General features: G+C 33.6%; 3 protein-coding genes across 3 annotated transcripts; 1 reads left to right on the top strand and 2 right to left on the bottom strand.

The window, feature by feature from the left end:
- The first annotated feature begins 17,772 nt into the window (after positions 1–17,772).
- LOC119688587 lies at positions 17,773–18,975 on the top strand. The gene has a single exon (XM_038103260.1). The coding sequence runs from the start codon at positions 17,773–17,775 to the stop codon at positions 18,973–18,975; it is 1,203 nt and encodes a 400-aa protein (XP_037959188.1).
- Positions 18,976–47,276: 28,301 nt separating this feature from the next.
- On the bottom strand, positions 47,277–48,170 carry LOC119688586. The gene has a single exon (XM_038103259.1). The coding sequence runs from the start codon at positions 48,168–48,170 to the stop codon at positions 47,277–47,279; it is 894 nt and encodes a 297-aa protein (XP_037959187.1).
- Positions 48,171–50,827: 2,657 nt separating this feature from the next.
- LOC119688585 lies at positions 50,828–51,721 on the bottom strand. The gene has a single exon (XM_038103258.1). The coding sequence runs from the start codon at positions 51,719–51,721 to the stop codon at positions 50,828–50,830; it is 894 nt and encodes a 297-aa protein (XP_037959186.1).
- Between the last annotated feature and the right edge of the window lie 9,035 nt (positions 51,722–60,756).

The following is a 60,756-nucleotide window of genomic DNA, read 5'->3' as shown; positions in this document are numbered from 1 at the left end:
TATGACAAAAAATTACGCACTGAAAATAAGGAAGAATTTTTATGATATATAGCTGATTATACAATTCATCATAAATTTCGTGCTCACCGGTAGGTTATTCTAATTCCCTACAGGAGTTTATAAAAAAATGAACTTCAAACTGTATCCTTACACTCTTGGTTCTTCAACTATTACTAATAAATAATGACCTGAAACAATACAATCAAACCATTAGAGACTTTGGGGACGGGATATTCTAACTTATTAGCTAATTTCAATACAGCAATCTTAATAATTAATAATTTTTAATCTCCTTAGAAATAGTGATTATTTTTCTGTGCAACTCCGCAAATGTGTTAATATCATGGATTTTTTTACGATCATAGAAGAATTGGAAAAGAAATGTTAAAATCTATTAAAAAAAAATATTTAAAATTTGAAATTTTTATTACACTTGTTTAACAGTTTTATTGATAATTATAACTAAAATTTGTTAAATTTTTGAATAAAACCATTTATTGCATTTCAATAATAATTTTTTTGTACACAGTTGTAATTAAATGCTTTATAACAACAGAAGCATCAAAATTAATCTCCAATGCATAATGTAAACGGTGCAGATTTAATTATAAATTAAATGGAAGAATATATATTTTTAAAATAATAACTGAGAAATACAATGCGCACATATATTATATATATTATATTGTATTCTTTCTTTACTCAATATTCTTGTTCTTGTTTTTTTAAGTTATTTTTTCAATATTGTCAATACATTATATTATAATTGTAGTCTCGGAAATACTGTGAAATTTCTAAAAATCTCGGCTTTGAACTAAAGGCTGAATATGTTAATGTACATTTTAAGTTGTGAAATTGAAAACGGAGAAATTCACAAGAAAATTCTTATTTAGCAATGAACAAAATATCAATTTATTGAAGAAAACTATATTACGTGTTACCTTTTTATTATTGTTCACGTGAACTACTTCAGGTAGTAGTTACCATTCGATAAACCATAAATCTATATGTCGCTTTTTAAAATATTAATTTTAAAAATTAAATTAAATTACTTAATTTTTGGAAACAGTATTTAACACCATTTAATGCAGACAAAGCATGCATATGCACCGATTTTTAATAGATTTCATCTGTTATGCGTACTTTACTTTTATCCATTTTTATGATATGAAATATAGCTTTTTCATTTGCATAAATACATATGTATGTATTTCTATCTTTCACAAAGTAATGCCGGCTTCACTTCTTATTTAATTCAATTTTTTTTAAGTATTTACTTCTCAACAAATTTGTATGTTTAATTAAATAAACAAGTAAAACAGAAATACACTTTTCAAGTCTCTGCTTATAACGATTTATTATAACTTGTTTTAATAACTTTAATTTAAATTTTTACTTTAAAACACTCTGAAGGTCAACTAACGTTTGAAATATTTCAAACGAAACAATTACTTTTATATCATTTCATCAGTTCCTCCCTTGCTCAATATCTGTAAACATTTCAAGAGCATAAAAAAGCAGGTGCATGCGTAGTACAATCCTTGAATGGAATACCGTGGGCTTTTTTGGTATATTCAAGTACAAAATTCTTAATACATGCAGTTTATATACCGAAAATAAATTCAAATACCGAAATCGAATGACATAGAAGCTGATTAGGAATAAAAATATTAATATTTCACGGAAAATGACGAAATTGAAAGGAAAATCCATATAACATCTTCCGTTTGTAATAATGGTAAAAGTGTAACTACTATTTTTTATTTCCAGTTAGAAATAATAAACAAATCTAAGTGTATATACTCACAGTTACTTTAAGTAGTTTTCTCCACCTATATGAACAATATGAACCACCTATATGAACAAGATGTGTTCCCAACCCAAAATATTACATAATGGAAAGCATTACGATTTTGTTCTAAGAAGGATATATAGCAATGATTCTTGTTGCACTGTATGCAAATAGTTTCAGTTTTTGGGTAATATATTTAAGATTTAGTGCCAATGTGTTCGTGTGTATCGTTAAGTCGGTTTATAAGTTAACAGCATATTTCGATTATTCTTTGGATTACAGTATGTAATCTTTTAATATTCAAAACTTCTTTCTACTTCATCTTGCGCTTTCACATTTATTTATTTTGATGTACATATTTGCTTAAGTTAAGCAATATGGATAAATAAGATTTACTTTATCACAATTTTGTGTGTTGATTTATCATTGCTTCTTGACGAAAAAAAATACTGTAAAAGCTCAGCAATGGCTTCAAAAGTGTTATCCAGACTCTGCTCCATCGAAAAGAATCATTGTTATTGGTTTGTTGCATTTAAACGTGGTCCTACAGACACCGATGATGGTGAACGTTCTGGGCGTCCAGTTGAGGTGGTTACTCCAGAAAACATCAAAAAAGTCCAGAAATTGGTTATATCTGATCGTAAATTTAAATTGCGTGAGATCGCTTAGATCGTAAAGATATCAGAAGGCAGTATGTTTACAATTATGCATGAACATTTGAGCATGAAAATGATCTTTTTAAAGTGAGTGCCGCGTTTACTCACAGTCGATCAAGAACAACTATGTGTTGATGATTCAGAGCAGTATTTGGCCATATTTACCCGTAATAAATCATATTTTTTGCATCGATGTGTGACAATAGATGAAACATGGATCCATCACTTCACTCCGGAATCAAAACGATCATCATCTGAATGGACTTCAGCCGATGAACCACGTCCGAAGCGTCCAAGTGCACAACAGTCAGCTGGGAAGGTTATGCCTTCACTATTTTGAGATGCACATGGATAATCTTCATTGATTATCTCGAAAAAAAAAATCATCAATAGTAACTACTGCATGGCATTATTGGATCGTTTGAAAGCAGAAACTGTGACAAAACGACCGCATATGACTGAGAAAAAAATTTTGTTTCACCAAGACGATGCACCATGTCACAAGTCAATAAAAAGGATGGCAAAATTGCACGAATTACACTTCGAATTGCTTCTTCATGTACCGTATAGTTCAGATCTGGCTACCAGCGACTACTGACTATTCGCTTATCTCAAAAAAATGCGCGCCGGTAAAAAACTCTTCTCAAATGAAGAAGTAATTGCTGAAACTGAAGCCTGTTTTGAGGTAAAAGACAAATCCTTCTACAAGCACGGCATCGAGAAGTCAGAGAAGCGTAGGAATGATGGTATTGTCTTTGAAGGAGATTATATTGATGAGTAAAATCGATTTTTGGCAGAAAAAAATTTATTTTTCTTAGTTAATCAAATCAAAAGACTTAGTGATGTGTTATATGCGAAATTAGTATTTTTTCAAATTTTGGCTTTTGTAATTGTCAGTTTATTTAGTTTTGTAAATGCATTTCTTATAGATTTAAGGTGTCAAACAAACATTTCTAAATAACTCTAGATTTAAAATATAATACGCAGCTTCATTAAAACAAATAAAAAAGAGGCAGTTAAAAAGTTTTTTAATTTATGTACTCAGATTTTTAATTAAATTATTATCCACCGTTATTGAAATTTGTTTGTTTTGTTAAAATCACAAGCAATAATATGTTAAAATATTTTAAAATATATCATGGAACTTGTGTTGCAATATATTTCACCCTAATCTATTTTTAACATGTGTCCATCGTAGTACTTGCCTACATTGGCTATTTGGGTAACGTGACTTCGAACAATATTTGACGTCTGTGTTGCAGCAGTAAAAAATTCAATTAAATCTGTGATGCATTAAAACGATGCAAAAAAAAATAATAATACTGAATTGTCTGATGAAAGCGTCGCAATGGGAGTTAAAATTACGTTAAAAGCGAAATTAATGTAGGCAATATATTTACCTCCCTTAATTCATTCATATTCTCGGTAAATTCATTCATATTCAGTATTCTCGGTAACACATTTGATCTCTGCCTAGATGCAATACAAAATCTATTTCGGTTTTCTACAAATTTTACAAAATTGAAAAAATTTTGTTTTTTTTCCTGGGTGTTGAGAAATCTAATTCTATATTTTTACTTTTGTATAATAAAAACAATATGCTTAGTTTGAATAGAAGAATGAAGAATAAAGAATGAATTAGATTCACTTCATTACATTATATTGACTTTGTCACGATTGAAAAAAATATTAAAATATATATAGTCTATGTACGATCACTGTTAAATGTGACCCTTTGGAAACCCATATAAGGGCTATGGTCTGACTCTCTAAGCACCACTTCTAGAGCATTTGTTACGCTCCACCTACATTTTTCTTTGAAATATGTTTACACAACATATTTATAATTATATAATTATATATCTCATATAAATAAAGTAGTTCTCCTCATCAGTTCCCAATTCTTTAGTTATGTCACCCTGTTTATGTTTTTCTTTCGACGGGGCATATTATATTTCAAAGGCGCACACCGTGTATGTATGATTATGAATTTTTGGGGGTTAATAAACAGAATTAATTGTAATAAAGAAAATTATGACTTGACTTGCATGTAATGCACAAGTTCTTCTAAATTAATTTCAAATCGATTTTTGGTGAAATTTTATACTGGGTTCATACGAAACTATGACAAAGCACAGGGTATGAAAGCACAGAGTATGAAAGCACAGAGATTGCATTTCAAATTAGTGATGTGCAGTGAAAGGATCTGATGACAGGCGCATTGGTGAAGTTTTTGTTGCACAACATTTATGTTGCTTTATGTTTAGATTGCTGTTTTGATATGTTTCCAACAATTATATCAAAAGGGAATAGAAACAACGACTGTTACGTGCAAGACGTTGGAAATATGTATACGTAAGAAATATGGTTTTTGTTGGCGCTAACGACATATTTTATTTTTAGTGTATATATTGAATGCATTAGTAACTTCATTGGAAAACAAAAAATAAACTTTGTTGCTGTTGTTGTTATCCAACATCAAATTTTGGACAATTTTTGCATATTTTTGCTTCTATGCCTTCTGATGTTTTTTTAGAAGCTAAGCTTGTAAATAAGTAGCTATAGCAACAAAGCAAAATAATAATTAGAAGGTGATAAATATTGATGTATGTGCGTATGTATGTAAGTACATGCGAACAGTAGAAAAAGTCTACGTCCACCCACAATATTTTTCTTAAATTTCGCATAACTTTTTTAATTTTTACTCAAATTGATTTCTATTTTCTGATTTATTTTAACCAAAGAAAACACAATAAAGTTCAAACATAAAAAATTTACAGTTATTTTGTAGAAAAAAATTAAACACAATTATACGCAAAAGCAACAAGCAGAAAAAGTCTACGGATATTTCTAAATATTTACATTTACCGTTAATTTAAATTCGCTTGTAAGCATAAATGTGTCATTAAATGATATTTAATTATCAGTTGATTTCCTAAAAGTTTAAAAATTAATCATATAAAAATATTTTCTTAAATAAACGGTAAAGCTTTGTGTTCAAAATACAGAATAAAAATAACTCCAAACAACGAATTTAATTTGTACAATGGTTTTTCGGTTTATTAATTTACAAGCATTACTTTTATCGTCACAACGTGTCGCAAATCCAACACCCTGTTAGCCACAAATTGTTTCAACTTACCAGGATCAGTTCGACTTACCACCAAAGTGTTGTGGTGTTATCGGTCCAACAAATACATCGTGATGGCCGATGATTAAGTGTTTCTTTAAGTTTGCATAATAGTTTCGCAGTCAAACAAATGTTGTAAATCACCACGAAAGTCTTGCCAAGCATGCGCCAATTCGTCTGGCAATTCTTCATCCCAATTTAATCCGGTACGTCAAAGCTGTTGTAGAAAAATCTGTCCTCGAATAGCCACTGGAGCCAGGAACCCAAGAGGATCAAAGAGTTTGGCTATGTCAGAAAACATTAACCGCTTGGTGTAATGATGGTTGTCAATATCTAAATTGATTGTAAACCCAAAATTATCGAATTTTGTAAACCAAATAAGCCCTAGTGCTTTCATTTCATGTTTCATGTTAATTTCTAAAGTGTCACTATGATCCTTCACGTTATCTTCAAGAGTATTTAGGACTTCAGTTGAATTGGAGTTACATTTTCGTAAATTAAAACCAGTAGTTGCTCATAGTGTCTGGATTTCATGTAATTTTTCTGCAGCTTCTGTAGGATGGTCGCCACCTGACAGCACATCATCAACGTAGAATTCTTTTAAAATCGAATTTGCAACTTTTGGAAAGCGTACTTGTTCATCTTTTGCTAACGTGCGTAAGACTTTTATTACAAGACATGCGGCATAATTTGTGCCATATGTTACAGTGCGTAACCGAAACGTGTTTAGCACCTTTTCAGGTTGGGCACACCATATGATAAGCTGTAAATCTGCCTCTTTGGTATGAACGAAAATTTGACGATATATTTTTCCAATATCACTCCATTGCAATATGATATTCGACAAATCGTTCTGCAGCTTCGGTCCTATATGGAGGCAATCATTAAGAGATATCGTACTAGCACATTTTTTGGATGAATCAAAGACGACGCGTAGTTTCGTGGTGGAACTTGATGCCTTGTAGACGCCGTGATGAGAAAGCTAACATGTTCGATTCGATTCATTTAAATTTTGAACCACCTCCATGTGACCACATGCTGAGTATTCGTACGTAAAGTCATGATAAGTTTATTCAATGCCGGATTTCGAGAGAGCCGTCGCACAGTGTGACAAAACACAAAATTAGGCGGTCATAATTCGATATTTTCGGAACCAGTAGAGATATTGATATGAAATTTTCCTAAAATATAGTTTTTGAGTTGATCTTTCTTTTAAATCTAATTTAAACCAAATCGGTCTACCGGAACTACCCAAAATTTTTGCCCAAACATGGGGATTTTACCGTGGTCTTAAGATTACTTAAAAACTATGATAGGTAGAAAGCTGAATTTTGGTGTCCGGAAAACTTACGTTATTATCTAGATTTCAACATTTTTTTAAAGTTTTCCGCCCACTGCCAAACCCACCCCCCATACAAAATTTTCATATTAAATCATTTATTATCGTTAAAAATACTTTTGCACTTATTGGACTACATATATGCGTGACTTACATAGCAACACAACTCTATGCAAAAAATGGGCGTGATCCGCCCATTAGTTCCTAAGTTATTTGGAGTTTATGCAACTTTAGCGAAATTATGATTTCGTAAAAATTTAACCAATTTTAAACCCTTACAGCTTTTTTACTATTCATTCAAAAATGATCATTTTTAATTTTTTTTAAAGCTTACGATATAATGAATAACAACATTATGTGTAAAAAAAATTTCAATTTTAATTATCAATAAAATTTTATTAGCGAAATTGCACAAAAAGACAGCATTTTTTTCATGGCCATTTTCACTTCTATCGGCGATACCCAAAAAATGTGTCCGAGTTTTTTCATGAAATTTGTCCTATTAATAGCCAAATAGTTACACTTTACAATAAAATAAAAATTGGCCTGCGCACTCTATGTTTTACACCTATTTCAGGCCTCAGAATCCAGCGAAAAATTACGAAAAATATTGCCTTCAATAAACCCCATTTATTTCAACAACAAATTCAATGAGTAATAACAAAAAGACATTTATAATTTTATAAATATTTAATTTATTTATATTTCAAATTTCAACTAAATCGGTTGAAAAATAACGAAGTTATAACACATTATGTTCAGACATTATGTTCAAATTAGATTTAAAAGAAAGATCAACTCAAAAACTATATTTTAGGAAAATTTCATATCAATATCTCTACTGGTTCCGAAAATATCGAATTATGACCGCCTAATTTTGTGTTTTGTCACACTGTGCGTCGCTGTCTAGCAATGCCAGCGCATCGTTTTTACTAGACTTAAGTTTTAATAAATCAGCATTCTTCTTCACCGGAAGTCTTACAACATATCGACCAGTGTCGTTAGTACAGTTGAAAGTTCAAAAAAGTTTTCACAAAATATTTCATCGTTTGTACTTCTTCTAATTCCCAAAACTTCCGCAAAGTATCGTCTAAGGAAGCTTGGGTATGATAGTACTTCATTCAGCATTTTTACGATGTATGTTTAGGTTCAGAAAATCCACCAAAAACAACGCAGCCTAATTGAGTGTGTTGAGCAAAATTACGTTGTTTGTTAAACTACGTTTCACTTCATCAAGTACAACGGCAGCGTAGTCCGAAGCGCTCATAATAATGTCTATCTAACCTGGAGCATGTAACTCTGAATCGGCTAAGTCTAAGTTCAAAAAATCTTCAAACTTTTCTTTTAGAATTGCAGTATTTGGGCTAATGCTACCTAATCGAAGCAGTGTTAATGCAATGCCGTTCATCTGAAAGTTTGATTTCATAGAGTGAATTGTGAATAAAATCAATCCTTTAGCGTAGGCAACATTTTCACCATTGGCCTCATTTACAGGCATTTTAACATGAGTTTTGTTGAGTTTTAATCGTTGGACGATAAATTCACAACTTTATTTGCAACCGCAACACAAGTGTTGTTTGATGCCACTACGTAATTTTTGGCTTGTGGTGTTACCTTCAGCTCTGTATTAGTGTGATTTGACGACTCGTTATTTATTTGATGATCATGTAGAAGAGTGTGGTGTTTTGCATTGCATCACAAGCAGCAATATTTGGACGGGCAGTCGTGATACATGTGCCCCGTTCTTAAACAATTGATGCATAAGTTTCTCATTTTGACTACGTCACGTCTTTGTTGCTCAGGGATATGTGGAAAATCATTGCAATACGGCAACAAATGCTTACTTTTACAATGGAAGCACTGTTGAGTAGTTGTATGGTAACGTTTTAAATTTTTTACTTTGTTTAATGTGGTAGTTCTCTTAATATGGTTATGATTATCGGTTACACTATTTACAATTCCCAATGACTGCACTCGATTCTCTAAATATATTATTAGCTCTTCAAATTTCGGGATTTCCTCCGAATTGCATGTTCGGATTGCGATTGTATTTTAGGATCTAGTTTATTTAATAGAATAAACACTAACCAATCATCCCAGTGTTGTACGGGCCGACCAAGGTGTTCCAACGCACGTACGGCGGAAGTAATAGTATCATAAAGTAAGTGCAAACTTTGTGGAGAATCGTCGAGAAGCGCAGGCCCTATTTAGTTTCGGCCCTTTGTAGTGCCCTGTAATACCACCCATCATATGCGACTATTATTCAGCCCTATGTGTATATCATGATGCCTATTTAGAAGCTCATGTGAACCTGAGTCTGTTTTGTAAATCTGAGGTGGACGAACAATTTACCAAATTCCTGGATGCCATGGTAAAGCATCAACATCCCACCCCTATGCAAAAGCTGCTACAACAGTTGTTCCACAGCACTTTCAGTTGTCTTCGCACACATCCAGATATACTTGTTGTTCAGAAGTCTCTATGTGTTTTACGTGATTCCCTGCCGTGGAGGCTTAACATCACGTTACTCAAAAGGAAACGTCTTAATACAAAGCGTCAATAAGCGCCCCTTGGTATTAACTCCGCAGGTTTCAATTAAGAAATGTGTATAGGTCATAACTTCCATCTTGGTTTAATGCGAGGCCTAACTAAAAGCTCTGCTACAATGTGGGCTGTAGCACCCGGTGATGAATACGCAACTCCACGTCGAATGTACTATAATGTTTCTCAATCTTCCCACGTGAGTTTGGGTATTAACCACAGCCACTTCAAAGCCAACACCAATGGTCAGTACAGCCGAAGCTGCCGGGCCACTGACCCCCGAAGTACCAGATCGGATCATCTCTGGTCAGATGGCGCAAGTGCCGTGCTCACTTACTGCCATACGTACTTCCTATAACGGTACCGGATTGGCACCGGAATTTTAGTTACCTTCTACGACAAACATATCTACTGCGGGAATATTCTAAATCCCTTACCCGCAGGGGGCATACTTGTTGCTCAGGCAGACAAAGGGAAAACCACAATCTTAATATCTAAACACGACTATATCTCTAAGGTGAACGACTGGCTCCAAACCTACATCAAAGCCGGTTATTGCATTAAATATGCTGGCGACGCAAATCTCCTAGTACGAAAACTGAGTGGACATTATCGGCTGCTGGCACGTCTATTGCGTCACCTTTATAGTACTACCAGAAATCTATTTCCCCATAGCATCTATAAAGAATAACAGCAACGACTCTTAGAAAAGTCTATTTTACCATATTTATATGGTACCATTAAAATATATAAAGCTGAACGTCCAATTCGTCCCATATGTAGCCCCATACATTGTTTCACTAGTCCTCTCCACAAATTATGCCGCCACCTATTCCAACTGATTCTAAAAAATCGTATATCCACACACAACATCACTGATATTAACCATTTAGCCGATCATTTATTGTAATTACGGCCCGCCCACCCCTGGGTATGTACTGTTAACCATGGACATAAGGGATATGTACTCCCGTACTCGTATCTCTTCCTTAAGGCCACGACTTCAGGATTTAATGGAGGAACCATGGTTTCAGAGTACTTGCCCTATCAACATCGAATTACTCCGCCAACTGCTCCACTGCATCCTTCATTTCGGAAATTATTTCACTTTTGATGGTTCCTTGTAACATCAGCTAAAGGGATTGCCCCAAGGTGGTTTACTAGCTACAACATATCTTGATTCTCAAATTGAACTCTACTACGACGATTTATTCCTATCCCACAATGTCAGCACTTGGTGGAAATACATGGACGACTTGCTTCTATTTATACCACAGTCTAATTTGATCAGCTTCGCAGATCTGTTGCCTCGCTTAATTGGATATGATATAACATAAAGGGTTGAGCAAATCAACCGTGACCTCAGCTCTCATCTTTCCACACATTACCTTGATTACCAAAATATCCATACTCCTGCCACCTTCCTGCTACGTACTTATTACAATTTCATCATATTTACCGAATATTAATTCGAACCAGCGATTGCTTCCTTCACCATGGCCTCTCACGCTGTGTCACTCGATTTCGTGTGAATGGGTTTCCACAGGCGTTCATACAATTAGAGCTGCAGGGGATGATAATGGGTTGGATCTTTCAGTCTGCCTCTGCCGGCCAGCCCTTTACTTATACCCGTAGGACTTTGCTATATCAATTCTTACATCCATATAGTCCATCCAACACAAGCCATTATCCCCGCCTACTTGACAAAACACCCCAACGTCCTCGTAGCATCATCGTAGTTCAATACTTCAGCATGCTTGTATACAAGCAGTTACCGGAACACCTACTTTCTCCCGTTCCAACACACTTTTTCAAACATTAACATCCATATGTTATTACGTGACGTCCAAGATACATCACACCTCACCACTCGACACCATATACTACTATCTACGTGCAATGACTGTGGCATTGGTTTCTTATACACCAGAAAAGGATTACCACGTGAGTTGTTTAAGGATTTACTACACGGCACTACATCCCCACTTTACATCGATCAAGAAAAATTCCACCATAAAATCCTAGGGCAGCCCACTACATTACCTTATTCAACCAACCAGTCAACACCTGCACTACTGCTTTACATCTTTACCTCGTTTTTTGGCTCATAGCCCTGATAAGTATTTGGAAAAACTTCCCACAACTCTCTCTAAACCGCCGCATAGCAGGAAACGCAAATGATTAAATTTGTAAATGAAATGGTAGTTGCAAATGCCGGTAATCAATAAAATAGTTGCCAATGTAACCGAAATTAAAAATAGTAATTGCAGATGTAGACAGTAATTGTAATTTAAAAAAAAAAATAGTATTAGTAAATGTACTACGTAAATAAAATATAGTAGCCATATTTTTTAAATAAAAATATTGTTTTTAAATGTAAGCAATTAAAAAATATTACAATTGTGAAAGGATACAATTTTTATATTTATGCTTAGAGTGCGATAAGTTATGGAATGCCATTATTACATTTGTGTTTATGTTTGCTTTTCAAATGTAAATTTAAATAAATGGCAAATATTAATAAGCTTCACATAATGAAATAAATAACTATATAAAGAATTATAAAACCATAATTGTTATTATTAATTAAACACTCAAAGAAATTAATTTATCTTTCGGAATAATTATGTAACATTTACTTTCATATATTTAAATATTAAATTAAATAAAATTATTAATATATTTTAAAAAAATAAAAATCAAGAGTGAGAAAATATTAATTATGTAATTCAATTAAAATATATTTGTGTAAATAAATATTAAATATAAATAATACGTATTCTTTTTAATAACACCAAATCAACAAACCGTTTATTAATTTGCATTCAATATCAGACCCGTATTAAAAAAAATTGAATAATCAGGTGTCCTTCACGTTACTCATACGCACCAAAGTACCATGAAATCAATTTTCGAACGAAAACTATACAAAAACTTTTACTTTTTATTTCTCAAATAAATATATACATAAAATATTAACATTTTAAATTAGTTCCGCATCATTTCTGTTTTTAAGTTATGAATTTTAATATAGTTAAACCGTTTAATAAACTTTTTTCTTATATAGGTGAATTAAAAAGTTAATTAGTTTCATACTAGCCGATATACCTAGAAAACTGCAGCACATAATCACACTTACCTTTTTCGGTGAAGTGTTATTTTGCTACAGTTGGAAAAATACTTTGCGGAGGTAAGAAATGTTACAGGAAAGAAACTGTAAGGAGCTAAAAACAAAATATTTTTTTTTATGGTTTTTACATTTTATTAATTCTTATTTCATTATTGATACATAATCTGTAATGTCTGAAGAAGAAAATATTTTTGCCATTAATACTTTTTTGGAATTTGGAATAAGGCAGTGATATTTTAATGTGCCCTTAACTGATATAGCTCCTTCTAAGCGGTGTTTAATCTTATTTTCTTCTGCTTCATAGTCTTTAAACGTTGAGAAATGGCACACAACATTTGGTAAACATTCGTTAGCCCAGATAAATAATTCCTTTGGTGTTTGAATTGGATTATGTATTCGTTGAAGACTAGCTCTTGCAGCATTCCTCTTTAAGGTACCAGCTAAGCCGTCGCATGGTCCTTTGCCGTGTGAAGTTGGGAAAAAGTGCCATTCTGCCTCCAAACCAAAGTCTGCTTTGTGATGAGTTAAATTAATAAAATTTTTTTTATTTTTGTATTGTGAACCCGATCCATCGGAAAACTAAATAGTTTTTTTGATATCCGTACTAATTTTTTTAATGAATTTGATCGCGTATTTTTGGAACAAATGTACAACAGTTGTGTTGTGATGTAATTAGTCAGATATGCAGACGAAATTTTTTATTTGTAGTTTTTTATTTTCAAGACGATGGTATATTGCAAACTAATGAATCGTTGCCTGATTATTATTCCAGTGAATACCTTGAACAGAGTTTTGAACAACAAAAGCATAATTTTCGGAAAAATCACATAAAACTATGCATTCATTTTTTGCTAAGTTGCTTTTCTTATCATTTAAAAACTCTGCCTGTTTCTTAACGATAAAGGAATGCAATAGCAATTTGTCTAAACCGTCTGTTAAGGATTGCAAATATTCGTCTATTGGTGATGTCAAGGTTTTCCATGTGCATCTCTCTTCACGAATCCATTGTTTATATGTAACGGTTTCAATCATGTTGTCATCAAATATCTCCAGAAGGCACAGGTTCCTAAAAAGCATTCTGTGCTTGAAGCATGGCAAATCATGCGGTGTAGACAATCTTTATAGTCATTTATCGGCTCCCTACTGCATGCAGTCAGTGCTTTTATATTCGCTCCATCTACCATTAATCTTACGTTTTCGTGTATGGAGCACTCACAAACTGAATGTGTGCCGCTTGCTCCTGCAAGAACGCAATGTTGTGGTCGCAAAGATGCAAATTTTGAAAAACTACATTCAATGTCCGGATGGTTGAGTTTGAAAAGAGTATGCAACTCCTGAGCCGTTTTTTTATTTGTGTTCTTTTTCCGTCAATTTGTATGGATACGCAGATTTTTTTCCCAGGCATTACTTGACTGTTTTCTTCACATTCGTAAAAATTTAAAATTCTATTGGTTACATATTTTCCTAGCGGTGGCTTTTTGGATTTGGGTTTTCTAAGATTCATTTCTTTGAAAAAAAGTTTTTAAGCAACAGTAGTCATACATATTGTAGCGTTTGAGAAGTAAGTCGTGATCCTTTCGGATAGACCAATTATGTATCACACCCACTATTTTTATTTTCATAGTTCTATCTGCTGTGCCATTAAAATTTTCCTGCAGATTTTTTAAAATTGATGCGAGTCATCTTCTGCATCGCTATTCTTAGAGTTATCCGCGGAAATATTAAAAATTTTAAATTTGTGATTTATTTATTCAATAAAAATACTTCTGAGAATACTAACGTCCTTAAAAGCTTCATTTTTATGTAGAATTTAATGATAAACTCAATTCAGAAATAAAAAGTAAAAGTTTTTGTATCGTTTTCCTTCGAAAATTGATTTCATGATACTTTGGTGCGTATGAGTAACGCGAAGGGCACCTGATTAATTAATTTTTTTTAATTACTTTTAAAAGGAAAATCACACTGGAATTAATTATTTTTTAAGTAGAATTTATATATTAATTTGAATCAAAAGTAAAAATAAGAAATTTGTGTGACATATTCCTTTTTTTTTTTTTTTATTGAAAAATCGTGTGTATGTGTTTGGTATGTTATGAAGGAAAGTACTTCTAATTACAATATCGTTCTGAAATTTTTGGGTTTCGTGTAGAATTTTATTACTAATCGAAATCAAAAATATTATATAGGAATATATGTAGTATATTCTTTGAAAATTCATTCAATGGAAATGTAGTCCGCAAATGATTGATGTGTTTTGCGGGAGAAAAAAAATATTAAAAAATTTCAAAAAAAGATGGTATCTTGAAAATTTTAATTTCGTAGTAAAATTTAAAACTGAATCAAAATGAAATATAAAAAATGGAATCCATGTGGATATATTTCAAGAAAAATTTTTTTTGAAATTTAACGGTTAATATTTGTACTTAAGTATTAACAATTTTTATTGTTTAAACAATTTCATAAAAGTTCAATCAATTATCTTTGAAACGCTGTAAATTTCAAGTTTCTACAATTCACAAAACCCCAGGGGTCCATATCTCCTCGGAAAAAAATCACAAAACATTTTCCCGAGATACGGGTCTTCTTATTTTATGAAAGGAGTTCATATAAAAAAAATTTCAGCCAAATCGGAGATCATGAGGTCAAAAAGGTGTCCGAGTTGTAACAGAATAATCCATATGCGAAAAACTTGGTTTTTTTTATAAAGAAATCAATAATAATAAAAATTTAAAAGAGCTGTTATCTTCAATATATGTATAAATATGTATAAAAGTGTAAATATTAATATTTTATTATGTAGAAACGCTATTTGGCTCCCTTCTTACGCATGAACCAGAAGCTATGTATGCATTTGCTCTGATATTAGAGTTTTTTCTATATGATTTTGGTTAAGCAAAATATGTTGTGTACGATATTGGTTTCATTGGTGATTACACTTACAAAATATTAGTGCTCATACATAAAATAATAAGTTGGACCTTTTCAGAATTCATGTTTTTTTAACAGAGGCAAATTACATGTCTTTATATTTCTATGTTTTTGCCTGAACGTTGTTTGTTGTCCTTTTGTCATTGGGCCTTGTTGTGGTAGGATTTTAGATAGATTTTGAAGTATATTCGGAAAACAACTTTTATGCCGGTTGTTTTCTCTCTTTTTTCGTATCATTTTTTTTCCAATTATTTAAGTGTGATTATGTACTTCTTTATCTTTTATATGTACAAAGTCCTTTTGTCGAAAATATTAACGTGTATTTGTTGTAATACCAAATACCCATGTGCATTTTACAACATCACTAGCACAACAATTACTCGTTATTATAAATATGACAGCAGAGTAGTATACGTGCAGTCAGTGTAAAATAGAACCTAGCAACAGAAAAAAGCCGAAGAATATATTGTTAACAAGTCAACGAACTGTATGATAGACTTGCATTTATTTCCTAACCGAAACCAATGCTAAGGCTGACCGGTTCGTTGACTTCTTCTTTCGTAACAATGCAGTACTCCATGTTGTTTTAGAACCTTTTTCACTTTAATTATTTGCAATTTATAATTAATTTATTTTAATTGTTACTTTTTCTATTATTATTTATTATTATTGTTAATTTTGCTATTATTATTTTTTGTATAAATTGCAATTTGTAATTGATTTAGTTTAATTATCAATTTTGTTAATTTATTGCATATCGGCAATTTACCATTAGTATTTAAGAGGTAAATTGCAGTTATATTATTCATTAAAAATAAAGCATTCAAACCAACAAAGAGTTTGTTTTTCTCAATCCAAAAATAACACGCACTTGAATTGGAGCTTCCCCTCTTCAAGATCAATTGAGTAGACGTTTCGTCTGAACTCAATACTATCAATAGCACCTAAGCTATTGATATCTTTTCATTGGTGACCCCTAGTGTAAAGGATTGATCGCGTAGTCCGTCGCGTTTTCGCGTTTAAAAACTCGCTAATAAAAAATAATAAGCCGTTTCGCTCAATAAACTCGTTTCGCTCTTGTTTTCTATACTTGGACAATGGATAACATCGAGAAAATCGTGCAAACTCAAAGGACGCTTGCAACTGAGATCGAAGTAGTTATCAGGAACTAAAAAAGGACTCCAGCGATAGAAAGCAGACGCCAGCATATTTTGAAAAACGACTTTAGGACCTCAAGAAGGCATGGCAACAATTTGAAATCAATGATGATACCCTCCAGAAAGAATGTTCGGAAGACAAGTCGCATGAATACTACACTAAAAATTTCTATGAACAGGTATTGAAAATTTGTTCCCAAATATCACCACGGACATACCTTTACCACGTAAGGTACTGTTGAAAGATTCTATTCTTCGCTTATGGGCCCATTTTGAGGAACTCCATTACAGCATTTGTGAATTAGAATCCAATCCAGCAACTATTGGATATGATGAAGAAGGGTTTATATCTTTAGAAAGAGAAGTCCAAAATATGCCCTTAAAGGTGGAAGAGCTGAAACTTGCTTCAACGTCTTCGCATACCTCATCATTAACATCTACATCAATGCAGTTACCACGAGTAATAATACCAAGGTTCAGTTGAATGGAGGCAATATCGTGACTTGTTCAATGAAGTGGTAAATAAACAATCACTTGCGAATTGCCAAAAAATGTTTTATCTAAAATCGAATTTGGACGGAGAAGCAGCATGTCTAATTGCTCATTTAACAGTATCTGAGAATAATTTTAGTAGTGCCTGGAGTTTACTTTGCCAGCGCTACGACAACAAGCGGCTTCTTGTGAATGCCTTTATTTCAAAACTTATTTCTCAACAATTATAACATCTGAAAGCTCTGAAGCTATCAAACGACTCCATGATACAACTTCGGAGTCTATTCTTGGACTTTAAAATCTTGAAATCAACATCGAAAACTGGGATCCAATAATACTTTTCATTTTGGCGAGGAAATTGGATCCAATAACACACAGCTTGTATGAACAGAACGTGAAGGATCCACGAAGAATCCAACAGTTAAATGAATTACTGGAATTTTTAGAACTTCGCTTCCAAGCATTAGAGGCAATTGGAGGAAAGAACATTAACAAGGCGTGTTTAAATACTACGAATGGAATGTTTAAATGTTTAGCATGCAAGGGAGATCATAAAACCTCCACTTGTGAAAATTACTTGAAAAACCCTCCGGAAATCCGCAGAAATATGATTCTCAGTGCCAAACGTTCGGGCCATTTTTTAACAAAATGCCCATCTCAGGGTTATCTGAAATGCAAAAGAAGGCATCATACAACTTTACATGAACTTTATGCTGCCAATGGCAAGTCTCAGGTCACTGCTGACTCATCGCGAAATAACGATTTACACCAATTAGGTGGGCATGCAGCAGCTACGCTTACAACAAGTAGACCCGTAGAGTTGAATAAATCTTATGGTTTACTAGGAACTGTAATAATGACGGTTCTGAATTCTCAGGGCGTGGAATGCATGATGCGTACATTACTGGATTCAGGCTCACAAGTGAACCTCATAACAGAACGAGCAGCACGAAAACTTGGGCTAACTCAATTATCAAGCTCGCTGCATCTTAGTGGCGTCGGTCAGAAAAACAAGTGCTCAAAAAAAAGAGTCTATGCACTTATATCATCTAGTGTAAATAACTACAAAACTGAAATAGAAGCTCATATGTTGCCAACAATAGTTGCAAATCAGCCTGCAATTGAACTGGATACATCAAATTGGGCTATACCAGAAGGAGTTGTGTTGGCTGATGCCCAATTCAACAAACCAGATCCAGTAGATATTCTTATTGGCGTTGAATTATATTACGACATGGTTCTGCCAAGGAGAATTTCGTTAGGAAATAATTATCCAATGTTACAAAAAACTGTGTTTGGCTGGATGGTCAGTGGTCGCATTTCTGGGTTTTCTTCTTCTGCATCGATTTGCGGTGTTCTTACAAATAATGTAGAGCTCGACCTGCATAAATTTTGGGAACTAGAGGAGATACAGCAAGGTTCGTCGGATCAAACACTTGAAGAACAGCGATGTGAGGAACACTTTAATCGATCTGTGGCAAGAGCAACTGATGGCAGATTCGTTGTGAAATTACCATTCAAAGAAGAAGTCACTTCTTTAGGCTATTCGCAAAGATTAGCACAGCAACGTTTTTTCGCTGTGGAAAGACGTCTCAACGGAGACCCTGAATTCAAAACAAAATACAATAAATTTATGGAAGAGTACATCAACCTGGGACATATGAGTGAGATTAACCTAGATGATATAATCCATCCATGTTATTTTTTGCCTCATCATGGAGTTCTTCGACCAGAGAGCTCCACCACGAAACTTCGAGTAGTGTTCGACGCCTCTGCACCAACTTCCACAAGCATATCTTTAAACCAGTGACGACGCGTGCCCTATCTGGAAGGGTGTGCGGCCCTTCTTTAATGTTGTTTTTACATGTACCACTTATATTAAAATATATGAGATCTTTTATTAATAATAACTATATTATATAAGGCAACAATATATTCGCGCAATATTATATTAACAATTCATTAACATATTAATCAAATTAAATTAATAATTCATATACAAGTTTAATATTATATCAATATGGAAGAAACAAAACTTTTCACATAATTCTCGTAACATCAAACCAAATTTTTTCAAACAAAAGAGTTTGTACTTAGAAACATACATGTTTGTGCAGTGATCAAACAAAATCGAAACCACTTGCAATGTGCGCACAAGTACCCCGCACAATAAGAACAGAAATTCGTGGGTGCTGCTGTTAAAAGGGGAGAGACGAAATGTGATAAAAATGTATGGTGAGATGAGCTGCAAACTTCAGCCGCTCATGCAACCACTTTGGCAAATCATCATGTTGGATTCGTATGCATACAGTTGATATTCGAATAGAACAGAAAATTACTCTCATACAATTCCCACTATATAAATCTCTATTTCTGATATTACGAACGGGACCACACGCACATTATTTTGTTCATATGCAACGATGAAATGTGCGGCCAACTTCTTTGCACACAAAGGGGAGAGACGAATTATAATAGAAATGTTCTGTGATTTGAGCTGCAAATATATGAGCACAACTAACAAGTATAGCGGCTAACAGAAGCAAATTAAATGAGTTTTCATAGACAATTATATTTAATTGTTTTTGCTAAAACTTTAAAAATATATATTTATATGGAAATGTAATAAATAATAATAATTCTTGATGTAAAGATACTTAATAAATTTATATACCTATGTTATTTAACATTTTGCAAATTATATTAGGGTGTTCACCGCACACCTCCGCACCTTAGAGCAGTCGTCACTGCTTTAAACGATGTGTTAGCTACTGGTCCAACTATCCAGGGTGATTTATTCGCTATACTGACACGTTTTCGATTATCTAAGTTCGTTTTCACGGCCGATATTGAGAAAATGTATCGCCAAATTATATTGGACTAAAATGACCGTCGATTCCAACTAATTTTATGGAGAAACAACGACAATGAGCCTCTTCGAACATATCAACTTAATACCGTAACGTATGGGATATCGTCAGCACCGTATCTTGCCACGAAATGCTTGCAACGGTTGGCTCAAATTGAGGAAAGTGGGCACCCGACAGCTGCAGCTATCGTCAAAAGAGATTTTTACGTAGATGACGTCATGACAGGATTCAACAGTATGTCTGAAGCATTACATGCACGGAACGAACTTATAAAACTATTGCACAAGGGTGGCTTTAAGCTTCGCAAATGGTGCGGCAATCATCCAAAACTAATTGAAGGGTTGCACCCAACCGACATAGCTGTAGAACTAGACTTCAACACGATGGAATGCGGTCACATTAAGACATTGGGTCAAGTGTGGATCCCAACAACAGATGAGTTTAAGATACAAATGGCACAATGGCACAATTCAATGAAGATTCAGCCTCTTTGCACACATTTAGAAAAACGACTTAAATATTGAGTAATTCCTGGGTTTTTAAAAAACCAGCAGTCCAATTCCACTAATTGCTATCGCTAAAACTCCAATCTCTTCTCTAAAATTCTTAAATAAGCGATTCGTTTATTTTAGGAGAATAAGCGATCGTGCGATTCTGATAACACAATCTCTTTGCTAAATTTATCCGGCGATGTGGATAATGCTTAAATGCATTGAAATGTCAAAATAAAAACAAAAATTGTGAATAAATATCAGCTGTTGGATTTATAATTTAAATTTGAAACAAAGAATACTTTTACAAGTATCACCTGTTTTCAGCTGTTTTTGAAAGTTGAGAAAATGAGCGAATAGAAATTAAGCGTAAAGAGTTAGCAGAATCGCAAAAGTCGCTAAAATGCATTTAAAGAATTTTAGCGATGGAGTTTTAGCGATAGCGATGATTGTAGTTATGAAATATGTAAAAAACATGACTTTTGGCATTGAGCAAAAATTTTTACTGCGGGGTTGCCCAGGGGCAGAACATGCAGATAGGCTCTAACCAAACCTGCACAATACTTCCCACGGTTGCGGCAGTAATTGTAAGAATCGGGAATCGAACTCTCCCTATTTTATATGATGAAAATTTTTTTAAATTCAGAAAAAACTAAATAGAGAATAGTTGGTTTCGCTCGTTTTTTTTATTTTTTTTCTGCAGCTTGGATAGAGATTTGAAATGTTAAAGAAAGTCCAGACAATGAAATGTGAATTAAATAGGTATCAGGTTTATAAGTGTAGATATTGAATTAGATATGAACATAATTAGTTCATGAAATAATAGGAAATTATATGTAGATTGTGTGATAAGTTATTTTACTTTTTTGAGTTAGCGTCTGACTTGCCTTGTGTTCGTTATGACGAAATAGGTATTGCAATGTTAGACAGGTGTGATGGTTTTTTTTCAGGTTCCTCGATACTGAATTCGTTCGACATAGAGTTTTATCCTCGCTTTATAAATTGTTTCAGAGGTATGAAGTTTATGAAGTTTCTGAATGAATGAGACTCAACTAACAAAATTATCAACGTTCTACGCAAGGACTGTATTAACGGACGGATCGACTCACAACAACGAATTAGCGAAGACGTGAAGACAAATGAACATAACAAATATTGATCCAATAACCAACAAGATGCGACATCTGAAGTGTGAGATGCGAGGGAGAACGGTTTTTAATATATGGATTTTTGTGCTTGTTTTTTTTTTGAGCTTTTTATTTACATTTTTTTCTAAATTGCGCGGTTGATCTCTTAATTCGGTGGGTTAAGAGCTTAACATCCGTCTTGCCTGTTTTCTGTCAATAAAGGTTAGGTATTGCGACGTAGTATAGTGATGTTATTCTTACTACTAGCATTGTAGGTTCCTTCATGTAGAATCAGTTCAATGAGAAATCTTGTCCTCTTGTCAAATAGTTTTGATTTTTATTGTTTTTTTAATTATGCTTCAGTGAGGTTCCTCCACATAGAATTATTTCTGTGTGAAGTTGACTTTTCATTGTAAGCTAAGTAATTGGAAGAACCATAAATTAAAAATTTACTCCATGTAAAAAAAAATCTTATCTTGATTTAATAAAGGTAAAATGGAATGGTTTTAAGGTTTCTTTATGTAGCACCAGTGTAGTATAAAAATGTCCTTCATCCAGCTTTTGTTTTTGGGAATTTGGTTGTTTGTTTGATTCTTATGATAAACCGTCACCTTCGCGTTATCTCTTCATCAGTTAGAAGAAACCCTACCTTAGGTGGAATTGTGTGGTCGCAACACTTAACTACCCCCCAAAGCCATATTTAATACCAAATTTAGTCAAGTTATTACATTCAAAGAACTTGAGTGGTATAGTTATATTTCAGTGTAATTAATTAATTCACAATTACTACAATTAATTATTTCAACAATTAACAAATAAAGATCTACTAATTTATAAAATAATTTCTTTTAGTCGTTATATCATACCCCACAGCAATTGAAAAGGTTATTTTTTGTAGAATTTTAAGATAGTTACTACTTGTATTGACACGCCGGTAACTATAAGCACATCAAGAGCAATATTAGAGAACCGATAGTTGGAAATAATATTTCAGATAAATCGCTTATTTTCAATTCGCAAATCGATTTAATACGTTTAGAAATCCCAGCCACAATGGAAGGGAGGAGCAATAGCACGCAGGGGCACAAGCTCTGGAACCAACCGTAGACACAGAGCAGCTCAGCAGTATTATGGGCATGATGATGCAGCAAAATGAGTACCTACCTAGCGGCATGAACTAAATGAGAACCGAGATGTTTACACTACGCAATCAGACGCGGGTGACAGAGGCACCACCCATGAAACCCAGTTAACTCACAGAAGTGTCTCAAGGACGCCCAGGATGGCAACGCAGAAAACGGGTTTTCCAAACGAAAAATCTCGGCTGAACAAAGCCATGTGCGGAGCGTGTCCGAAAACACAAGGACTCATCAACAAATGTCAATGCTCTTTGAAGAGATGAACATATGTCCAGAAGTAACATCGATCTGGGAAGGTGACATATTAAGATTGACGGCTCCGCTAAAGATATGACGGTAGAAAGCTTCATTTTCAGAATTGAGCGTATGCGTGAGCAGTACGAAGTATCGTATCATCAACTGCTGACGGATTTTCATTGTCTAGTGACTGGACTAGCTTTAAAGTGGTTTTGGCATGTGCTCGAAGATCATGCTGGAGCTGAGACGTTTGATTATTTTCAGTTAAAGAAGGAGTTGCTAGAACAGATTCGATCGTCAGAAAGTGATTATGAAATTATCCGTGAATTTGTAGACAGAAAGCAACAGATTAAGAAAGTTTTGATCAATTTTATGCGGACGTTTATAATTTAACATTCAAGCTAAGAAAAAAAATGCCGGAAAGACAGTTGGCCTCAACTATTAAAAATAATGTAAAACCCAATTAATCAACCCTAATATTTTCAGCTGCATTTCAAAATTTGGCTGAGTTAAAACGAGAATGCAATCGTTCTGAGAAAATTTTAAAGGAGAATAAAGCTTAATATAAAACCGCGACTGAAATCTAGTCACCAGTGTCGACACGAGGGGAACAAGATGACCCACATTTATGGGATATAGAGACATTTGCGACTCAACCGACAAAGAACGTGGGCCACTATGCAAACCAGCCTGGGTCTAGGAAACCAAGTAATGATAGAATCCTCGATCAAAAACCTAAAACAAATACACCACCACTATGTCCTCCATTCCATCTAAATTTATGTTTTTCCTGTGGAATGCCTGGCGATTTTTATGAATTAGCGCAAGATCTTAGAGAGGATCAGATCTGTAAGTCACTGTTTCACAAAATGTTCTGTTTTTTATACAAACCCAACAGCTAATATTGTAGGTTTTCATCAAGTACTGGAAACTCAAAGGGGGCATTGCTGAGTGGGGGTCTATGCCACCCGAAGCAGAGCCCGGAAAACGGATCAAGATATTAAAAAGACCTTAATCCCCACATGTACTTGTAAACTTAGACGTGAACATGCAAGGCATGAAGACTTTGCATCAATGAAAAGCAGAATATGAATTAAATCGCCGCAGGATATTTAACGAAGAAATAATAAAAAAATTGGCATTGAAAATAAACAGGAAATTTCGTGAGATTATATGGATGAGGAATAAAAGACGTTTATTGAAGATATGTTTGAAGAAAATGGTGGACACGATAGTGTCAGTAGAAGGTGACAATAGGATGTATGTGAAGACTAAAGTAAGCGGAACAGAAGTACTGGCTTTATTAGATTCTAGCGCAAGTGCAAATTGCATTGGCAAAAATGCGTTAGACTTTTTAAAATATAGATCTGAGCGTGTGATTGCAGTTCAAGGCAAGCATGATAAAACTGCCGCAGGGGGTGAAACTCCAATAGTTGGACTGGTCTCTTTAAAAGTACAAAGGGAAGATGAAGAAAAACTTATGGATTTTTCAGCTGTCCTTTCTTTACAACATGAATTTTACTTTGATATTGACTTCTGGAAAACATTCCATATACCTCTATTGAGTAAAAACTGTGAAGTAGAAGAATTAGTAAAGATCGCAACAGACCCCCAAGTGACATCAAACCCTCACGTATTGACGAAATTGCAGCAAGTAGCTTTAACTTGAATAATTAAACAATTCCCATCATGTAATGAATTAGGTTTAGGGAGTGCTACGGTAGAAAAGCATGTTATTGAAGTTATTGATGAACATTTACCAGTTAAACAAAGACATTTTTTAAATTCTCCGGCTATTCAAAAATTCATGTATGATTAGTGGGATAGAATGCTTAGTTTATGAGTAATCGAAGATAGTAATAGCAGTAACTCTGGTAATTAAAGGTACCAAAAATAGGCTTTGTCTAGATGCGCGAAAAGTCAATGATGCCTATCAATTAAGGATGCCTATCCGTTGACGCATATAGAAGAGATATTGAGTAGGCTCCAAAACACCCGATATATTTCAGCGATTGATTTAAATGAAACTTTTTGGCAAATTCCACAGGAAGAGAAGTCTAGGGAGAAAACAGCATTCACTGTGCCAGGTAGGCCACTATATAATTTTACCGTCATGCCGTTCGGGTTGTGCAATGCAGCTCAACGAATGTGTAGGTTAATGGATAAGGTGATACCAGCTATATTCAGGGAACGCGTGTTTGTATACCAAATGATCTATTAGTGTGTTCTTCTGATTTCGATAGCCATTTGGAACTTCTTAAACAGGTAGTTGATTGTTTGAACAGAGCGAACCTTACCGTATGTTAAATGTAGAGATTTTTGCTATAGATAGGTGAAATATTTAGGCTACGTGGTAGGAAATGGCAACATAAGCACTGATTCAAGTAAGGTGGAAGCAATTATTTAATTTCCTGAACCCAAAACACCAAAACGACTTACACGGTTTTTAGGTATGACTCGCTGGTATCAACGTTTCATAAAAGACTATACTTCTATTGCAGCACCCTTACATGATTGTTTAACAAAGGATAAGATAAGAAAATTCTCTTTATCTGAAAATGTTAGAGATGCCTTCAGGAAATTAAAATATAGTTAAGTATCTGCACCAGTTGTAATATATCTGCATATTAGTTATATTACCAACAAACAAAATAATTATTAGATGATTGTAATATACGGTACTGGCACATGCCAAGAGCAAAGACCTGCATTTTGCATTGGTCACAAACTTACCATGTGAAGAAGCGCAAAAGAAGAGTAATTTGATTCTTTTGGTTTGCGCAAATGAAATTCGTAAAGTGCATTAACTTGCATTGGAATTTCATTTAACCCGAATTATTAAATAATAATATAATTTCATTTTTTAAATTAATTAAAATGCATAATTAGCATTTTTATATGAAAAATACTAGGCGAACATTATATTCAGATAGGTTAGTGTTTCAATCTAAACATTGAGTCTCATTAATTATATTATTGAAGTTGTCTAGTTGCAACATAGTTATTCGTTAGTAGCGTCGGAGGAGTTTTATTTCAAATAGATGAGTTAGGGAATGACAAACCCATTGCATACCTGTCAGCTAAACTAAACAAGACACAACAAAATTACAGTGTCACAGAGCATTCTAACTTATGCAGCAGTTTTGAATGTGAAAAAGTTTAGGTGCTATGTAGAAGGATTACCATTCACAATAATAACAGATCATGCTAGATTGAAATGGCTCATGAATTAGAAAGATTTATCTGGCAGACTGGCCCGATGGAGTCTCTGACTACAGGTTCACATTTCAAAACAGGACATCGCAAAGGTTCACAAAATGTTGTTCCAGATGCACTGTCACGGATGTTTTTGAAAGAACTTCGTTTAGAGTCACGTCAGCTTGATATTGATCTCAAGTCAGAATCCCTTTTTACTGAAGAGTATCAGAAACTGATAAAAACCATAGAAGTAGGACAAGACAAGCTACCTGATCTGTGCATATCTGATGGTTATGTATACAAGAGGACTGAGTTTAGAAACAGCAACTGGGCTGCTGAGGATGGGACCTGGAAATTGTGGGTGCCCACAGAATTGTGGAAATAGCTTGTAGAGTGTGCATGCTTCCCCCTTCAATTAATTGAAGGGCAAGTGGTGTACCGCCGAAATTTCGAAGCAAAGCAATCAAAGCGAAGGATACAACGCTAAGCTTGGAAAGAAGAAAGTGAAGTGTGAAGTCAATTGGAAATGCAAAAGATATATTTTGTATCTAAGTATACGAGGGTTTGTTTTGGTTAAGTTTACGATTTTTGTTTTACACAGTTTTTCAATTTTTCTATTATTATTGCGCTATTATTATTTTCGATCAGCTAAGTTGGACAGTAGAGAAAGAAGTTATTCAAGTTATAAAAAGTGACTGGCTAGTTCAGTCGATAGAGCACAAGACTCAAGCATAGGGAGTGGGTCGAAGCCACACGTTAGGCGCAGAGATACAATTAAGTTGAATTAGGAAACAGGTAAGCCTACATTTATTTTTTTTAAGACGGTGTTCCATATTGCAGGCAACATCGACGCCATCGAGCCTGTTATATAGGCCTAAGAAAAGGATTTAGCTTTTGTCATAAGTTTATAAAAATAAAGGAAAGATAGTACCTGCGATGTCCCACGCTGTCCAAGATCACATCGCGCAGCGCCTGTATATACTGCCAGTATTTTTGTTGTTTGCCTTATGTGAACATGTCATACGGTCTGCACCGGACTACATCTCCTGGTAATTCTTTTGTTTATGTATATATATAGGTATATATATATATACTTATGTACTTATATATAATTTTGTTGCAACGCATGTATAATAAACTTTTGTTAATTTTTTATTGTTGATTTTTATCACTAATCACTGTCAAGAAAAAATTTCCAAATCCGTTTATTAATTTGCACGGATTTGATTTCAGTTTCAAATGATTCCATTGTGTTGAGAAAGGAAGCATATAATATAACGCTCTATAGTAATTCTAGTTTCCTTTTTAAAGTTAATATATATTGTATTGTATTATTAATTTTATTGTTATTTCATTTTAAATTTGTTGTGTTACATAGAATTTAATAACAATTATATTATATATGTTATACAAAGCTTACAGTCATGACACTTTAGCCGCCAAAAGTTTAGATAAATCTAATAACTAGTTTTTATAAATATTAAATAAATATTATTACTTATAAACTCAATATAATATAAATATTTAATTAAATTACTATACTAAACATAATAAATTTCATATAAATTAATTTAAAAATATTCGTTAATTATATTTTGCCTATATTTTAATGCATTTTTAATAAAAGCCGCTAACAATCTCCAGCTGGGGCCATTCAGTATCAATATGGTTTCATTAAAATCAGGTTTACAGAAGTATAACGATCTGTGCTCTTTAAAACTTGATTTATTCATTTATTAGGTACTGTGCTAATGTGTTGTGAATCCGATTACCTGGCACATTCCTAACACGATTGATCTAATCAAAATGCAATTTTAATGTGTAAGTATATAGCGTCGATAGACCAGTCTCTATATGCACCATATAATTTGGGGTATTTTTTGACAGACGAAATATTCTCTTTATATAAAATGTCTGCAATTTTTCTACTACATCATATTTATCCACATCCCAGACTTGCGCTGCAGAATTTAGAACTGATTTAACTGTGGCTTCAAAAACTTTGTATTTTACGGGCAGTGACACTTTCGGATTTCACAAGGCATTTTTTCGGGTACAATTAATAGCCAATTTAGCTTTATTCAACTTCTCGTTCAAGTGGTTATCGAATTTCGTGTCATATTTCTTCTTAGATATTTATAATTATTAACCACTTCTAATTGATCATCGTTAAGGCACCATTTTTCATCATTTTTCAATCTTCTAACATGTTTTTTAAATATCATCAGTTTTGATTTGTCTGTGTTTATAGACAGTCCTCATAAGTTGCAATATCTATTTAATTCATCTATCATAAATTGTTACAAACAGTTTATAACACAAAATTCATTAAATATTTACCGTACAAGAATTTTACTACCTTTTCTACAATCATTTCGGTGGTAATTTTTTTTAAATTTGGGGCAGTGCAATCATGTTTTTTTGTCAAGAAATCAAACCAGAGAACCAAAATTATGCTCCCTGTTATGCTTCGAAACAAGTTAAGGTCCGAAAGTGGTCAGAAAGTGTGTTTGTTATTTTGTGTCGTGCTCATTTAAGTTTCCGTTCTATATAAAATCTTCTTTAGTTTTGGTGCAGCACTTCAGTTCGTATACACTTCCTCTACTCATACCAACAATTCTTTTAACAGATTCATTAATTAATTGTTTCAATTAATTAATAATATTGATATAAATATATAATATAAATAATAATATTGATTATAATTAAGTACGCAAAAGTAACAATAGAATTTTTTTTTAAATATTTTATTTTTATTGTTGTTTAAATTAATTCTAATAATAAAACTAAAATTAAGATGTAACTATAAGAACGATTTTAAAATTCTAATTATCCAAGTCACCAATAAGTTGCACATCCATAGCCGAAACTTTTTGCGTGCTTCTCCAGCGAGTTTACAACCGAGTCTTCATACAATTTATTGTACAGCGGATACTGTGTTATTTAACGCACGTTATTCCATCTAAGAACATTCTATTGTGGGATCTTTACAGTTCTTATTTATGGTCATTACATTGTCGTAATAGGAGCTGTCATAACAGGAGGAAATGGCTTCTATTGTCACCCTACCTTTATGTGCAGTCATAACATCCCTTCCGCCTTGCAGAAGAGCGCTGCCGCTCTCGATTACTGCGATTAGAGTTGAAAAGGAGGTTATACGGGATGAATAATGCCTTTAATATAAGAATCACTAGCTTTCTCGTACAATTAATATAGAAATAGTAATATTAGTCACATCTGGTGCATCATCATTGTCTAATCGATTAAAGTAGTCATTAATCTTGCTGCTGACTTTGTAGGTGGTGGTGATTAGAGAAAACTGATAAATGCATTCTAAGTTTTCCGAGCAATTCAACTCATTTGGTAAGTCTGTAGTCATAAAAATTTTAACAGTAATCGAAATATCATCGGGATCTTGGATTCCGGAGAATGCTATTGGTACAACTTGATTAATTAAACGTCGTCTGCATGGATCTCTTGACATTTGGAACCATTTAGTACTGCATTGTATTTTTTGTCGAGATGATGTCCATGTATCATCAGTAAGTGGTCGGACCTCAATCATTGTTGTCGAATATTCAAATACTGTGATTTTCTTCCCTTTTTTAATTTTAATTTACATTATATTAATTTGAAAATTAATTTTAATTTACATTAATATTTTTTTTTAAAAAATATATATAATTTTTTTAAAAGCTTACATCTACTTTAGAAATACTTTCTAAATTTCTACTTTTTAGAAATTGCTAATTTTTTAATGTGGCTATAATTCAATACTTTTAATTAATTAATCTAATTCTTCTGAATTCATAGTTTTAGTTTTCAGCTTAATGAATTTTGATATTTCAATTATCTTATTTCACTTAATAAAATTGTATTATTATAACTTAATGTTAGATTTAGTATTTTTATATAACATAAAATCAATTATATTGGTTTCAAATCATTACATCTTGATCATCGATTTTTTAAGTTTCCTAACAAAGTTTGATGGTTTTATGTATTTTTACTTCCTTAAAAATGAAGTTTTGACATACATATCTTCTCATGCATCAATATTAATTAATTATAACAATAGTATAACAATATATGTATGTAAGCATAAATATTTTGAAATATTAAATTAATTTTAACTTACTCATTTACTTTCCAATTTTATTTAGAATTGTCTATGATAATTCTTTGTTTACAATATATACGTATATATATTTTTTAATGTTATTGCAATATAAAAGAAAAACAAGAAGAATTCAATTATAAAAATAACAACTTTTTAAAAAATAAAGCTTTCGTTATTTGATAGTTTTAAATTACTTGTTCAATAATAAATAAATTATTATTTTTTCTTATTTTTAAATTGTTATTAGTTTCTAAATAAGTGAAACTAAATATACACCTTGCTCAATATATCAATAATATATGCTTTGAAGTTATAAACATACTTAACTTATAGATCAGTTTTTATCTTAAAAAAGTTTTTTGGTGATAATGATTTATAAAACATTTTTCTATTATACAAAATTACATGCATATATATTGTGCTGTTATTAGCCAGTATATCTCAATAAATATAAATAATTATAATAAATACCACTGACAATAATTATTATTGGCTTCTTAAATACCTATATATTTTATATTCTTTCATTCAAAAAAAAAATTAGTCGAAACAAATTAGATACTTGATCAGATTTTTAAATTTAAAACTTTTTCATTTTTTGAATTTTTTTTTTTTAATTTTTATTAAGGTGCCACCACTTAAACAAAAATTTGTACGTAAATCTTATCAGCAAAACTTCTAATCCTGACCTAATTCAACTTTAGTTTATATATGAATTATATTTGGTGAACTTCATTCTATTTTTTTATTTAATGCATACTTAACATAACGAGGGACTTTTGTTAAAACATAATTATTTTATTCGGATATCAAATATAATTCCAGTTATAATTTCTTTACGTTTTCTTTTCTTACGTTTCTAAATATATTTATTGTAGCCGCATTTTTCACGTTCTATATATATATATATATATATTAGGGTGGCCGTAATATGTATGGGGGCAAAAAAATGTGTTCGAATTCTAGATGCCACCCCCTAAATTTATTCGAATACTCAAAAAACTACTAAATGTGAAGTTTTAGACTATTCGGATAATGTTTAGAGGTCGCTCATCGACCTTAAACTTCGGAAAAATGACATTTTTTCACTTTTTTCAAATTTCTTCACTCCCATCTCGCGTATTTTTCACCTTTGACTATTTGTACCAAATTAATATTATTCTTTAACATATTAGCTTTCAAATAAGGTAAAAATCAATCAATTTCGTCCACAATTAACTAAATTATTACTAAAATAAGAAATCATACTCGACGTTTATTGAAGCTTTCAAGAGCAGCATAAATATGGGAGTAAATACGAGTACGTATGAGCGAAAGCACAGTTTCTTGGGCACAAAATGGTACAATATAATATTTGAAGACAATCAAATACTTCCTCACTATATATAATTGTCCACACTTGATTTGAATAATATGCACAAAATAGATTAATAAATATAATAAAAGGAAAGGAGTCCTTAAGTAAACAAAAGAAATTCTCTTAGGTGTTAAGGATGAAATAACAACTTTTTGTTACAAAGAACTACAAAAATCAATTTGCAGAGATGACTATAAAGAACTATTGGAACTAGTTATCATCTCTTTGGGAGAAAGTTCATCACCAATATTCCGTGACCCCTGACCAATGCACCATGCTCGTTGGATGTCCAAAGCCCTTTACTGTTTAAAGATATATTTATTTCGAAATGAGTTCATCTTTCGAAGAGCAAAAACTAAAAGAAATCTGTTTGTTCATAATACATGTTTACGTAAAATATTGGTTCAAATGTGTTATAGCATCAGAAGCAGCTTACCAAGATTTTTGTTTTATAAAAGAAATGTATAATTATAGATGTATTGATAAGACAATATCTGAGGCTGCTATTAAGAAGATGTGTAACCATTTATGGTATTTATCCGATGAATGCATTGGTCTGTCATTTTTTGATGACAACATTCCAATTAAAATTAAAAAAAGAATGGCAGATAAGTTAAAAAAAATTATATCAATGAATGTTGAAGTAGATAGTGATGATAACAATGAAAGCCACGACAATGTGGACGATATTAAAAAAGACGGAGAAAAACGAATTCTTTTGAAGACGGAGAATGTAACCGATTTTTTATCGAAATCACTAGAGGATTTTGTGACAGGCAATACCATTAACTTTTTTAAGCGATTCAATATATCTACAGATTTCTTGAACCTAGAACCAGAAAAATGGAACCAACATACAGATTATGTACACGCGGTAAAAATTGTTTATAGTATAAGACCTGTTAATGATACGGCAGAGCGAGGAGTAAAACTTTTCGAAGAATTTAATAGAGTCCTTGGTAAAAATGAGCAAGATAAACAATATTTATTGCAAGTAATAACAGATTATAGAAAGACTTTTAAAAAGTATACTAAAACAGTTTTGTCAAATAATAAATAAATTTAATATTCTTTTTAAATAAATTACTTAAGGACTCCTTTCCTTTTATTATATTAATTAATCTATTTTGAGCATATTATTCAAATCAAGTGTGGACAATTATATATAGTGAGGAAGTATTTGATTGTCTTCAAATATTATATTGTACCATTTTGTGTCCAAGAAACTGTACTTTCGCTCATACGTACTCGTATTTACTCCCAGCATAAATAGCTGCTCTTGAAAGCTTCAATAAACGTCGACTATGATTTCTTATTTTAGTAATAATTTAGTTAATTGTGGACGAAATTGATTGATTTTTACCTTATTTGAAAGCTAATATGTTAAAGAATAATATTAATTTGGTACAAATAGTCAAAGGTGAAAAATACGCGAGATGGGAGCGAAGAAATTTGAAAAAAGTGAAAAAATGTCATTTTTCCGAAGTTTAAGGTCGATGAGCGACCTCTAAACATTATCCGAATAGTCTAAAACTGCACATTTAGTAGTTTTTTGAGTATTCTAATAAATTTAGGGGGTGGCATCTAGAATTTGAACACATTCGTAAATAATGGCCACCCTAATATATATATATATATATAAAACTTATAATATCTATATACTTCTGAAAAATAAAACAGGAACTATCTTATTAAAAAGTATAATAATAATGCAACAAAATTTTTTTTAACGTAGTTTTTAAATTAAATAAAATAACATGAAATTGAAATTGAAAAGAAAACTTTAATTATAAGTGTATCAAATTAAAAACATATCTGAATAAATTTGAATAACTGGACTGATTAAATTGATTTAATGTAATCTAATTCCTATCTAATTAATTTTAATCTAATCTAATTAATAATCTAATTAATTTAAGTTATATAGAAGAATTATAAAACACGTATTAATTTTTTTTATTAACAATGTGTACTAAATAGGAATAAAATGTGTTCAGAGTAGATACAATTTATTACATTTTTATAATAATTGCTATTGGTTTCTCAGTAACCAATAGAAGTAAATAAAATTTAATGTTTTCCTCTTTAAAAACAATATTACATTAATAATCTCTAATTCGTAATTATTTTGCTATGTGTTTAAATAAATTTACCTTCATAGCAAATTTTTATAATGTTGTATTTTATAAAAATTCGCATTCCAATATCGCTTTCAATCGTGCAATCGTGCAACTCATTACTTAACATTGCAACATTGAGTAATACATTGCAACGACTTCAAGTTGAGAGTATCTTTAACCAAATAATATCTATTTAATCCCTTTAATTTAATAATTGTATTAATTTAATTAATATCAAGTTACCTTATTAATGTAGTTTAATTTAATGTAATAGTATACTATATATTATGCACATAGTGCATCTTGACAATTTTAATACTTCGGAATAGGCCAGTTCAGGTAGACGTTATTGCTATTGTGTTGTCAGTTGAATTAATTATGAATAAAGAATAGATATTACTTAGTTTTATAATAACCAACATGAACTAGAGACTTGACACGCATTGCCTCTGATGTCGCTCCAGATCCATTTTAAGAAAAATTACAGCGGTCTGAAAAACAAACTAAAAAAAAATCAAAGCAAGGTAATTAAGATTTAATTGTTATTCTTATTTCCCCGAATTATATAGTCCGTGGTTCTGTCGTGTCTTCTTTTGGTGAATATTTACGGATGACCGAGCGATCACTAGGACATATTCTGTTTGGTGGCGGTCTCACTTCTTTATTCTGTATGATCCTTACTTTAGTTCCATCTTATCGTCGGCAAGATACGTATATTGCTACCAACAGGTCAATTGTAATGAATATGGAGATCAATTGAGGTTGTAGTTAATTTATGGAAAGACAGTTCTTCGATTTGTTTTATGTTATGTTGTTGGTTTCGCCCCACATCTTCGAATACAAGTACACGTTCTGTACTGAGGGTCAAACACCCGTTCACTTTCAAAATTTACGATGTAGTGGCCGTAAAGTATAATATTCCCTCTATTACAAGTGCTTTAAACAGTACCATTTCACTCGTTGAATAGACAATGCCTACTAGGCTGTATTATTGGCATGTACCATCTTTTCAGGCTCTGCTAACGTTTAAATATGCTGAACGTTTAGTAATTGCACTATTGGAACCTTTTCGTGTATTAATCAAAAAAAAAAAGGAAAGATCTGTTATTAAGGAGTCAATGCAACTTAGAAGTTTTTTTTTTGGCTTCAATATGCTTGCACCAAGTTAATCGTCTGTCTAGGTGAATACCTAAGTACGTTATGTTATCTGCTTGTGGTATGGGAATGTTATTTAGTAAACTTATTGAAGATGTATTTCGATTTAAAGTAAAAGTGACGTGACAACATTTCAGTTCATTAATTTTAATTCGTCATTTAGACAACCTCCTCCCGAAATAAGTAAGATTACACTTTGTCAAATGTTTGTTTAACATCGATAAATACCGCGAAACAATATTCTCTGAGCTCAAATTGTGTCTTATTTCATTCGGTTTACAATTAATTTGCTCAATAGTTCCATGTTTTTGCCTAATACCAACCTGGTGGGAGAGTATTAAGTTTTGAACATCAAGGAACGGTTTTAGCTTTAAAAGTAGTGGTCTTTAGAAGTAGAGTTTAGAAAGGCATGTAAGCTTATTGGACTGTATGAAGAGGCAAGCATGGGATCTTTAATTGATTTAAGAATCATAATAATCACGAATGTTTTTTACTCTGTTGGGTAAAAGCCAAATTTAATAATAGCATTAAAATGTTTTGTGATAAAATTTATGGCCAAAAGGGGTAAGTTTTTTTTCATGATGGGTGAAATATTATCATATCCCAGTGCCCTTTTGCAATCAAACTTGTTTGTGATTATGTGAACAAGATCATTGGCCGTGATATTCATGCCAATAGACGGTGCATGTACATCTTGAGTGGGAAAGTCAATTGTCCTGTTGCAGGATTTGGTTAGAACACCCTTTTTAGGTAATCAGCAAAAACGTTAGATTTTTCTTGATCACTTCGCGCCCAGTTTCCGAGAGAGTTTCTTATTGGAGAATCGGATTCTATGGGGGAATTTATACCTTTGCTAGCATTCCACTAGGATAAATGGTTTTTGCCATTTGGACATAGGTTTTGAATATAATTATATTGCCTGACTTTGGTTTCCTTGCTTAATGCAGATCTTAGTCTCCTTTGGTCTTCCTTAAATAAGTTTTTCGCTGAAGGGGAAACTAAGTTTTCTGTGTCACTATTTGTAAGTACTTTATTGGATGTGTGAATTTTATTGTCTTTAGGAGTGGAGTTTTCTGTTGCTGAAATCAGAATTGAGTTTAAAACCGAGGTTGCGTCCTCAATATTAGATTTACACTTTATCTTGTAATTTGTGTGTATGTATGAACTAAAGTACTTTTTATATTTGAGCCAGTTTGTTCTAGGAATTGTAAGGCTATAGGAACAGTCATATAACTGAGGAGCATCAAATAAACGAAATGTAACTGGAGAATGGTCAGAAGACAAATCGCAGCTAGTGTATGTTGAGATAAAATTTTTGCTTATGCCTTTCGTTACGGCGAAGGCTATTAGGTCTGGTATTTTATTGTTATCGGCAGGCCAATATGTTGGCTGCCCTAAAGAGATTACGTCTAGTGCATTTTTCTCATTTAAAATGAAATTGTAAAGCTGTTTTACTTTTGAATTACAGAGCCGTGAACCCCAATACGTGTGCTTGGAGTTGTAGTCTTCGGCTGCAAGAAATCGGTCACCTATAGTTACGAAGTAATCCGTAAATTGAGTCTCAGTAATTTTGTAGCGAGGGGGCAGTAAACTGCCGAAAAAGTTAAATGTTTTCTTTTGTGCTTAAGGCATATTAAGGCTTGCATATAAATATAACCATACTTACCTAGAAAAGTGTGTTTTATGTGCTTTGCCATCTGGATTATTGATTTTATAGAACAAATAACCAGGAATAGAAAAGAAATTTTTGTTTGTTAGATGTGTTTTTGAGCAAAGCATTATATCCACACTTTCTCAGGTCATGTAGTTTTTTTATTCAAGTACTCAAGTACTAATTTATTCGACAAAAACATTTGCATTAATTGACTTTGCATTTTAACTATCTCGTTAAGAGTAGTTTGCATGATTGACATAAACTGAGTTAAGCTCTGGATGAGAGTGGAGATCATCATTTCCAAACTATTACTTTGAACTGGAGGGGTTTGTTGTTTGTCAGCTTTAACGACATTAGCATATGAAACACCTGGTGTAACAGGCTTAGAAGTTAAAGGTTGAGGTACTTCAACTAATTTAATGGTGTTGCTTCTTGTAGGATTACGCAGCGTTTCTTTCTGCAGAGCTAACCTGTGCTTTAGTTCTTTTTAAATAGGACAGCCTCTGTAGTTTGCAGTTTGATTTCCACTGCATTTGGTACATTTTTTGGAGTTGGAATCCTTTTATGCCTTTTTATCGCATTCGGAACTACGGTGATGCTCGCCACATGCTACGCACACTGTGCGAAGAGTGCAATATGACTTAGTATGGCCATACTCTTGGCAGTTTGTGCATTGAACCGGACCATTTCTTTTGTGGGTTCCTCAACGCTAATTCTGCGGTGAAGTAAATACTGTAGGTTGTAGATGGGATGGCTCTCATTTTTTTTAAGCTTAGAAGCTTCCGGGTGAAGTTCAACTTTGAACATAGGTTGTGGGATTTTATCTTTGTTAACAATATTTATTACTGCTCTAGCGCTAAAGCCTTTTTCGCTTAGGGCATTTGTTATCTCAATGGGTTCTACATCTGATTCGATACCTTTAATTACGACAACGAGGCCCTTACTACTCTTTAGTTGGTATGTGTAGTAATTTTTTTTGCTGTCTTCGAAATATTTGGTTATGACTCTAAAATTGTTTTCAGTTTCGATTTGGATTTTGGTTTCGTGTATATTGCCCCTAGTTATAGGAACAATATGAAAAGTATTATTTCCAATCAGACTTGCAAGGATTGTAAGTAGGTTATTTAAGCTGCGTTCACGCAGGTAGATTGGAGGCGGTTTAAAATTTTTGTTAATAGGCTGATTAGTTTCTTCTGTAGTTTCAGCTAATTCAGCAAATCTATTGCCAGAAAGAATGTTTGTAGTTGCTCTATCTTTGATAGTTTTAGTTATTTTAGCACCTTTTGAATTGCTTTTTTGAGGACTAAGTTTACGTTTCATATTTACATAGCGTTCCATGCCTGTTTGGACCTTTATTTTATTTTTTGGACTCGCTAAGTCGGAAAATGCAAGCGAAGTTGCTGAAGGTGCAATGTTTGACAAACTTTTGTCAGTTCGTGTAGTTTTCAGAGGCAACGTATTCGATGCGTCTATTACCAAATAAGCATTACGTTTACTTGGAATGCTTATCGTATGTCTTCTTTCTAGATTTTGATTGCTCATTTGCATACGTGGTTATACATGCAAATGTCAGGTGTGGTATAACACTTACTTATTACATATACTATTAAAATAAATTGAATTTAAATAAAATTAAATACATGTATATATACGTATAATTATAATTAAATTTACCTATATAACCAAAAAAAAAAAATGTGAAAATGAATATATGTGAAATATTGTACTTTATATTCAAATAATTAAATAGATAAATAAAAATAAAAAAGAAAAAAAATAATAAAATAATAATAATAAATAAAATAAATAACTTTTTTGTGTTGGTTTTGAAGTGTTGTGCAATGTTCTGTTTTGCTACGTTGTGTTGTGTTGTGGACTTACAATCACAGCTTTTGTGGAACACGTTTGTAATAAAATAATAGCTGTCTCTATCATCACTTTTATCTTTTCTTTTTATATATATATATAAACCGCACTGTTCTTTTGTTTGAATGCTTACTCACTTTTTAACTCTAGCTTTAGAAATTAATCTTCAGTCTCTGTCACTGGTTGAGTTTTTTAATAAAGTTGTGCAAAAATCAACAACAATCGAAAAGCGCGCGAGTTATGTACCATCACCTTAAGAGATCGTCTTATCCTAAATAAATAAGTGTCTAAACTGTAATAATAAGTATATTTAATTTTGTAAAAGTATTCAGTTTAATTATCTCAACACAAATATAATGATAACTAAACTAAAATAGTCCTAGGTAAATAATTTTAATTTATTATCACGATTTGCTGTGCCAAATCGATATTATAAAAGGACGAACAAAACTAGGTTTAAGTTAGTTTTAAGATTGAACTCAACAAGAATAAAAGTTAATACAAAACCGAAGTTTTGTCTTTCTATTCTTAAATTCTATAATTCGCGCTATTTTCAAATTAATATTTTATGCACTTTTAACCAGGGTCTGAATTGCTTGCTGAGAATTGGGAAAAACAACCAAATTTTGAATATTGCATAAATAACATATAGATCAGTCAATTTTTGTCAAACGACTAATTGCTTATATACATTGTGACCGAAAGGTTTTCGGAGGTTCTCATTTAAGATTCGCGCGCTGTATATTTTTCGATATTTTAAGTTTATTGTAGGTTGGCAGCACTGCCTATACTGATGCCAAAAAGAGGCGCGGATCTGTCAGCAGTTCGTTTACGGCAGCTGTTGAAACCAGTTCACCTCAGTAGTGCGTTGCGAAAAAAACAATGGAAAAAAATATTGAACAAAGAGTTTGCATCAAATTTTGTTTTTCGAACGAAATTTCGTGTGCAGAATCGTTGCGAATGCTACAAAAGGCTTATGGGGAATCAGTTTTATCGAAAACTCAAGTTTATGAGTGGTACAAAGCCTTTCAGGACTGTCGTACGACCGTCGAAGACATGCCGCGTTCTGGACGACCTTCGACCTCTACCACCGACGAAAACATTGAAAAGGCAAAGGAAATCGTGTTCAAAAATCCTCATGTGAGTGTTAGAGAGATAGCACGAGAGCTAGGCATCGGTCGTGAGATGGCTCGTTTGATTTTGGTGGACAATTTGTGTATGCGACGTGTCAACGCCCGGCTTGTTCCGATTCACCTCAATTTGTTCAACATTATCAACGATTTTAAGGCCAAACATTCAATAAATACCATCGAACAGCCACCGTATTCACCTGATCTTGCACCGTGTGACTTTTTCCTGTTTCCCAACCTCAAATTACCACTCAGAGGAACGCGTTTTGAATCCATAGAAGACGTAAAACAGAATTCGCAGAGGGAACTCAAAGCCATACCGGAAAGCGCCTATAAAAATGTTTTGATGATTGGTGAAGAACGTGGATTTGTGTATCGCTTCTAATGGAGCATTTTTGAAGAGATTAAAATATATTGATGAAGATTAAGAATTTTGCGTTTTATTTAAGAGTTTCCGGAAACTTTTCGGTCACAATGTATACCATAAGAAAATGAATAAACAATGCATAAAGGTTATGCATAAAGCAACAACAAAAAACGCAAACTAGTTTCATTTTGATTGCTCGCTAATAGTCGATTTTACATTTTTGACTATTATGCGTTTGGAATATATGCGACGTTCTTGCTTACGCGTTAGCTGCTTGTGTTTTGCTTTAAGCGAATGTGTGTAGATTAAATCTATATTAATCTTTTGATTAATTTTTAGTTTAATATGAAGAAAAATGTTTAATTTATTTGTAAACTTTTTAATATTTTTTTTATTTCAAAATTAAGTCGTTTTTAATGGGCATTTAATAAACATTTGTAACATTTTTTCGTTTTGCAAACACAATGTTGACAAACTGTATATATATATTATATATATGTGGTATTATTGTTCCACTATAACTCCTTGGTTGCTGACGGCTCGAATGCAAAAGAGAGCGATGCTTACCAGCGTTCTGCTTTTATACGATTTCTGCTTGTCAAGTCACAACGTTGCCATCGTGCTTTTTGTGTTTTGATAATTATCTGTGGTTGCCAAATCCGCCACAGTACTCCCTCCTTAGAAGATAGCTGAAGGATTGTGATGAAGACTACGTGTGAGTGTGACCTTTGTCTATGGCGTCTGACTGCAATGGACTGTTGTTTAATTGAAGCGGGTCTTCGGCGAACGTAACCTTTTTCTTCGTGCTTCTTACTGGTGGTGTGTCATGCTTTGGCCTATGATTGTCTACCAAGATTTCTAAGAACTTCGGTTCTGCTGGAACATCTGTATTTTCCAGGAACGCTGGCTTCAATCTTTCGATTGAAACGTTCAACTTTTTGTCGCCTACTCCAATTGTGAACACTCGTTCACTTATTTTGTTCAATACTTTGTGCGGTCCTGTATATGGTGGTTCTAGTGGTTTTCTGATGTGATCTGTCGCTATGATGTGCTGCTGGCGTTGGTCGCACTTCACGCAAATATTCACGAAATTTGTTTAGAAAATTTGATTGATTAGGGGGCGTTGACGAAGTTGATTGGGTATTATGTTCAAAGAGTTCTCCAGACAGACGGAGGTTGATACCATAAATCATCTCTGCAGCAGATGCTCCTATGTCTTCCTTCACTGATACTCGTAACCCTAAAAGAATTGATGGGAGTATTTGGAGCCATGTATGTTTCGGTCTTGCCATTAGTGCTGCTTTTAGCGTACGGTGGAACCTCTCTACCATGCCATTCGCTGCTGGATGATAAGGCGTAGTGCGGATTCGTTTGGTTCCTAACAGGTCAGTCAAAGCTCGGAACAGATCTGCTTCGAATTGTGTTCCCTGGTCTGTTGTTATTACTTTCGGTGCACCAAACCGGGATACCCAGGTTGCATAGAAATTTACGGCTACTGTATCTGCTAATGTAATTAAATCCAGATGGACATGGTCGAATCGCTGATCGGTTTTTGCAAATTCGTTTGGCTTCATTCTGTTGTGCCTATTGATTTTGGACTGCTGACAACCCTTACACTGTCGAACCCAAGTGTTTATGTCTTTGCGCATTGATGGCCACACGTATTTTGATGCAAGTTGTCGCGCTGTGGATCTGGAACCAGTATGTGCCAAAGAATGCACTAAGTTGAATACCTCTTTGCGTAAAGATTTGGGTATAAATGGTCTTAACTGGCCCGTGGTGACATCACAGTATGTCCCCAAGTTCGATTGCAACTGCAATTTCTTCAGTTGTAATTTCGTGCCTGTGGACAACAATTGTTTTAGTTCTTCATCATCTTCCTGCAAGTTTCTGGCATGGCTATCGAGTTGATCCGCGAGAGTGTGTTTGCTACTATGTTGTCTTCACCTGACACATGCACGATCTCGGTCGTGAATTCTGCTATGTAACTCAGATGGCGCAATTGACGAGGAGATACCTTATTGGCTTTCTGCTGAAAAGCGAACGTCAACGGCTTATGGTCAGTGCGGATGACAAAATGACGCCCTTCAAGCAAATGACGAAAATGTTTTATGGATGCGTAAACTGCTAGGAGTTCTCTGTCATATGTACTGTAATTTACTTCTGCCGATTTAAGCTTGGCGGAGAAGAACGCTACTGGCTTCCACTGGTCATTGACTCGCTGCTCCAGAACTGATCCTATTGCGGTGCTGGAAGCATCGGTTGAAAGACGAAGAGGTGCTGTTGGTGATAAGAATACTAGCTGAGTTAATGTTGATATGCCTGCCTTACAGTTTTCAAATGATGTGTTTAGATCTGCTGTCCAGACTATTTCTGTTTTATCTCTCTTCTTGGATTTTCTCAGTAGGCTGCTTAGGGGTGCTTGTAGCTGTGCCGCTCGAGGAATGTACTTTCGATAATAATTGACAACTCCAAGAAATTGACGAATTTCATGTATTGTCTTGGGTCGGACATAATTTTGAATGGCTTCTACACGCTCTGCTGGGGGATTCATGCCACTTGCTGACAAATGATAACCCAAGAACTGCAACTCATCAACACCGAACTCGCATTTAGCAATATTAACACCAAGATGTGCTTCCTGTAGTTTATTTAGCACAATTTCTACGTGTTTTTCATGTTCTTCCATGTTTCGAGAAAAAACCAATATGTCGTCGAGATAGCAGAAAACGAAAGAAATATTTCTGAATAAAGAATCCATATGTCTTTGAAATGTTTGTGTCGCGTTTTTGAGACCAAATGGCATAACAACGAATTCGAACATGCCTAGTGGAGTGCTTACTGCAGTTTTACAGATGTCTTCTGAGGCCATTGGTATATTATAATACGCTTTGTTGATATCGATTTTCGAAAATTTACAGGCGCCAAAAAGTCTCTCAGAAATTTGATCCAGGAACGGTATTGGGTATTTGTCTGGTTTAGTATGTGCATTTAGTCTGCGGAAATCTCCACACGCTCTCCAACCGCCGGTTTTCTTTTTCACTAGATGAACGGGACTGGACCATTGACTATCAGATGGTCGCACTATTCCTTGTTCAAGCAATGTGCTGAATTCGTTCTTTATAGCTGTTAATTTCTCACCTGCATAACGCCTCGGCTTCTCGGCTATCGGTTGACAATTCGTTTCTATACGGTGATTAACCTGCGAGTTTTTCGGAAGGCGATACGAGTTGGGATTAGCTAGGTCAATGTATTTATTGATTATTGTGAAGAGATTGCTATTTTTGTGCAGCGTTGAGATCGAGTGTGTGGTGACTTTTTTGATTGCCCCAATCACATTTAACGTTGTTAGCGGATCAATTAGCTTTTTTCTCTTTATGTCTAGTATGAGACCAAATCTGGATAAAAAATCTGCTCCTATGATCGGTGATTTTACGTCGGCTATAATGAAACTCCAACAAAATTCACGGCGAAGACCTAGGTCAACTTTCAACCTTTTTACTCCAAATGTATTTATTGTTGTGTTGTTCACTGCATATAATCTGACGTCTTTACTTGTAATCGGATTTGGTTTACTATTGATGAGAGTAACTGGCACAACTGAGACAACTGAACCTGTGTCGACTAAGAAGTTCAATTTGTTTAGTTTGTCAAAGACGTGAAGACGGGTCTCGATCGTGCAGCAGGGAGGTTCATTATCGCATGCCGCACTTGTTTGCGATAACGTTTTTAGTTTTCCGCTGTTGGTGTTGAGCTGTGATTTTCAGCTGCCTTGCTGAATTCACATGGTGGAGTGCATTTAAACGCCCTGGACCCAAATCGTGTATGGTAACTGCATACTTTGTTTCTCATATTGCTCTGCTTGCGATCTCTTTTTTCGTGACGACGGTCCGTACTTCTATCACGACTGCTCGGTTTTAACTGCATCGTTAACTCACCCAAGCTGCTTATAATTTGCTGTACTGCTGTCTCTAATGCAAGTACTCGCGCTTCTAACGGCGATGACGATTGATTAAAATGAGTACCAGTTGTTGCAGCCATAACGAACTGCGGTGTTGGTAAATTGTCCATTATCCTGTCAGCTAATTCTGCCATGCTTTCCAAACTGCCGGCGTTACATGCAGACAAAATACATCTAACGTTGCTGGGCAAGCGTTGTGCCCACAGAGTTGAAAGGGCATCTTCAGAAATGTTTGTACCCGCTAAATTGCGCATGTCACGCAGTAATTGAGACGGTCGCTTGTCTGATAGCTCTAAGTTTGTAAGCAATTTGATGAGTTGTTTTTGCTTTGACTCACCAAAGCGTCGGATCAATTCTTCTTTTAATGTTGCGTATTTGTCGGAAACTGGAGGCTTCTTTGCGATGTCTGCTACCTGGCCAAGTGTATTTGCGTCAAGTGCCGTGATGACTGTGTAGTATTTGGAGACATCTGATGTTATTCTATTGACATGCAGTAACCCATCGATTTGCGTGAACCATAATTCGGGATCAGAGTGAAGGAAAGGTGGTAATTTGACCACGCCCATCGCTTCTACACTCTGACCTTGTTCGGCTTGACTGGGTGCTGATGCAGCTGCCAAATTGGGGCTGTTTATTTCCTGATTGGCTTCTGTCATGCTCATATTAGTCGCCAACAATTCCGATGAAAAAATTATGTGCGCAAAATTTTTTGGTTTTTGTTTTTTTTTTATCTCTTTAATTATTTAGTCGTGAAAACGACTTATTCGTTTTTGCTTTCTGTATAATTTTATTTTATTACCTTGTTCGGTGTCACCAATTGTGGTATTATTGTTCCACTATAACTCCTTGGTTGCTGACGGCTCGAATGCAAAAGAGAGCGATGCTTACCAGCGTTCTGCTTTTATACGTTTTCTGCTTGTCAAGTCACAACGTTGCCATCGTGCTTTTTGTGTTTTGATAATTATCTGTGGTTGCCAAATCCGCCACATATGTAACATGCTCCCCTTATTTTTGGTTTTTTTTTTGTTATTTTAATTATCGATTAAGTATTTTTAAATGTCTCAAGTACTTTTATTTCTAGGTCTAGGTCTTAATATTCCTGCATATCTATTAGTTTCAACATTCATTTCATTTTGTTCATTATTATTTTCATTCAAAATAATTTGTTGCTGTAATTCATTTCTATTCAATAAATTTTCATGTAAATTTTCATTTTGCGATAATACATTATTTTCATTAAACGTTTCATTTGTTAAATCTACAACAGAATTTTGTAGTGGTCCAACTGTTATATTTGAATCATTTAAATTTGACAAATCAGAATTATACGAATTTGATATGAACTCATTACTGACGAATTGGTTTTCACCTGTTCCTGATCGTATCTGATCCATATGTCGTTTTATGATTCTTTGATTGGGTAAGACACAATAAAACGATCGTGGGCCAATTTTTTCTTTAATTGTTGCTGGAGTCCACGATTTTTTATTAGTATTGGTGTAATCACGAACAAAAACGTTTTGTCCTTTCTTGAAATCTACTGACCTTTGTAATTAGAAATATATTTTTCTTACTTTTCAATAATCTTATCATAAATTAAGGGTGGTTTAATAAAATCAAATCGTGTTCTTATGGATCTACCCAGTAATATTTGAGCCGGACTTTCTTCCGTCGTGCAATGTTTGGTATTACGATAGTCCATGAGAAAACGATTAAGTACGATATCAAGATTTTCATTTTTATTCGAATTCAAATTAGCTTAAATTGATTTTTTAGCGTTTTAACAAAATTTTCCGCCTATCCATTGGTCGATGGTTAACCTGGAGCAGTTAAAATGTATTTGATTTTTAAAGTTTTGAGTTTTTAAAAATTTCAGATACAAATTGTCTGCCATTGTCGCTGACAAGAGTATGTGGAATTCCAAAACGGCAAAAAATTTCTCTTAGTTTGGAAATGACAAAATTGGAGGTTATTTTTATGGTTTTAAACACTTCAACCCACTTAGAGTAAGAATCAACGATAACAAAAAAATGAAAATTTTTAACCGGACCAGCAAAATCAATATGCAGTCTTTGCCAAACAGCGTTTGTTGGTCTCCAGGGAATTAGTGAACTTTTTTCAGGACTAGGCAACAGTTTTTGGCAAGAAATACATGCTTTTATTAGTTCTTCTATTTCTGAATCTAATTTTGGCCACCAAACAAACGTTCGAGCCAATGCTTTGGTTTTAACTATCCCTAAATGAGATTCATGAAGCAAATTAAGGATAACTTTTCTAAGTTTTTGAGGTATAACAACTCGATATTAGTGCTGTTCACATTATTCGAAGTTTTTAAAAAACCGAAGTTCTTCGATTATTCGAATATTCGCATTTCAACGAAGTCTTCGAAGTTTTTTTCGCAACGCACTACTGAGGTGAACTGGTTTCAACAGCTGCCGTAAACGAACTGTCTGACAGATCGCGCTCATTTTTGGCATAGTAATTAAGGACAGTGCTGCCAAACTACATAAACTTAAAATATCGAAAAATATACAGCGCGCGAATTTTAAATGAGAACTTCCGAAAACCTTTCGGTCACAATGTAGTCTGCGGAAATCTCCACACGCTCTCAAACCGCCGGTTTTCTTTTTCACTAGATGAACGGGACTGGACCATTGACTATCAGATGGTCGCACTACTCCTTCTTCAAGCAATGTGCTGAATTCGTTCTTTATAGCTGTTAATTTCTCACCTGCATAACGCCTCGGCTTCTCGGCTATCGGTTGACAATTCGTTTCCATACGGTGATTAACCTGCGAGTTTTTCGGAAGGCGATACGAGTTGGGATTAGCTAGGTCAATGTATTTATTGATTATTGTGAAGAGATTGCTATTTTTGTGCAGCGTTGAGATCGAGTGTGTGGTGACTTTTTTGATTGCCCCAATCACATTTAACGTTGTTAGCGGATCAATTAGCTTTTTTCTCTTTATGTCTAGTATGAGACCAAATCTGGATAAAAAATCTGCTCCTATGATCGGTGATTTTACGTCGGCTATAATGAAACTCCAACAAAATTCACGGCGAAGACCTAGGTCAACTTTCAACCTTTTTACTCCAAATGTATTTATTGTTGTGTTGTTCACTGCATATAATCTGACGTCTTTACTTGTAATCGGATTTGGTTTACTATTGATGAGAGTAACTGGCACAACTGAGACAACTGAACCTGTGTCGACTAAGAAGTTCAATTTGTTTAGTTTGTCAAAGACGTGAAGACGGGTCTCGATCGTGCAGCAGGGAGGTTCATTATCGCATGCCGCACTTGTTTGCGATAACGTTTTTAGTTTTCCGCTGTTGGTGTTGAGCTGTGATTTTCAGCTGCCTTGCTGAATTCACATGGTGGAGTGCATTTAAACGCCCTGGACCCAAATCGTGTATGGTAACTGCATACTTTGTTTCTCATATTGCTCTGCTTGCGATCTCTTTTTTCGTGACGACGGTCCGTACTTCTATCACGACTGCTCGGTTTTAACTGCATCGTTAACTCACCCAAGCTGCTTATAATTTGCTGTACTGCTGTCTCTAATGCAAGTACTCGCGCTTCTAACGGCGATGACGATTGATTAAAATGAGTACCAGTTGTTGCAGCCATAACGAACTGTGGTGTTGGTAAATTGTCCATGATCCTGTCAGCTAATTCTGCCATGCTTTCCAAACTGCCAGCGTTGCATGCAGACAAAATGCATCTAACGTTGCTGGGCAAGCGTTGTGCCCACAGAGTTGAAAGTGCATCTTCAGAAATGTTTGTACCCGCTAGATTGCGCATGTCACGCAGTAATTGAGACGGTCGCTTGTCTGATAGCTCTAAGTTTGTAAGCAATTTGATGAGTTGTTTTTGCTTTGACTCACCAAAGCGTCGGATCAATTCTTCTTTTAATGTTGCGTATTTGTCGGAAACTGGAGGCTTCTTTGCGATGTCTGCTACCTGGCCAAGTGTATTTGCGTCAAGTGCCGTGATGACTGTGTAGTATTTGGAGACATCTGATGTTATTCTATTGACATGCAGTAACCCATCGATTTGCGTGAACCATAATTCGGGATCAGAGTGAAGGAAAGGTGGTAATTTGACCACGCCCATCGCTTCTACACTCTGACCTTGTTCGGCTTGACTGGGTGCTGATGCAGCTGCCAAATTGGGGCTGTTTATTTCCTGATTGGCTTCTGTCATGCTCATATTAGTCGCCAACAATTCCGATGAAAAAATTATGTGCGCAAAATTTTTTGGTTTTTGTTTTTTTTTTATCTCTTTAATTATTTAGTCGTGAAAACGACTTATTCGTTTTTGCTTTCTGTATAATTTTATTTTATTACCTTGTTCGGTGTCACCAATTGTGGTATTATTGTTCCACTATAACTCCTTGGTTGCTGACGGCTCGAATGCAAAAGAGAGCGATGCTTACCAGCGTTCTGCTTTTATACGTTTTCTGCTTGTCAAGTCACAACGTTGCCATCGTGCTTTTTGTGTTTTGATAATTATCTGTGGTTGCCAAATCCGCCACATATGTAACATGCTCCCCTTATTTTTGGTTTTTTTTTTGTTATTTTAATTATCGATTAAGTATTTTTAAATGTCTCAAGTACTTTTATTTCTAGGTCTAGGTCTTAATATTCCTGCATATCTATTAGTTTCAACATTCATTTCATTTTGTTCATTATTATTTTCATTCAAAATAATTTGTTGCTGTAATTCATTTCTATTCAATAAATTTTCATGTAAATTTTCATTTTGCGATAATACATTATTTTCATTAAACGTTTCATTTGTTAAATCTACAACAGAATTTTGTAGTGGTCCAACTGTTATATTTGAATCATTTAAATTTGACAAATCAGAATTATACGAATTTGATATGAACTCATTACTGACGAATTGGTTTTCACCTGTTCCTGATCGTATCTGATCCATATGTCGTTTTATGATTCTTTGATTGGGTAAGACACAATAAAACGATCGTGGGCCAATTTTTTCTTTAATTGTTGCTGGAGTCCACGATTTTTTATTAGTATTGGTGTAATCACGAACAAAAACGTTTTGTCCTTTCTTGAAATCTACTGACCTTTGTAATTAGAAATATATTTTTCTTACTTTTCAATAATCTTATCATAAATTAAGGGTGGTTTAATAAAATCAAATCGTGTTCTTATGGATCTACCCAGTAATATTTGAGCCGGACTTTCTTCCGTCGTGCAATGTTTGGTATTACGATAGTCCATGAGAAAACGATTAAGTACGATATCAAGATTTTCATTTTTATTCGAATTCAAATTAGCTTAAATTGATTTTTTAGCGTTTTAACAAAATTTTCCGCCTATCCATTGGTCGATGGTTAACCTGGAGCAGTTAAAATGTATTTGATTTTTAAAGTTTTGAGTTTTTAAAAATTTCAGATACAAATTGTCTGCCATTGTCGCTGACAAGAGTATGTGGAATTCCAAAACGGCAAAAAATTTCTCTTAGTTTGGAAATGACAAAATTGGAGGTTATTTTTATGGTTTTAAACACTTCAACCCACTTAGAGTAAGAATCAACGATAACAAAAAAATGAAAATTTTTAACCGGACCAGCAAAATCAATATGCAGTCTTTGCCAAACAGCGTTTGTTGGTCTCCAGGGAATTAGTGAACTTTTTTCAGGACTAGGCAACAGTTTTTGGCAAGAAATACATGCTTTTATTAGTTCTTCTATTTCTGAATCTAATTTTGGCCACCAAACAAACGTTCGAGCCAATGCTTTGGTTTTAACTATCCCTAAATGAGATTCATGAAGCAAATTAAGGATAACTTTTCTAAGTTTTTGAGGTATAACAACTCGATATTAGTGCTGTTCACATTATTCGAAGTTTTTAAAAAACCGAAGTTCTTCGATTATTCGAATATTCGCATTTCAACGAAGTCTTCGAAGTTTTTTTCGCAACGCACTACTGAGGTGAACTGGTTTCAACAGCTGCCGTAAACGAACTGTCTGACAGATCGCGCTCATTTTTGGCATAGTAATTAAGGACAGTGCTGCCAAACTACATAAACTTAAAATATCGAAAAATATACAGCGCGCGAATTTTAAATGAGAACTTCCGAAAACCTTTCGGTCACAATGTAGTCTGCGGAAATCTCCACACGCTCTCAAACCGCCGGTTTTCTTTTTCACTAGATGAACGGGACTGGACCATTGACTATCAGATGGTCGCACTACTCCTTCTTCAAGCAATGTGCTGAATTCGTTCTTTATAGCTGTTAATTTCTCACCTGCATAACGCCTCGGCTTCTCGGCTATCGGTTGACAATTCGTTTCCATACGGTGATTAACCTGCGAGTTTTTCGGAAGGCGATACGAGTTGGGATTAGCTAGGTCAATGTATTTATTGATTATTGTGAAGAGATTGCTATTTTTGTGCAGCGTTGAGATCGAGTGTGTGGTGACTTTTTTGATTGCCCCAATCACATTTAACGTTGTTAGCGGATCAATTAGCTTTTTTCTCTTTATGTCTAGTATGAGACCAAATCTGGATAAAAAATCTGCTCCTATGATCGGTGATTTTACGTCGGCTATAATGAAACTCCAACAAAATTCACGGCGAAGACCTAGGTCAACTTTCAACCTTTTTACTCCAAATGTATTTATTGTTGTGTTGTTCACTGCATATAATCTGACGTCTTTACTTGTAATCGGATTTGGTTTACTATTGATGAGAGTAACTGGCACAACTGAGACAACTGAACCTGTGTCGACTAAGAAGTTCAATTTGTTTAGTTTGTCAAAGACGTGAAGACGGGTCTCGATCGTGCAGCAGGGAGGTTCATTATCGCATGCCGCACTTGTTTGCGATAACGTTTTTAGTTTTCCGCTGTTGGTGTTGAGCTGTGATTTTCAGCTGCCTTGCTGAATTCACATGGTGGAGTGCATTTAAACGCCCTGGACCCAAATCGTGTATGGTAACTGCATACTTTGTTTCTCATATTGCTCTGCTTGCGATCTCTTTTTTCGTGACGACGGTCCGTACTTCTATCACGACTGCTCGGTTTTAACTGCATCGTTAACTCACCCAAGCTGCTTATAATTTGCTGTACTGCTGTCTCTAATGCAAGTACTCGCGCTTCTAACGGCGATGACGATTGATTAAAATGAGTACCAGTTGTTGCAGCCATAACGAACTGCGGTGTTGGTAAATTGTCCATTATCCTGTCAGCTAATTCTGCCATGCTTTCCAAACTGCCGGCGTTACATGCAGACAAAATACATCTAACGTTGCTGGGCAAGCGTTGTGCCCACAGAGTTGAAAGGGCATCTTCAGAAATGTTTGTACCCGCTAAATTGCGCATGTCACGCAGTAATTGAGACGGTCGCTTGTCTGATAGCTCTAAGTTTGTAAGCAATTTGATGAGTTGTTTTTGCTTTGACTCACCAAAGCGTCGGATCAATTCTTCTTTTAATGTTGCGTATTTGTCGGAAACTGGAGGCTTCTTTGCGATGTCTGCTACCTGGCCAAGTGTATTTGCGTCAAGTGCCGTGATGACTGTGTAGTATTTGGAGACATCTGATGTTATTCTATTGACATGCAGTAACCCATCGATTTGCGTGAACCATAATTCGGGATCAGAGTGAAGGAAAGGTGGTAATTTGACCACGCCCATCGCTTCTACACTCTGACCTTGTTCGGCTTGACTGGGTGCTGATGCAGCTGCCAAATTGGGGCTGTTTATTTCCTGATTGGCTTCTGTCATGCTCATATTAGTCGCCAACAATTCCGATGAAAAAATTATGTGCGCAAAATTTTTTGGTTTTTGTTTTTTTTTTATCTCTTTAATTATTTAGTCGTGAAAACGACTTATTCGTTTTTGCTTTCTGTATAATTTTATTTTATTACCTTGTTCGGTGTCACCAATTGTGGTATTATTGTTCCACTATAACTCCTTGGTTGCTGACGGCTCGAATGCAAAAGAGAGCGATGCTTACCAGCGTTCTGCTTTTATACGATTTCTGCTTGTCAAGTCACAACGTTGCCATCGTGCTTTTTGTGTTTTGATAATTATCTGTGGTTGCCAAATCCGCCACATATGTAACATGCTCCCCTTATTTTTGGTTTTTTTTTTGTTATTTTAATTATCGATTAAGTATTTTTAAATGTCTCAAGTACTTTTATTTCTAGGTCTAGGTCTTAATATTCCTGCATATCTATTAGTTTCAACATTCATTTCATTTTGTTCATTATTATTTTCATTCAAAATAATTTGTTGCTGTAATTCATTTCTATTCAATAAATTTTCATGTAAATTTTCATTTTGCGATAATACATTATTTTCATTAAACGTTTCATTTGTTAAATCTACAACAGAATTTTGTAGTGGTCCAACTGTTATATTTGAATCATTTAAATTTGACAAATCAGAATTATACGAATTTGATATGAACTCATTACTGACGAATTGGTTTTCACCTGTTCCTGATCGTATCTGATCCATATGTCGTTTTATGATTCTTTGATTGGGTAAGACACAATAAAACGATCGTGGGCCAATTTTTTCTTTAATTGTTGCTGGAGTCCACGATTTTTTATTAGTATTGGTGTAATCACGAACAAAAACGTTTTGTCCTTTCTTGAAATCTACTGACCTTTGTAATTAGAAATATATTTTTCTTACTTTTCAATAATCTTATCATAAATTAAGGGTGGTTTAATAAAATCAAATCGTGTTCTTATGGATCTACCCAGTAATATTTGAGCCGGACTTTCTTCCGTCGTGCAATGTTTGGTATTACGATAGTCCATGAGAAAACGATTAAGTACGATATCAAGATTTTCATTTTTATTCGAATTCAAATTAGCTTAAATTGATTTTTTAGCGTTTTAACAAAATTTTCCGCCTATCCATTGGTCGATGGTTAACCTGGAGCAGTTAAAATGTATTTGATTTTTAAAGTTTTGAGTTTTTAAAAATTTCAGATACAAATTGTCTGCCATTGTCGCTGACAAGAGTATGTGGAATTCCAAAACGGCAAAAAATTTCTCTTAGTTTGGAAATGACAAAATTGGAGGTTATTTTTATGGTTTTAAACACTTCAACCCACTTAGAGTAAGAATCAACGATAACAAAAAAATGAAAATTTTTAACCGGACCAGCAAAATCAATATGCAGTCTTTGCCAAACAGCGTTTGTTGGTCTCCAGGGAATTAGTGAACTTTTTTCAGGACTAGGCAACAGTTTTTGGCAAGAAATACATGCTTTTATTAGTTCTTCTATTTCTGAATCTAATTTTGGCCACCAAACAAACGTTCGAGCCAATGCTTTGGTTTTAACTATCCCTAAATGAGATTCATGAAGCAAATTAAGGATAACTTTTCTAAGTTTTTGAGGTATAACAACTCGATATTAGTGCTGTTCACATTATTCGAAGTTTTTAAAAAACCGAAGTTCTTCGATTATTCGAATATTCGCATTTCAACGAAGTCTTCGAAGTTGGAAAAAACTTCGAAGTTTTCGTGAATTTTTGTTCTCGAAGTCTTCGAAGTTTAAGTGCAGTGAAAAACTTCGAAGACTTCGTAAGCAAAAGGTGAAGTGAGAGCGCAAAATGCAAACAAACGTGCATCACACAAATTATTTGAGGGATGAAAGCATTTGCTTTGTTTGTACGGTTTTATGTTTTTTTTTGTTATTCTATGCAGAAAATTAAAAACATGTTTTTTTGTTTCATTTTATTACATAAAATTTATTTTATTATTAAACTAGGTGACCCCGCGAACTTCGTACCGCGTAACAGTCAATAAATGTTATATTAAATTATAGGTAAACTAAATTTAGAAATTTATTAACGTAATAAAATGAATACAAAAAATTTATTGTATTCAATAGTTTATTAGGATATTGATATATAATTAATTATTTTAATGGTCTGTCAGCAAGAACCTATGGGTTGCACTCCGGTTGACACTCTTCAATAAAGAACCTTGTGATATACGATATTTTTTGTTTTTTTATCAGGCGCAAGAACAAATAAAGCAGATGGTTTGCCTACACGTGAACATGCCACGTACAATTGACCATGTGAAAAACATGCATTTTCTAGATTCAGATCACAAACACTAAAGGATTGGCCTTGTGATTTATTTATAGTCATAGCGAATGCAAGCCGAATAGGAAATTGAATTCGTTTAAACTCAAAGGGCATATCGATTGAGATCATTCGAATCCTCGGAATGAGAACTTCATCACTTTTGAATTTTCCTTTGAGTATCATTGCGTGAATCACATTGGCCATCAGTTTTGTTATCACTAATCGCGTTCCATTGCATAGTTTTGGTTGGTTTAGATTTCGAAGCATAATGACTACCGAACCAATCTTTAATTGTAAATTGTGCGATGGTAAGCCAGGCATATCCAAGGAGTTCAAAAATTCAGTTGGATAGTTGGTAGCTTCTTCTTCGTTTATTATACAGTCAATAGATTTGAATGTATGCAGAGTACCAACGATTTGATTTTGAATTACAAAGTTTAAGTCATTCACATCTTTGTTCTTAGCTGCTAAAATTGCTCGCTCACTCAACCATTTTCAGTTTTTATGATTATCAATGATGTTTGGAAATACTTCATTGATGAGTTCGTCTTTTGATGAGACGAAATTGCAAAAATTTGAAGGAAATGCTATTAATCCGCTCGATTCTTCAACAGCCACACGGCCATTACCGATTAACAGCAATTGCTTGGAGAACTCTTCAGCCGGTGTATCGTTGACCAATGCAACTCTCATGTTTGTTACCAGCTGAAGTTTCTTTACATAGCGCCAAAGATTTGATGATTTAAGGCAAGCATTTGTTTCGTCGGCAGCAGTCGATTTTGGAATGACTGGGAGTGTTTGGCGAAAATCGCCAGACAGTAAAATCATTGCGCCTCCAAAACATCTCCAGTCATTGCGAAGATCTTTCAATGTTCTGTCAAGTGCTTCTAATGCGCGTTTGTGCGCCATTGTGCATTCGTCCCAGATGATGATTTTAGATGCTACTAAAACTTTAGCCATTGCAGAATGCTTCACAATATTACATATCGGTTGCTCGGTAGTTTGAAGGTTTAACGGCAATTTTAACGCTGAATGATTCACACGGCATCCTTCTAACAATGTAGCCGCTATTCCAGAAGAAGCAACTGCTACCGCAATGTCGGATCTCGCACGAACAGTGGCCAAAATTAATGACATGAGGAATGTTTTACCAGTTCCACCGGGGGCGTCCATGAAAAAAAGCCACCATTTTCTTCATCAATCGCTTTCATTAATGTTAAACTTCCTTCTGTTGCGGATTCAATAGAGGTACATTAGTTTGAACTGATTGGTCTAATTCATGTTGATCATATTCACGTTCATTTTCTTCATCAATCGCTTTCATTAATGTTAAACTTCCTTCTGTTGCGGATTCAATAGAGGTACATTAGTTTGAACTGATTGGTCTAATTCATGTTGATCATATTCACGTTCACGTTCCAATTCTCTATTAAATGCGTTATTTATTCCACGCATTGCTAATCTGACTAACAAACTACCGCAGGTATGGTAACATATGTCTTCGATCAGAGCAAAGCCTGATTATGCATTCCATCATTCACCTTAAGATTGGGATTTCTTGAACTGACACGAATTCTATGTAAAATGTCTTCTGACATGTTATCCTTATATTTGTTCCACAGGTCACGTGAATTCGATGGTATATTGATAACAATATTTATTTATTATATTTGAATTTATTATATTTGAAATTTGAAATATTTGAAAAAAAAATTTAAAAAGAAATCAATATCACTCAAACTGTCGAATTGTCAACAGTTTAAAACAGCATTTACAAAATTATTATTTTTGCTAAAATTAGTGGATTTTTCCAATATTTTATAATGTATTCTTTTATTCGGAGCGGAGACGATTCTAACAAATCAAAGATAATTAAAATCGGTTCAGCCGTTCTTGAGTTATGAGTGGTGTAACTAACACAACTTTCTTTTATGTATATAGATATGTACTATAACATATATTATTATTAAATATGTTATTATTAAATATTATTTATATTAAATAAAAAATTTGCATTTTAAATAACTTATATTTATTATTTATATTTAAAAAATCTTATTTGACAAAATTTTTAATATAATATAAAATACATGAAAATTTGATGAAATTAATATATTGTTTTTGTTATTTTATTTGTAATGGAAATTTAAATAACGTACAAACTCGCTTTATATATTTCTTAAAACTAAATATTAATTCAAATATTCATTTCTTTTATACAATTTTGCTTATACACTAATTTAATTTTATTTAGATACTTCCTTATTATATTATGTATTTCTTTTCCTTGAATAAAGGATTTAAAACTTTTCTATAAACAGTAAAATAACTGTAACTACAACAAAAAAATCAAAATTTTATAATGCAAAAATAAATTTGCGGTTACCTGCGTGATCATTACAGCTCATACAGGTCAAATAATGAGCAAAACTGATTTTTTTATATCTAATTTTCAAGGTTTTAATTTGTGATTTTCTTTTTTAAAGGAAAATGAAAATTTTTATAAACAGCACTAGTTTCTACTGTCGTATGCTTGTTTATATTTAGGCTTTTGTACGACTTGTTAAAAACTTCTTTATGAGCACTGATTTTATTTATGATCTGTTGCCACTCCATCTACCAGTAGGTGATGATGATTACAGGCAATTGATCAAAGATGGATAGGTTAAAGCTATTTAGCTTTTATTGAAATTTTTTTTTTTAAATAAAAGTTGGATTTTGTTTACACTTCCAGTAAACAAATATTATACACTATCTAAATTTTGAGCAACTGATGTTGCTCTCCTGTATTTGTTCTTAAATGATTTTTTATCTAATTGATATAATTTAATTGCCATTTGAGACAATAATATTATTATTTTCACTATAAGATACCAAGTAATGTCCCCCTTGTTATCTAATATTTCTTATAATATGAATTTCACGATATTGGCTTGAGGCCTGTCGAACTTAGCTTTGAGACACATAATTTTTTATATCCGATATCTAATGGAAATAACCTGAACTAACATGGGCAAATAATAAATAATTATAATAAAATTAATAATAATAATAATTTCTTTTTATAGTATTTACAAAATACGATATAAAATCAAGTAAATAAATTAATCATAAGTAAATTTAACATTTTTGTTTAATCAGATCTTCTATAAAAATTATTGTGTCTTTGGTTTTTTCTGTAAATTGTTGAATTCTTAAGTTCTTAATTTTATTGAATTTAAAGTAGTCACGCTTGATGAACAAATTTATATATGATAATTGAGAAATGTGACCATCGGTTGTGTAGGCCTCGGTTTAATTTCAGTACAAAGTTTACAGTAGAAAGCTGATGATTCTTTATATGGAGTCGTCAAAATTGATTTTAAAACTTTAGTTTTTGGTTCTTTCATCTGAAAATTCCTGTTACAAGTTTTTGTTGTTGGTTCTTCTTTCGGATAAGTTTTTGCTGTTGTTACATCGATTGGCACTTCAGTAGTTTCACATGAAGATTGAAAACATAGTGCAATACATGTATACAATTTTTTGTTTTTATTTTGGTTTTATTTATTTTTTATTATTAAAATATATATTTTTTTTTATATATTATAGAATTTTTGTTTTGTTAGTAAAAAAAAAATATACTTGCATATTATTATTGTTTGAGGTTAAGTTTTTATTTCTTTAAATGAAACATTACTTTAATACATTTGAATTTTGTTTAATTATTTTTTTGTTTTTTTTTGTTTTTATGCTTAAAACATGTTATTATTTTTATACAATATTTTAGTCATAACACTATTTTAATAAACAAATTTATTTTCAGAATGATATAATATCCTTTAGTTGATTTTTTTTTTCTTTTTGGTTTTATTTTTATTTTTTTGTTTTCACGCAAGAACACATTTTAGCAGTTTTTCAATTGTATGGATTTGTTACTACATACACTTTTATATCGATTTGTCTTAATTATTTAGAAAACAATAGCGCATTCAAGTGTTTTTTCATTGTTATTTACTTTATTAATGAAAGAAATTGAAGTTCACTTTCCAGTATTGTACAATAAATAAAATAAAGATTATTTTTAAATTTGGGACCCGAATCGATGATGCGATGTTCGATGATGCCATCTTTATTGGTTAAGTGCATACAATTTTATTTTTATGACACAATTTCACAAGTTTTGTTTTGTTTCACTAATATTATGTTATGCTTGACATAATAAGTTTTTAACTTAATATTATATTTAATCAAGTTCGAAATATGTAGAAAACTGTTATATTTCCGCTGCAACATTGGTGCACTTTAATTTTTATAGTTTTAGTATATATATAATATATATAAATATAATTATAAAAAAATAATTAATATTTCTAATCTGTTAAATTTTTATAAAATTAATCTTATATTTTTAATATCATTTTTTTTTTATTTTAAATTTTATTTTGATTTTTATTGAATCTTCTAAAAATCAACTTAGAACTAACAATAAATTTTCGGTGCTAATTGCTGTATTAAAATATTTGAAAAAAAGAAAAATAGATAATTAACTGTTCTTAGTCAAAGCTTCGTCCAATTTCGTTACCATGTCGGGCGTTATTCTTGAATAGCCGGGTTTATATAGTTTCTTTTGAGTCGCTGAGTACCAGCGCTTTGGGTAAGATTGCTTTCAAGTGGATTTTGATGGTTCCTGAGTTTAATTTTGTACTTTTGTGTGTTGCTGATAATTACATCTGTGACTGTGTCAATTCGAAGATCTCTATGAATATTTGCGTTTTTTATATATCAGGGGGCACTGACAATTGCCGGAGGATTTTTAAATGAGTTGTTTGAAGTTTTTCAATGTTTGATGGAGAAGCAGAGCTCCAGAGTTCAATTCCGTAGGTCCATATGGGTTTTATAATTGTATTGTAAAGTTGCACTTTATAGGTGAGATTAAGTTTAGAATTTTTGTTTATTAGCCAGTTTAGTTCTTGTTGTTTGAGTTTAATTTAGGGTACTTTGGTTTCTATATGCTTTTTCCAAGTAAGCCTTCGGTCGACGTGCATTCCTAAGTATTTTGTGTCATTGCATTGTGGTATTACTTTTCCATTAATATGAAGGGCAGGGCAGGTATCTCATCGAAAAGTGAAAGTTATGTGTACACTTTTCGATTCATTAACTTTTATTCTCCAGAGATCGAGCCATTTTTGCAGTTGAGGTGGTCTTGAACTGATTTTGTGGCTGTGAATGGGTCGTCACTATGGCTAAGAATGGCAGTGTCGTGCGCAAATGTTGATGTTGTTGTACAGTCACTGGTTGGCATGTCTGCTGTGAAAATCAGGTACAGCAAGGGGCCCAGTACACTACCTTGCGGTACACCGGCCATAATGGGGAAGGCATTGGAGACAAAAGAATTTTGTTTTATAACAAATCATCTATTTGAAAGGTAGTTTTTGATAAGTGAGGATATATTGTATGGTAAATGTTTCTCAAGTTTCCAAAACAATCCTTCGTGCCAAACTTTGTCAAAGGCTTGAGTTATGTCTAGAAAGACGCCTGAACAATACTGCCTCTTCTCAAACGTTTCCTTAATTACTCATACTATGCGGTGTACTTGTTCTATTGTGTTGTGTTTTTCTCTAAATCCAAATTGGTGGTTAGGTATTATTCTTTTCTTATTTATGTAGGGCATCAGTTGTTTTATAAAAAGTTTTTCAAATAATTTTGAGAGAATTGGAAGCAGACTTATGGGTCGATATGAGGTGACTTGAGCGGGGTCCTTTCCGGGCTTGGGTATCATCATGATTTTGGATAGCTTCCAGTCGTTTGGAAAATATGCAGTCCTAAAAATAGCGTTATAAATAAAAAGTGGTTGGTCTTCGGCGATTTGTGGGATCTCTTTTAGCATTTTCGCTGTAATTAGGTCGTAGCCTGGGGCTTTTTTGGTGTTTAAATTTTTGATTTAGCTTTTTAGTGGTTTTTTACTGAAGCAAATTGCCATATTGTCGTTTCGTGTGAAGTAAGGCAGAGAGTCAAGTTTTGTTAAAGTAGAGATTGGGGTAAATACATAGTTAAGATGATTTGCAAAAGCAGCACCCTTTTCCTCATCGCTTTTAGCCCAGTTTCCATCTGTGAGTCGGAGGGGTGCTCTGTGTATAACTGGCTTTTTTTGAGTTTAGTGGCTTTCCAAAGGGAATAGTTTGTTGTTTGCGTTGAAGACAATTGTGAAATAAAATTTTCGTATTCTATGCGATTTTTTTCTTTAAGTAATCACTGAAGTGCTTTCTTCAGATTCTTGAGTTGTCTTTTAATTCGGGGAGATCTTTGCTGTTGCCATTGGTGTCGTACTTGTCGTTTCTCCTGTATAAGAGTTGCAATTTCATTCGATATATGGTAGTTTATAGATTTGTGGGATATTGGGAATGGGGTTGATATTCGAGCGGCTTGTTGAAGTAAAGCTGTGAAGTCCTGTAAGGCCTTGTCAATTTCAATATTTAATTTTAGGGCAGTGTCGGTGTTAATATGTGAGCTAACATATTTTTTAAATTTTAGCCAATTTGTGTGCTGGTTTGTGAGTTTTTCATCAGATTTTGGATTGACTATTGTTGTGTTTCTAATCAGAATAAAAGTCGGCGTGTGATCAGAGGAGAGTTCTAAGGATGATCTCTTTTTAAATTCTTTGTTACCGCAAAATCAATGACGTCTGGAGTTTTTTTCCGATCTGAAGGCCAGTATGTTGGTGTGCCAGTGGAGG

The sequence above is a fragment of the Teleopsis dalmanni genome, chromosome X (assembly GCF_002237135.1).
Source record: "Teleopsis dalmanni isolate 2A chromosome X, ASM223713v2, whole genome shotgun sequence".
NCBI classification, from domain to species: domain Eukaryota; kingdom Metazoa; phylum Arthropoda; class Insecta; order Diptera; family Diopsidae; genus Teleopsis; species Teleopsis dalmanni.
This window is presented reverse-complemented; position numbering and strand designations above follow the sequence as displayed.

Bases quoted from the DNA above. Each gene is read 5' to 3' on its own strand.
- LOC119688587 (XM_038103260.1), top strand. From the start codon at position 17,773: ATGATTCTCAGTGCCAAACGTTCGGGCCATTTTTTAACAAAATGCCCA.
- LOC119688586 (XM_038103259.1), bottom strand. From the start codon at position 48,170: ATGAGCATGACAGAAGCCAATCAGGAAATAAACAGCCCCAATTTGGCA.
- LOC119688585 (XM_038103258.1), bottom strand. From the start codon at position 51,721: ATGAGCATGACAGAAGCCAATCAGGAAATAAACAGCCCCAATTTGGCA.